Here is a 72,089-nt window from a genome sequence, read left to right on the forward strand (position 1 = left end):
GTCCTGCCTTCCCGAGGTCCTGCCTTCCCGTGGTCCTGCCTTCCCGTGGTCCTACCTGCCCTGTGTCCCTACCATGGCTGCCACGTCGCACCCGTGGAGCGACCTGGTGGCTCACCGCCGCAGCAAGATCATCCCGCTTTGCGGCGGGCTCTGGCGAAGACCAGGAGTCCACTTAGACTCCGCTCCCGGGTTACGGCTGGCATCTTTATCTCTAAAGGGACTTTATTCCTAAGGGACTATTCCCTGAGATTGTGACAGTAAGATCAGGCCATGGCCTCCGCCAAGGTCATGATCTCTGCAGAAGCCATGGCCAGTGTCAAGGATCCGTACTAGCTTCTGGGTGACCTTCCCAGCACTATTTCCCAGCAGTCCCAAGAGAAATCTCTAGCGGCATCCCCTGAGGCCGCTCCAGAGTCTCCACCGGCCTTTCCTGAGGCCGCTCCAGAGTCTCCACCGCCCCCCCCTGAGGCTGCTCCAGAGTCTCCACTGGCCTCCCCTAAGGCCGCTCCAGAGTCTCCACCGGCCTCCCCTGAGGCCGCTCCGGTGTGCCTAGAGCCGACCCAGCCTGCAGCTTCCCAAGTGCCTGCTCTCCACCTAAGGTGTCTCATCCCCAAGAAGAATTGGAGGAGGCGAAGAAAGAAGAACAGCGGGCTGAAGAAGAAGAGAAGAGGGGCCCTAAGGGGGGGGGCTGTCACGATTACACCTGCGATCCTCTGTACGGATCGGTGCATCCATGCCTGCTGCCGCGGTCCCCGCTCCCCCTGCCCTCACTTACCTCTTCTGGCTCTGGTCTCTACTCTGGCTCCCGGCTTGTAGGCCGCATGCTTCTTCCCTGCAGTCGCAAGCTCCCGCCACAAGGGGGGGGGGGGCGTGCACGCGGACTTCTCCCAGCTCTAAAGGGCCAGCGCCCTCCTTATTGGCTCTGGCATTTCCGGCTCGGCTATATAGCCTGGCCACTCCCAGCATCCCCTGCCGGATCTTCAGGTCATTCTACTGGAGTGAAAGCCTTCCTGAGCGTTTCACGCCTCTGTGATTCCTTAGAATTTCCAGACGCCTCCGCGTTCCTCTGGTGTTCCTGTGTTCCTCTGTTGTTCTTGTGGTGTTCCCATGTTCCTGTGGTGTTCCTGTGGTGTTCCCGTGTTGCAATCCTGTGGCAGTCCTGCAATCCTGTGGCGGTCCTGCAATCCTCTGGCGGTCCTGTAATTCTGTGGTGGTCCTGTAATCCTGTGGCGGTCCTGTATCCTAGTGGTCTTCTGAGGTCCTGCCAGCCGTCCTTCCGAGGTCCTGCCAGCCATCCTTCCGAGGTCCTGCCAGCTGTCCTTCCAAGGTCCTTCCATCCTGAGGTCCTGCCATCCCGAGTTCCTGCCTTCCCGAGGTCCTGCCTTCCCGAGGTTCTGCCTTCCCATGGTCCTGCCTTCCTGTGGTCCTGCCTTCCCATGGTCCTGCCTGCCCTGTGTCCCTACCTTGGCTGCCACCGCGGGCTTTGTCACACCCGTGGAGCGACCTGGTGGCTCACCGCTGCAGCAAGACCATCCCGCTTTGCGGTGGCCTCTGGCGAAGACCAGGAGTCCACTTAGACTCCGCTCCCGGGTTGCGGCTGGCATCTTTATCTCCCGCGGTGGACCATGGAGTCCACAAGACTTTATTCCTAAGGGACTATTACCTGAGATTGTGACCGTTATTTTCTTCTTACCTCATGGTAAACCTTTATGGACCTCAGATTATCTGCGGAAACTTGTGACATAACAACCATAAAAGGAATAATGAAACCATAGTTAAGATCAATAAGTAACTGTGTGTTAATATTCCCATTGGGGGTACAGGCCTAGATGGCTCACTGTACATGTTTCAATTAAAGGGGGAAATTGTTTATGTTACAATTGTTGTTGTTAATTTGAGGTGTAATGTATATATTTTAATGATTTGCGGGTGGGTACTTTTTTAAGGTTTGCCCTGTTTAGTAAATTACCTAGAAACTGCCCCATGTGAGGTAGCTGTGAAAGAAGAGTGAAGAAATTAGGCGATACCATATTGAGGATAAGTATATACTTACTGGGGGTAATTTATCATTAGGCAGCTTTGGAGCTCCACTGCCGTCATATTCATTCAAGTGACTTTGACCCTTGATAAATCTGCTGGCAGTGTCTTTTGCTAAGTGGGTTGTTTGAGACAGTCGCATGAAAAGTCACACAAAAAGACATCAAAAGTTGCAGAACATACACCAGGGTGGGGACTGGCGTCAATTTGCGCCAAACCTTGCGTTTAAACAGAAAGTCACAAATCAGTCCAACTGTGTAAACTAGTCTATGCAAATAATACATTTGGTACAAGCAGGGTCTATGCCAAGGGGACTTTGCACAATGGAAAGTGACCAAGCAGTATTTGTACCACAAATAGCCAAAACAACGCCAAACATAGACAACGAAACAATGATAAATTATCACCAGTTAGCCTCAAAAAGGTTTTGCCTTATATCTTCTTCTGCTCTCTGTGGTTAATGAAGTACAAGTTTACACTACTAGGGAGCTGTGAAAGTGGAGGAAGGGGGAGGGCTGGGTGCACAGGCTGGGTGCACAGGTAAGCTGGACGCTACCTGCACTCTGAGACACGCAAGAGCCAGGGCTGCAGAGCGAGAGAGAAGGGTGGGGGCACCTTCCACATAGCACTGCACACACAGGAGGAGGAAGAACTGGAAGCAGCATAGGAAACCTCTGCAGCACTAGAAGCCATGGACTCGGCAGGGACAACAGGTGGATTTAGCAGGAGCTCTCCCAGGAAAGAAGAAGCTGAGCAGGAGCTGTGAGAGGGGACAGAGGGAGGACCTGAAGTGTCTCCTGGTGCTGCCCCGACCACACACTCCCAGAGGGAGAACTAAGTGCTGGCAGGGGGAGGGAGAAACAGTTAACCCCTATAACTCCAAACATCAGCAGTCTGGGTGCCCTTTCCCTAACCTCCGCCACTCTATGACCCACTACCTGCTAGAGGAGGCGGACTGACGGGCACCTGGCCAGACTGGCACAGGCAGGAGTGCTAGGACCTGCCCCCTGCAGTCACCAGCTGTGGACCGGCACCTTGTATAAGCCAGTGTCAGTCTGTGGCTGGTAATCAGCTCTGGATGGAAGAGAAGGAGGACTTGTCCAGGCTCCGTGCCCTCTTCCTCTCCTATGATGCCAAGCGCTCTGGGCGGCTGGGCAGGGAGGACTTCTCGTCCCTGTGTGCAGAGCTCCGGGTAACTCCGTCTGAGGTGGAGAACATTTTCAGGCGCTTGGACAGGGATAGGGATGGCTCTATTACTTTTGAGGATTTTGTCATGGGTTTCCGTGGGACTCAAGGTCTACGGGTGCAAGAGGGGAACCAAGATGTGTCCATGGTGGTGCCAAAGAGGAGCCCCCGGATGTCGGAAAGTGAAGTACTAGAAGAAGAGAACTTCAGCCCAGCCTGGAAAGACTTCCAACTACGGCTTGGGGAGGAATCCAACTACATCCCAAGGTCAGTGCCAGCTGCCAGCCTGCCTGGCATTACAGCTATATGCCATCTTTCCTAGACTTCAAATATACAAGCATTCCTCTTTGTCTGGAGAATTGCCAGGCAGGGCACAACCTTGGGGGAGTTGAGAGGACCGACACATTGGTTGTCACCCAGCTTTCCCATCAGGGCAGTGTGTTCCAACTGTCAGACTGTACAGTATTGTTGTGATCACAACCATTTTACTTTAAATCATTTGCTTATTGTTATTAGCAGACTTTAAGGGCATGTTCACACCTAGCATATCTGTTGCAGAAATGATTGCAACTGTTTCATATTGTTGAAAGGCAAATTTAAGACATTTGTGTAATATCCTCTGTTAGAGCAACATCACTTATTCCGTGGAAGTTGTTCCCTAAGCAAGCACTGCTTCTGATAAGATACCCATAGTACACAGTTAAGGGGGTCTATTACAGTAAGATATCCAAGTTCACAGGGGCAACCATATGGCACTTGCTTCAGTGGAGGGGAATTAGAAGCAGGACCCATCAGGTTATGACTGTCACCTTAATCCATTTCTGTAGATAGTATACAAGTCCCCAGCAGTGCAGCTATTAACCTGTAGATTACACAGGGACTTGTCCAGGAGGAAAAAATATAAGTTGCAGATCCTGTATTTGGACACACATTGTACACACGTCAGCAGCTCCCCGGGGAGTAGCACAACAAGCTCTTTGTGCAGACACATGCACCATTAAGGACCGATATTAATAGGAGATATCACAGTCGTAATAATGTGTATATTGTATATTGTATGGCACATTTTAAAGTGGTTTTCTAAAACTTTACAATGATAAGGATTGGTCAACAATATCTGCAGTTATCCCAAGTGATTAGCTTATGAAAGGGCTTTGGTTATATACTGAGCAGTACAACCTCTTTATTACCAGACATACGTCCTTTTATTGTATAGCAGCTGTATGAGAAAAGGGACCTCTGATACGCAATATACAAGTGCCACTAGAGCTGAATAGGCAGCTCTTAAGCTGCTAATTGTTAGACCTCCTTAAAGGGAGTCTACCAGCTCCCAAACCAACATACCTTTCCTGTTTCCCAGCAACGTATAGACCCAGCGACATATAGGAATTTCAGTTTTTATACATCTGAAAATGAGTTTGCATAAGCACATCCACTTTCCTATTTCTGCACCTTATTACTACAGAATATAAAGCACATAGGCTGTTACTGTTAGTACTAGATATTGTTGGGCAGTATAAGAAGAATATGGATGCATCAAAAGATAACTTGCATAAAAACAGATATTTCTCTAAAATAACAGATTCCTTTGCCTAGAAAGCTTTTAAAATGCCCTATACAGGGCTTCACATTTGGACTTTATATTCTATGAGTTGGTTCTGGTAATGTTTCTCCTGTCCACATCCTCCATTTACTTGTGAGAGGCGCTAAGAGTCTGGTTTCTCTGCTTTAGGCACGTGCTCGGCATAGGGAGGCAAACCTTTATGCTGGTCAGATCCCCCGGACCAATAACAGTGCAATAGATGGGGGTCCTTTCATCATAGTGAATTATGATGCAAGGACACTCTGTAGCTGGCTGGACAGCAACGCCAGGTGCTGTGTTTGTATTTGTCTGTGCCTGTCATGCTGTTATGGACTAGAGAGCTTTATATACGTTTATCTGTAATAATAAAGCTGACCTCATCCATATTTCTTGGACATGCGTTCTCCCTCAATTTTCAGCTTCTTACTTTAAATAAAAAGAGGATCTTACAACACTAAAAAAAGGCAAAATTGTTGATATTGAAAAAAACATAACTCCAGATTCTTGGCCGTAACTGGACTGTTCATGATCTGGGACCTACAGTGAGGAAAATAAATAAAACTTATCCACCTACAAAGAATAAAGAGGTCTGTAATGTATAGCCAGAAAATCACATCGAATGGATTGTCCACTTTAGTCAAATTCCAGAAGATAATTGTTTGTGTAATGAAAATGTATACAATTTTCCGATATACTTTCTATATTAATTATTTATGGTTTTCTAGATAGCTGTCATTCTACAGGAAGCTACATTCTTTACTTCCTGTGGATAAGCACCACTCCATGGTCATGTGATGTCACAGGGGCACAGCTTATTAGTATCACAGAGAGTAATCAGAACTGTGTAACATAACAAGCCTTGCACCTGTTTGACATCATATGACCATGGGCAGATTTCTATCCGCAGGAAGTAAACGATGAAGCTTCCTATACAATGACAGCAATCAGAGATCTAGAAAACCATGAGGAATTGATACATAAAGCGGTACGTATATCAAACTTTTGGCAAATCTTTTTCTTTAATTTTTGAGTCTTTTCATTTGCGCCTAAAACAGTCTCCCTTCAAAGTTCGCCATTGTTTAGTTTTCTGCAGTGGTCCAAATTATCCCCTGAATTCAGATGTGAAAATTACAACTTTTTTAAAAAGTCGCAAATTTTAGTAGAAATCTAAATCTGTCCTTGACTGGGCGCAGAAAATTAGCTTGGAACTGATTGCGACTTTTGGCGACTTTTTACGACTTTTGTTTTAAAAAATTGAAAAAGACCAAACACCACATGTATCATGAAAAGTCCAAAAAAAACAGACGGACAAAGCCAGACTTTGGAAATGTGGCCCAAAGTATATTGGAAAATTGTTTAACTTTTTATTACACAAACAATATCAATTGTTGGTGGAATTTGCTGTAAGTAAACAATCCCTATAATAATAATTTGCATTATATTTAATGAAAAAAGTATTTGATCACCTACTAATTTCCAAGAATTGTGGCTCTCTCAGACCTGTTATTTAAGAAGATCCTCCTAATCTGCACTTATTACCAGTATTAATTGCACAATTTTGAACTTGTTACCATTATAAAAGACACTGGACCACACACTCAATCACTCACACTCCAACCTCTCCATCATGGGCAAGAGCTGTCTAAAGACACCAGGGACAAAATTGTAGGCTGGAATGGACTATGGGATGATAGACAAGCAGCTTGGTAAGAGGGCAACAAATGTTTGCGCAATTATTAGAAAGGGAAGATACATAAGGTGACTGTCAATTTTCCTCGATCTGGGACTCCATGCAAGATCTCACCTCGTGGGGTAAGGATGAATCTGAGATAGGTCAGGAATCATCTCTACACAGGAGGACCTGATAAATGACCTGAAGCCTGGTAACACAGTCTTAAAGGTTACCATACTATGCCATCATGGATTAAAATAATGCAGTTCTTACAGGATCCCCCTGCTTATGCCTGAACATGTCCAGGCATGTTTGAAGTTCTGTACTGACCATGTGGATGATCCGGTGGAGGCATGGGAGAAGGTTATATCATCAGATAAGACCAGAATAGAACTTTATTGTATCAAATCCACCTGCTTTGGAGGAAGTACAAGTACAACCCCAAGAGAGCCCAACAGCACTCCAAACATGAAGCATGGGGGTAGAAATGTCATATTTTGGGATGCTATTCTGCAAAGGGGACAGGGAGACTTACCTGTATAGAATAAAGGAAGAATTAACCATGTTTCACAAGATTAGTTAGAGCAATAATCTGATATACACAGTCGGGGCAACTAAGGAGTAGCTCTGTAAGAATCATTTCAAGGTACTGGAGTTGCCTAGCCAGTCTCTAGACCTGAACCCAACTAAAAATCTTTGTAGGGAGCAGAAACTCAATGGGCCACATTTATCAAAAGAAGGGAAAACTGCAGTTTTCCTGTGAGGTGGGCAGAGTGTGGCAGATTAATCAAAAGTGGCGCACATTCTTCATTAATTTGGGCCCCCTACACAGCTCGGGAAGTGTGCACCAACTTTTTTTAGTGCACCTTTAACATAGAGCTTGCAACACAATTCTGTCAAGTAGCGTCATTAAATGTGGTGCACGGTCTGACTTTACACTGAAACGGATATATAAGTTCAGAAAGTTAGACAGAAAACTGTTGAAAACACTCCTGAAAGATCTGGAGAAGATTTGGATGGAGGAGTGGGCCAAAATCACTGCTGCAGTGTCAAGAACTACAGGAAATGTGTGGATTCTGTAATTGCAATTCAAGGTTTCTGTAACAAATATTATGTCATGATTTTCTATTGTATCAAATACTTATTTCACGAAATAAATTATATTAATAAATAAATATTAATCATATTAATAAACAAAATGTATTATTTAAAAGTCTCACAATGTGATTTTCTGGATTTCTTTCTTATTTGAAGGTGCTAAAACTTGCAAAATTGGCAGTGTATCACATACTTAAACTTAAACCTTGTCCATGAATCACATGGTGAGGTTTAAGAAAATAGACTAGTAACTATCTTTGTTGGCATTTTTACTTAGAACTACAGCTCATCCAGGGAGATTACTGCTCCAAATCCACCCTATTATAATAAGCTTCACAATGTGTGGGCATATTTTACCAACATATACTGTGATCATATTACCACATACTTCCACACAGTCCTACAATTACCTCCTTTTTTCAGAGTTGTAGCTAAAAAACATAATAAACAGATGTGCCCGATCCTGAAATGGATTATATAGACATTTATGTTGGAACATTTATCTGTAAAACAGATGTTTCAATTAATTTGTAGCTCTTCATGTATTAAAGCGGGCCTGTCACCGGAAATGTCCTTTTTACCTGGTGACAGGTTCTAATAACCTATGCTCTGCTGATTTTAAAAATGCCTCTCTCAGCATTCTGAATCATTTCTGTAGTTTATAATCGTTAGATTTAATAGTTGGATATTGTTTGTGTAATGAAAAGTTTTAAAATTTTCCAGTACACTTTCTGGATTAATTCTTCATGGTTTCCAAGATCATTTCTTGTTGTCTGCTTGCTGTCATGCAACAGGAAGCTTCATCATTTAGTTCATGTAGATAAACAGTGGTCCATGGTCATGTGATGTCACACAGGTGCACGGCTCATTATAACAAGCAGTGTAATGAAACCTAAGTGATGCTAGCCAACCATACACCTGTGTGACATCACATGACACTGGGCCGTTGTTTATCTACAGGAAGTAAACTATAAAGCTTCCTATAGAATGACAGCAAGCAGAGATCTAGAAAACCGTAAGGAATTGATGGAGAAAGTATATTGGAAAATGTAATAACATTTCATTACACAAACAATATTAATTGTTTGCTGCAGTGTGCTTAAAGTGAACAACCCCTTTAAGCCTTTGAATGATGATGATGCAGGCTTTTACTCAGTCAGTCAGTCATATAATATTACATAAGGCTGGGAAGAAAGTTTGGTGCTATAATATGTGAAAGTACTTGTTTATCCTGCTGTTAGTATACCTACAAACATGGAATATAATAATATATTATACCAAATGTAACCTCATAATGATTACCCACTGTCTTTAGTGGAAAATGTGATAAATAAAAATAATATATAAAGAGATATATAAAGGGCACCCCTCATGGGAGAGATGTTATACAACAGAATACACATAGATGAATGACAAAGAACAATATATCCAATGAGCAATGTAATAGGAAGCTGGAAAAAAACATTCCAAAGGTGGTATTGACAAAAAAGTCTTTGTTTATAGGGCTTTCGCTGTGTGGTCCAAAAAACACACACCCTTTATTCTTAGGGTCAGTAAGCTTACAATGATACCACATTTTTGTTTTGTTTTAATACCTTAGAATAAAAACTGTTATACTGTTCATATTTCAGGTCACAGATTGTGGCAATATTCCAAAGGAATATTTGTCTACTGCAAAGTAATTGCATCTTGTGCGACAGGATTTTAAATATCCAAAATATAATTAATGTGAGGAGGTATACCCTACACCCAGTATATGCAGTAAAAAGTTTTACAAGCCATGCAGCTCAGGTATGAGGGGGAATGTATTAATATTTGGCGCTAGTAGCAGTGTTTTGTACTGTTATTTTTCCTTGTGTCACAAGTAATTAATATATTTGTTGCATTGCAAGAAGATAAAAGGGCATCAGAAATGAGACTCCACATTCAAGAAGGGGTTTAGAAGTTACGGCAGCACAGTGGCTCAGTGGTTAGCACTACAGCGCTGGGGTCCTGGGTTCAAGTGCCATCCAGGTCAACATCTGCAAAGCGTTTGTATGTTCTCTCTGTGTTTGCGTAGGTTTCCCCCAGGTCCTCCGGTTTTCTCCCACACTCCACTCCAAAACATTTTGGTAGGTTGATTAGATTGTGAGCCCCATGGGGACAGGGACCGATTTGACAAGCTCTGTGTGCCGCTGTGTAATCTGTGTGCTTTGTATAAATAGCGAATAGCTATATAAATAGGAATTATTATTACTATTATTGTTAGAATTTATTTTTGATGGTCTAAATCTGCAACAGAAATTGCAGCAAAAAATATGTTGTGAAACTGGTAGTGCAAGAAAAGTGTCAGGGAAACAAATGTTGCACCAAAATTGAGAGACAAAAAAAATTGTGAGTGACAGAAAACTGAGGTTTTTAATGGCGCGGACACTCGGAACAGATACAAAATAAATAAACCTGTGATTGCTCAACAACAAAAAAGAAGAAACAAAAGTGTGAATACATTCCCCCCCAAAGTATTTCAGGGTTGTGGGTTTGAAATCAGTGTTGGACTTGGAATTGGACTCCAACTCCAGCTTCAAAATAAAATAAATATTATACATTTTTGTTATTGTATATTGAAACTGTACCATGCATATGTTGGTGCATATTTAGATTTCCACGAATTTTGGAAAATAAAAATGTGTGTTCCTTCAAACTCAATCTAATGTCAGAACTGTGATTATTAGTTATGCATTAATAATTAATTATTTTACATCAGCCACCGGAGTTAGAATGGATGGAAAGTAGAGTAAGTTACTCATAGTCTGATTTATTGATTTCTCATTCCTGGTTTATTTACTGCAGAAAATTAAGCATAAACTTCCACGACACTGTAGCGTGCCGTAGACCTGACAGTTTTGCTACATGTTTTAGCTATTCATTTGACTGAAGTGAACATAATATGCTTGGAAAACCCAGGGTAAAAATCACGATTGATAGGTTTAAAAAATGTTAGAATGTGTATGGTCTGCAGTAGTTGTAAGCCAAGTGCTCGGTGATCTCCCCTGTTACTTCTGCTGTGGACTCTTGCTTGAGCTGCCTTGGTGAAAGAGCAGCAATGCTTGCTGCAGCTGGGGTGATGCAGGGGAAGGCATGGTGTCTTGTAGTCAGTCCTGCTGCACACTCTGCACCCCGTTCCGGATGGCACAGCTGGTTCAAGTAGACAAAACTACTGGAGAGGGCACTATAAGAAACTGGTAGTATCTGGAGGAGCTTAGGGTAGGGTTTTTAGTCCAATAGGAGGGTGGATTTGTATTAACGTTATTCTGCATTACAAATTGTAGCCTATTCATGGGGTCAAAACACTGATTGTCATCATTAGTCAATTATGATTTTTTTTCTCTCGACCTCTGAATAAAGCTTATAATCAGTACAGGCAGCTTACATGTAAGTTCATAACCTTATGGTATGTTCATAAAGTATATTTTTTCTGACTGATTTTGTGCATTTCCTATACCCATGGTGTCGTCTCATGCCTTGTAGAATGCTCAGCATATATATTGTTGAGAGCACACTTGACTCAAAACCTGTGCAGAGAAGTCCTGGTCTTGCAGTAAATATCCTACACTTTCCTTTGTGTATACTCCTTCTATTCAAATACATTTGATATATGAGAAACTGGTGACAACTTATCAGGGACATTAAAGGTGATCTTAAATCCAGTCTGTTTTTCCACAGGTCTTAGTGCATACAAATATTAACTTATCTTTCTCTGATAAAACTCAGTTATAAAGTTTCACTCCAGCAGTTTTCTGTTGGCTGATGCAACCTTTTTCTAATTAATATAACATGGGATAAAGCAGATCTGGTGCTGCATTGTTTTATGAGAGATCACATCCAGAAACACTCCATGAATGTGCACCCGTTAATATAATTTTCTATTATCACTACATTGAAGAAATACATTAGTATAATTAGTACAATACAATAGTACAATTTTCTCAATGGCCACACTCATTAACAACACTACGCTTTTCTAGAAATACTGTAATTATAGTGAATCGGCTAAACTTTTAAGGAAGCAGGATAGACTGGTTATAGTATTTAGGACTGAGCTGACAAAAAACAGCAGCCCATCATGACGTGCAAATACTCTGATGCTAAAATGGTGCTCCAGCATACAGGTTCAGATTGATCAAACAATCTACCCCAGTATTCTGGCATAGGTTGCACATAAATACATGCAAACACAATACTGTGCACAGAAAGAAGCATTCCGGTGCGTATTCGCACCGGCCACCACATTTATGTTGGAAGTCTGTCATAAATGTGTCATGCCCCTTGAACTGAGTGCACCAGAAAAAAACCTGCACTTCGGGTGCATGCAGCCTGCGCCACATTAATGCAGACCAAGATCCGGTCTTCATGAATGTGTCACTCGCTGCACATTAGTGAGGCAAACTGCACGTAGTGTTGTTTGCCTCAATAATATTATATTTGGGCCACAGTATATAGAAGAGAGCGGTCCTCTTGCATTGGATAGTATCTGACTTCTCTTACCCAGCCCCCTGGTGCTTTAAACTGGTGTCTCTAGACAGGCTGCCACTTTTACTGTGGCTTCTTCAAGAGAAGTGAACTATTGTCTGAAGTCCAGATCCATAATTAGGAGTTAGGCTACATTCACATTTTTTTCTTAATACACACAACGTATACACCAAGAATACTCCTGACGAAAGCATCCTTTATTGCTGTGCAAGCTCCATTTTATAAATCCGGAAAGGCCATGGGAGGCAATTGGGGATGGATGCAAAATATTGCACACCTTCCCCAGTCTTCACTGGGCGTACGTTCAAGGGGGTCCATATAAGGAGAGTCACATCCCTGGGGATAACACACTGAAGATGTTCACCTCTCCTACTTTCAGGAGAAGAATGAAGGGGGCATGACAATGCTTAGAGTTTGATACGTTTCGTCGCGCCACAACCCTCTTATACCTTTTGTTGGCTATTTTGAAATCACAACCATATTTTGCTAGTTAAGAGGCTGTGAAAAACACAATTACGTTTCTGTTAGCTGCTGTGAGTGGATTTTAGTGACATCAAACGTGGTTTTATTGCGTTAACTTCTGTAACATTATAGGTGGGTTTGAGTGGGTTTCAGGCAGGAAAGCTGTTATAATTTTAGAAATGTGCTTTTGTTAGGTTATCTATAGGTTATACATTGTTGATCAGGTTAAATACTATGACATCAGTCGTGGTTTATTCCTCTTAAACGCTGTTTTGGTGAAAACATCAAAAGCCCACTGTTTCCACTGTACCCTAGGGGGGTGTAGCTTAAACCTGGAAAACAGCTCCATTACTTTATCCCTTCACCAATTGGCACTATGCATCGAATAGTTGGTTCTTCTGATATATCTAGCATAGCTTTAGCATATACTGGCACAACTTTCTGCATATTTACAGGCCTTCATAGCTGAGCTATTGTTACTTCTTCATCTTAATATAATTTACAGTTTATCAGACTAGATGCAGATGATAAAAGTTTCTAAACTCTTTGTTATAACTCAAAGTTATAAGTGGTATAAACATGCATGCAAGGTAAGGACTTTGACAGAACAAATAGCTATCCAAAGTGACATGATGGGAATTTGTTCTGTAATGTTATAGGTCTGCTTCCTGTGAAATCATTCTTTCAGACAAAACAGCAAGCCCTTAGCAGAAACCCTCTAGTTGCAGAGCAATTACGGTAACATGATAACACACAATAATGTTCAGTACTTGATAATACTACATGACGTAAGTAGAGAGTGATACTTGCAAAGGATCCAAAACAAATAGGGGCAGATTTACTTACCCGGTCCATTCGCGATTCAGCGGCGCTTTCTCTGCGCTGGATTCAGGTCCAGACGGGATTCATTAAGGAAGTTCCTCCGCGTCCACCAGGTGGCGCTGCTGCTCTGAAAAGCATCGGAACTCGCTGGAGTCCACCGAGCCGGGGTGAGTTAAGGTAAGTGCAAGCTCCGCTGCGGTTTTTCCGAATCCGTCGGGTTTACGCTCGGCCATGCCCCCCGATTTCCGTCGCGTGCATGCCAGCGCCGATGCGCCACAATCCGATCGTGTGCGCCAAATCAGAAATATTCGGGTAACACGTCGGGAAAACGTGAATCAGGCCCTTAGTAAATGACCCCCATAGGGTGAGATTTATCACTAGGCCAATTATTAATGGGTTTGCACCCAATATTATTATTATCCTCTTTCCACAGGATAGGGGATAACAATCTGATTGGTGGGTGTTCCACTCCACCAAGTGGAGTGGTAGGTCAATTAAACATCATTGTGAATGACCATACTTGAAGTTGCTGAGCAAAGCACAGGACTCTCATCGACTGTGAATGAGAATTTCAGGGATACCCAAGCTTTGTGTCCAGCAAATTGATTGATATGCCAAAAAACACCCACTTTCCTGTATACTTCTGAAAACTGTAGTGGTATAAAACTGTAAAGTGTCACTAAATATTTGCCCAAATACTGCCATAAATGTGCAAATATCCAGCTGATCCATCTAGTCAAAGCAAAATGGAAAGAAAAACTATTTTGCTGCAGATTAAGAAATGTCAATTATTGCAATTCAAAGATTGAGCTATGTCCCCCTACTGCATTAAGCTTATATCTGTGACAGAAACCAACTGTTTTCTGCTGGAGACATAAATCCGTGTTATATTCACTATATGTCATAGGTCAGTGGTAGCAAACCTAGAGCACTGGTTCCAGAGGTGGCACTGAAAGCCTTCTCTATGGGCACACAGGCCATTTGCCAGATAGGACTCAAGGCTTCCTCTTGCAGTCTCAGGCCACCCAAAACAACACCATCAACGGGTGGAGCACGGCAATGTGGACAGGATTGGATCAGGGCTCAAGCTATAGGCCCTGCCTATGTTTCTGTCCATGGGACCCTAGAGGTAAACTACAACGATAAACTCAATATTTTCCTTCAACTGTATTGGTGGCCTCAGGATGCCTGTGTGGTTGAAAGTTGTGGCAGAGCAGGGTGCAGTAAGTTACTGCTTCAATTGTCATGTTGGCACTTTGAGATTAGTTGGTGGGCTCTGGTTAAAGTTTTGGTACACAGTCTCCAAAATGTTCTCCATCATTGTCCTAGGTTCTAGTATGCAAGAGTGATGTGTAGAGAATGTAGAGAATTATTCATGGGGAAGTCCATTTGAAAAATGGATACCAAAAAATAGATCAACTGCACAAAACTAAATCATTTTCTGTCTACATAGTCAAATAAAACTGGGTTTGATAATTTTCTTCCAATGTATTTTGGACACCTTCTAAGAGGGTTAACTGTGTGATACTGAAATGTCCAAATTTTACAAAAATAAACTACTTTTTTGCTCCATATTCTGATATAATTACTTTTATTATATTTCTGTCTATTGTAAGATCTGTGGGCTGTGAGGGGCCTGAGCTATAGTTTTTGTTGGTACCATTTTGGGGTTCATAAATATTTTTTTTGGGCAAAGGGTGACCATAAAATAACAGCATGGTTACTGTGATTTTTATTTAGTTTTTTTTATACTCTTATAATTTAATCATGCAAACTACTTTGAACTATTTATACTATCTATATAAAAGGAAACATGATGGCAGATAAGAATAAAGTTATGTTATGGGTTACATTCTAGGTCGCATACTAGAAACAAAAGTAGCACTGCAATAAAAAACTGAATGAGATTGGTTAGTGTCTCCATATCAACATTGTTAGAGGCTTTGCTGTAATTAGTGACTGGTAAAATGTAGAAATTTCAGTGCAGGCTTCCAAAAAGTCTAAAGCAATTCTTTATTTGTGCATCAGCAAATACACATTGGATAAAAGTACATGGAAAAAGAGCATTCAATGAGTTTCGGCTTACAAGCCTTAGTCATGATCCATAGAATAGACATAAAATGATTCCACTTATATAAAACTCCTAACCCTGGTCACATGACTCAGGGAGGAGGAAAGCAGGAGGAGTTACAATCATTTACCCCTAGTTAGAAACGTTAACCCCTAATACAAAGATGACTTTTTACGAACATAAAAGAAATGGTGTTACATTATCTTAATAATTAGGGAAAATAGAACAATCTAACATTAATATGTTCTAATACAAAGAGCATGTATATAATGAGTACATAAAAATTTCTAAAACATAAATTAGCCAACCTTATTTAGTAAATAGTAATTAAATCATGACAATAGTTCATCCCATTGGGCTTTCTAGTATCCAAAACAAAAATCCAATAGGATTCTCTATTGAATAACATTTTTTGCTGGTCCCCTCCCCTGATTGGTTTGGTGGCTTTTTCTATGCCTGTCCATTTAAAACTCAATACATCCGCCTTGGGGATGTCTCTAAAGTGCCGTGTAAGAGAGGAAACATTAACAGAAGAATTATATATAACACATACTCATGCACACACTCATATACTCATATACACACATACATGTTCATATACATACACAGGGTCATATATGCATATATATAACTGTTAATTAGCACAGATGTTACACCAGCTTGGTCCTGTTGTAGGCCTCATCCACATCTGGGCATTCCTGATGTAGGTGACAGGTCCTGGCTGCTGGTATAGGGGGAATCCAGTAGTGGTTAGTGGAGATGTTGCAAAAACTCACAGTTCCTTTTATTAAGTCTACAGAAAACAAGAGGCTGGGCGAACAACCTCTTTTGGGGAAACTCAGGCTATTATTTGGCTAGTTGAAGTGCAGGAATTAGCCCTTTGCTTGTAGGAACATTTTCAATTTATTGAGCTGGTTTTTGGTACTCAACTGTGGAGACCTATTACCTTATCTATGGATCCTTTGAGTTGTGCTGTACATGTACATTTTTAAAAAATGTTTTGAAGCCTTAATATTTTAACCAACTTTTAGCTGCAGTAATCTCCTGAAAATATAAAAAGCATTGTAAGAATAGAGGAAAGAGGGAGCTTTTTCTGCCCTCCTTCGCCTAAGAAGCCCTCGCTCTCATATCCAACTCCACAACAAATAAAGGAGCCTCTTCCTGTCTTCTGGTATAATACAGGGCTGACACTTCTTTTTTTTTCCATGCAGTAAGAACCTCACTTCTGATATCAGATAGTCATATGACAGTGATGGCGAGCCTTTTAGCAGTCGAGTGTCCAAACTGAACCCAAAACCCCCCTTATTTGTCGCGAGGTGCCAGGGGCGGACTGGGAATTTAAAATAGCCCTGGAAAAAAATATAAAAGTGGCCCCATCTTATGGGCGGAGTCAAAACAAGTGGGTGTGGTCAGATAATGTGGGTGGAGTTATAACAGACAAATTGTTGGTAGATGGCCTTAATGCAAAACAAGAACATCTTTTGCTAGGAAGTGAATAGAATGTGCAAGGATTGTGAGCTGTCGATCAGTAAATTATGCCTTAATTACCTTTCCCTTGTGCCATACATGTAGAATTCAGAGAAAGAATATATTGATACTGCCTCCTATGTACAGGAATAATGCTACAATAACACATTTAGAATAACACATTCAATCCTGCCTTCTATATACAAAATAAAACTACTACAATACCTTCTCCCATGTACAAGCCAACTACTATAATACTGCCTCCTATGTACAGGAATATAACTACTATAATACTGCCCCCTATGTACAAGAATATAACTACTATAATACTGCCCCCTATGTACAGGAATATAACTACTATAATACTGCCCCTATGTACAAGAATATAACTACTATAATACTGTCCCCTATGTACAAGAATATAACTACTATAATACTGCCTCCTATGTACAAGAATATAACTACTATAATACTGCCCCCTATGTACAGGAATATAACTACTATAATACTGCCCCCTATGTACAGGAATATAACTACTATAATACTGCCCCCTATGTACAGGAATATAACTACTATAATACTGCCCCCTATGTACAGGAATATAACTCCTTTAATACTTCTCCTATGTACAGGAATATAACTACTATAATACTGCCCCCTATGTACAAGAATATAACTACTATAATACTGCCCCCTATGTACAAGAATATAACTCCTATAATACTGGCTCCTATGTACAAGAATATAACTACTATAATACTGCCCCCTATGTACAGGAATATAACTACTATAATACTGCCCCCTATGTACAGGAATATAACTACTATAATACTGCCCCCTATGTACGGGAATATAACTACTATAATACTGCCCCTATGTACAGGAATATAACTACTATAATACTGCCCCCTATGTACAAGAATATAACTACTATAATACTGCCCCCTATGTACAGGAATATAACTACTATAATAAAACATATATACACAGAAGCGAACATGAAAAAATCAGAATTTATCATATACAGCTACAGAAAACACATGAGATCCTCACCTTTTGCATCCAGTGACATCAGGTGACGTCTCCCCGGATTGTACTCGTTCCTCATCTTCTCCATTAGTTCCACCATCACCTTGTCTCTTCCTCCAGGTACACAGCTTTCCTGCAGAGTTTACCACACAGACGTCTTATGTTCTGCACGTTCCTATTGTCCCTTAACTGTCCCTTCTTCTGCTACCACCAATACTGTGCCCCAAATACTGTAATAGAGCCTCCTACAATATTAGTACCACACAAATAGTGCCCCATAATGTAACTGTAATGGGAGGGATAATTTATTTCTTCTTTCTCTCCTTTAACCCCCCCCCCCCACCACCACCACCACCGACCCAACCCAGTATTGATAGAGCTCCTACTATGACCCAGGCATAAAAATAATGGCCCCAGCCCGCCCCAGACATATAACTAATGCCCCCTGCCCGCCCCAGACATATAACTAATGCCCCCTGCCCGCCCCAGACATATAATTAATGCCCCCTGCCAGCCCCAGATATATAATTAATGCCCCCTGCCAGCCCCAGATATATAATTAATGCCCCCTGCCCGCCCCAGACATATAATTAATGCCCCCTGCCCGCCCCAGACATATAATTAATGCCCCCTGCCAGCCCCAGACATATAATTAATTCCCCCCCGCCCCAGACATATAATTAATGCCCCCCTGCCAGCCCTAGATATAGAATAATGCCCCCCCCGCCCCAGACATATAATTAATACACACTGCCAGCCCCATATATACAATAATCCCCCCCAGACATATAATTTATGCCCACTGCCAGCCCCATATATACAATAATACCCCCCACCCCAGACATATAATTTATGCCCACTGCCAGCCCCATATATACAATAATCCCCCCCACCCCAGACATATTATTTATGCCCACTGCCAGCCCCATATATACAATAATACCCCCCACCCCAGACATATAATTTATGCCCACTGCCAGCCCCATATATACAATAATACCCCCCCAGACATATAATTTATGCCCACAGCCCGCCCCATATATACAATAATCCCCCCCAGACATATAATTTATGCCCACTGCCAGCCCCATATATACAATAATCCCCCCCAGACATATAATTTATGCTCACTGCCAGCCCCATATATACAATAATACCCCCGACCCCAGACATATAATTTATGCCCACTGCCAGCCCCATATATACAATAATCCCCACCACCCCAGACATATAATTTATGCCCACTGCCAGCCCCATATATACAATAATCCCACCCACCCCAGACATATATTTTATGCCCACTGCCAGCCCCATATATACAATAATACCCCCCCAGACATATTATTTATGCCCACTGCCAGCCCCATATATACTATAATCCCCCCCCACCCCAGACATATAATTTATGCCCCCTGCCAGCCCCATATATATATATATACTATAATCCCCCCCACCCGACATATAATTTATGCCCACTGCCATTCCCAAATATAGAATAATGCAGCCCCCCCTCCCAGACATATAATTAATGCCCCCCGGTTCTGTAATTTAAAAAAAAAAAAACATCATACTCACTCCTTTGGTGCAGTTTCTTCCCGTCTTCCTCGGTCTTCGGTGGCTTGGTGTAGAGGCGCGGGATAGTGACGTCACTGTTCCGCGCCTCCACACCAAGCCGCGGAGCTACACGGAGGCAGGCGACAGCTGACATGGTAAGTGCCAGCCTCCTCCACGCTACACAGGTAGCGCAATGACGTCGATTGCGTGACCTGTGTAGCTGGGTTTATACACAGACGCAGAAGCAGCGGTGCTGCGCTACGTCTGTGTACTAATCAATAGTAACTGCATCGTACGATCGTACGATGCAGGTACTATGGATTATGTGAAAAGTTTTAGCGAGTGCGGACCGGCCCCGCACCAGCTCCGGACCGGCCCCAGACCGGCCCAGGACCGACCGGCCCACCGGGAAAATTCCCGGTGGGTACAATGGCCAGTCCGCCCCTGCGAGGTGCCAACCAAAAATTAAAGCAGTAACTTATTGCTTCCTGTTCAACAACTTCATACTGGCCTCCTCAGGACAGCAATACAGTAGAAAGATGGAAAATTTTCATAATTTTAGCTTCTTTCCAGTCTCTTTCTGTACACATAGAATCGTGGGGCCAGCAGGAGGTCCACTAAAGATAATTCGGCCCCGTCTACTTATTCTCCCTCTTCCTACAGTCCCAAGTAGTGAAGTAAGCATTAACATATTACTGAAAGCAGCATATTTTAAGTTGCTTGGAACTGGAGGAAGATTCTTAGAGTCCTGTCTTGTGTGCTGGGGCAATGGCCCGGGTGCCCCCAGAAAGGCCTCTGAGTGCCCCCTCGGGCACTCATGTTATAGGTTCGCCACTACTGTCATATGACATCCTCCAGCCGGTAAGATTCTTACTGCATAGTACATGACCCATGCAGGGATAAAGAGCAGAGTAGCAGACAAGAGCTGTACTTCTGCTGGTGTAGTGCTCTGTAATGGAGGAGCATTGAACTTTGGACATTTGTGAGCATTTGAATTTCCCCTAAGCGAACTAAGCACTTCTTACTTTATTTTACATCAAGAGTTAACTTGCATTTATTTATATTGTTTTGTTATATACATTCTGTTTATTATTACTGTGTCTGTATAAACTAGTAGAAAGGGTTTATGAACATTGAGAAACATTTTTGACTGTGTATCTATATCTCTCAGAGAAACCACAGATTGTTTTGCAGAAGAAAAACAGACTTGTTCAGCAGACAAGCAGACAACTTGACCCTAGAATGACAGGTGCTGTCCGTAAATTCTTTACACTTTAGAATCTTGATGCCATAGAATATTATGGGGACTCAATGTAAGTCTTTGGGAAACACTTGGTCATTGTTTTTGTGCTAAAATGTAACCACTCCTTCCCTGGTAGAAGCTATATAAGGAGAATAGTCCCAGTCCTTAGTGTCTTTAAGTTAGGGAACAGAGCTTGGAGAAGACTGCAAATCTACCTGAACAGCCAGAAGAAGAAACTGAGATGGGGATACTCTGCCATAGACCCTGGGCTCCTAGCCTGTGACCAGGGTACCAGGCTTCTGAGAAACAGAGGTACCAGGCCTTTCCTTAGCAATAAAACTCCTTCTCTCAGGGAGGAGATTGGAGAATCAGCCCCTTGATTTGCTTGTACTGCTTGTACCGGAGATTTATTCAGTAAAGAAGGAAACTGTTCACTGCAGACACTAACTCTCTGAACTTATTTCCCATTGCGGTGCACCATGCCTAACCATCCGTTCTAGAGAACAGCAACACCTCGACAGTGTCTGGTGAACCCAGCATAGCATTGGGACCACCCCCAAGCTTAGCACTGCACTGGCTGCTTCAGTTTGCCATTTGCTACCACCTGAATCACCCTACTGGGGCTCTGCTGTTGCCTCATGACAGAATTGCCCCATGTCCTTTCATGTAAAACTATTGTATGGCTATACTATATGCATACAAGGGTTATTCACAGTCAGTGTAGCATAATGAGCTTGTGATAGGGAAAACTAGAAAAAATTTATTATTTGTTTTGTTTGTTGAACACTGCTCTTAGTCCCAAATGTATGTATTCTTCAGAGCCTCTGCATGGAGTCAAAAGTAAGAGGCCTCATTCATACCCGAAGGGATACTACAAGTAATGTCAGCATACATATTCAGTGCATTATAAGACTTCTCTAGGTGGAGATGGGAGTGTATTGTAAGTGCCTTGGGACTTGTCCGCTCTGAGATCTTTTGGTTTTGCAGACAGTGCTAAAGCTCAGTATTACAGAGATTATAGAGATTTTATAGGTGATCTGCCTAATTTAAAGGGTTTGTCCCAAATTTATGCTATTCCCTATTCAAGTTCTGGGACCCCACTGTTCATGAGGAAGAGGCCTACAGCTCTCTAGAAAATGTTCTCACTAATGGGTGGAGCATGCTTGTCCTGTCACTCCATTCCCTCTTATGGGAGCAGTTGGAGATTTCCAACATTTCCATACAACTAGCATATAACTTAAATTCTTGGGACAAAACCATTTTTATTATCCTGGAAAACATTTCTGCATATTATTTAGTCAGAATTATCATCAGAGCATGCAGAGCGTACATGTTTGACAGCTGTATGGTTGAGCCCTTTTCAAAGGCTCACCTACCTTGTGGGATATTCTGTTTGATATGGATAAAAGAGGAAGCAAATGCTTAATATGCTTCACAGATGACATAACTGAGCTCAGCCATCTGAGGCCCAGTTCACACCTGCTTTGCATTGGGCTCTACATTAAACTCTACATTTAAGGAGAGCATATAGATGGAAGGTTAAGGGAAGGTCATCTTTTAGCCTTCCGTTCCCCATAGACTTCAGTGTATCTTCTGTTATCTTCCATTACACATCCATTATTTATAACATAGTTATAACACCGTCAAACACACATCCTACAATCTTCTTCTGAAGAAAGGTACCCTCAACGGCCGCCGTAATATCCTGACAGCACGGTTGTTAAGGTGTTAAACAATGCAACTGTTCCACTAAACATAAAACTATTGGGTGTGAGATCTTTATACACTGTACAACTGGCAATTTTAGTGCTCATGATATGATGAAAATGGTTGGCAAAAATACTTTTATTAAAAAAAAAAAAATATATATATATATATATATATATACTTTTATTATTGGTAACCTTGCTCTATGTATAATGTTTTAATCCTTTATTTAGTTTTGGTATTTTAGTGCATATCATATCAATTGATGCTGTAACTTTGATCTGCAGACAACTCTTTTTTGAAAGATACCTCTGAAAGCTGAACAGGGAAATGGAGTTGGTAAGCCAATCGTCCTTCTCAAACTCCTCAATTTCCCTAACTCGACTCTGACTTCCTCATATATGGTGGATGTTTAAGAAATACATTTACTGGAATAAGATGGTCTTTAGTAAAATTGTAATATAACTTCAGACAATAAGACACTTAACTAATGCGTAAAAATGCAAACACGAACCAGTAATAGGATAAACTTTATAACCTAAAATTTGTTTTTTTTTGTGCTGAATAACTTGTTGAGTAAGATGAATTGAGAAATAGTATTGCCTAAATAAGATCCTCATCCAAAAATGACTTCAAATCTGATCAAATAATTTTAAAGGGGTTTTCCCACCAAACAAGTTCCTGTGGATAGGACCTAACTTGTTGATCGTGGGGGTCGCAGTGATGACACCCCCACAAATCACGAGAACAAGGGGTTTCGACGGGGTCTGAGCTACCTACGTTGGACCCTTTGTTGCTCCTTGAGATGAATGGAGCAAACAGCTCCGCATGTCCCTTCTGCTCCATTCATCTCTATCAGCTTCATAGAGATGAATGTAACGGAATGGACATGCACGACAGTCTGCGACATTCATATTGGGTAACGATTGGGGGGCCAATGGAGACACGTTGGACCCCACGTTCTCGTGATCTGTGGGGGTCTTATGACTGAGACCCCCACCGATCAGAAAGTTAGACACTATCCTGTGGAAAACTGTCTCTCTACACTAACTTGGGTAGGTGGCAACATGGGCCACATCTCTAATAATTTTAGGTTATAAAGGAACAGAACTCACCTGTGATTATATACATAGTAATACATTGAGGAGGCAGTTGCGTTTACCCATAAGCTGTTGCTAGGTGGTGGTCTCTCAAAGAAAAAAATACCCATTTTCTTTTTGTTTGGAAGTCAATCATTGTGTAAAAGGGTGACTCTGGGTGTTGTTGAGTTATAGACATATATGTATAGTACGCATATAACATCTTCACATTTGTAGCCAGGATGTCGGACTATACACTACTTATGGTATTTCTGGTGATATTCCACCAAACGAAGCAGACTGATGTGTGAAAGAGCATCTGATAAAGGTTTTCTTTTCTTAGATCAGTTAGCGGTCTGATCTTGACTAAAATGTAGCAGTATGTGTCTCAATGCTTTTGTTGCGGGAGGATCCTTAACATTACTTAAAGGGATCCTTCAGATTTCTACTGTTCTACTTTGGGTTACAGCATAGATATTTCACTCAACTGATAGCCAAAATAGAAAGTAACAGCATATGGATATGTCATCGGAAATGTCATATTTTTTGTATAAAAGTAAGTAAACATCCTACTGTGACTAGGAAGCCTTAAGGGAGTAGGAGCTTGAACTTGTCCTGAACAAAACAAGATATGTTGATTTATAAAGCGTTATGGAATTTGATGGCGCTATATAAATAAAGGTTACTATTATTATTATATGTTTCAACATCAGTTAAGCAGAGAATATTTTAGGCCTCAAAAGATATTAAGGTGCAGAAGTGTCAGGTCAATTGCAGTTTTTAATGGAATTGCTATTCTGCAGACAGTGTATTCGAGAGCATGAGGAGCTGAGAAAAGTATCTATCTTTGTGTGGAAAGTTTCAGTATAACTTGGTTATAATATGTCCCTGCTCTTTCCATGCCCTGTGGGCAGTCTTATGTGGTTAACAGCTATCCCAGTATTTAATGGTCAGTCATTAATGCTCTTTTAATGATCTTAAATTATGCTCTACCTTAATTCAAACTTCTTACTCACATCTCTAGGGCTTCTCCCGAGTTGCACCAATTCTCTGGAATGCCCTTCCATGGACTATTAGACTACTACCCAACCTCCAAAGTTTCAAATGTGCTCTTAAAACCCATCTTTTTAGGCAAGCCTATCACTCTCCCTGACTGCAACCCGTGTACTCCTCCCGTCTTATATCCAGCAACATCTATATTTATTTATTTTATTCTGTTCTTATATAAAGAATTGGACCATTACACAAGCTCTTATACTTCTTGTGTCACCCCTTCATCCTCATAGACTGTAAGATCATGCAAGCAGGGCCCTTACTCCTATTGGTCCATATGACTGTTTGTACTCTGTAATGTCTTATTTGTATATGCCCCCTATGATTTGTATTGCTCTACTGAATATGATGCTGCTATATAAATAAAGATTATCATTATTATAGGTTAGATCCAACCACTTGTCGGCTAAATCTAGTAATAGTAAGGAATTAAAAGAATAAAACACAAGTTTTCCAGGAAGTTTTATCCCAAAAACTATATATAACTTAGCCCATTCATGCTGTATGTATAGGGAACATACTATATGAATACTGGTTGTCACGTGATCACCATATGTCCTCATATATGAGGAGCTTACATATCTTACCAGTACTGCTCTGTACTTAAAGGATTGGTTGGGGAAAATGTATACAGTTTTACCATAGTTAGTGATTCTTTACTAAAAGGGAACGCTCTTCTGAAGGAGGTTGTAATTGCTGACACTTTGAACATGTTCAAGAGAGGCCTGTATGCCTTTATTGTGAACAAAACATTGGATGTTGATCCAGGGAATTATTCTCACTCCATATTGGCATATTGGGGTTGGTTACAATTTTCCTCTTATTTGGACTATAAGCTTATACATTCTCTCTGACTTATGAGTTGCATTTGTTGGACCTGCATCTTTATCTAGCCTTATCTACCATAAAACTATTGACTTCCCTGACTATTTGCTGTTCCTTAATACCACATGTGTGTGTATGTGACCAAAATATATATAACTATTATTTTTTTTCCTGCAGGAAAGAACAAACTAGTATACTATACCAGAACATTAACATAGTGGAACCCCTTTTAATCCAGCAATATGAACATGTCATTAGAAACTTTGTTCGGGAGATCAGGCTTCAGAGCACAGAAATGGAAAATTTGGCTATAGCAGTTAAAAGGTATTTTCTTCTCCTTATCATGTATGTTCTTTATAAATTTATATTTTATCTACAATCATCATTTCATTTATTAGATCATTTGAAAGTATGTCAGGCATTTCTGTTGGTGTTACATCTTTCAAGCATAGGGTCCATAGTGACAACATAAATATAATACTGTTTAATAGTGTAACCAGGAAAGGCTTGGTCCATGTCAAGATTGCTAAATGGCCTCCACCACCTAAACCTCTACATTATAGGCTAAATTGCAGATCATTGCATATCTGCTACATAAGGGCTCTTTCACATTGGCGTTGATGTTCAGCTTCAGTTGCACATCTGTTCCCTTTTGTCTCCGTTTTGCTTCCGTTTTGTCTTAGTCTCTAAAAAAAACTGGAAGGTTTAACATGGCTTTGAAAACATCAACACCTTGTTTTTTAGCCTCATCAGTTAAAAAAAAAAGATGTTTCATCAGTTTTTTGCAGACCCATGGGCTTCTATTGCCTTCCGTGATTTGCATCAGTGAAAAAAATAAATACAAATACAGTTATTCCTCTGCCTCTACGTTCTCCTAATATAAAAAAGACATATAGCGCTTCTTCGATATGCTATAAAGGTACTCACAGATGGAAAGATAGTCCTTATATTTAGTGTAACGTCCTGTACCTCCAGTATTTAAAATACCCTTGTGTCCTCTTGCGGTATCCCCTCTCTGAAGCGGCGTCTCCCTTGAGGTCCCAGCGGTAGTGGAGAGTTCCTGTGTTGCCACAAAATTCCTCCGGCCGGGGAACTCGATCTCCTCCACAGCAGTTCCGCTCTGTTTGGCTCCTCTCCTGTTTTGTCGCTCGGGGATAGGGAGAAAGGTACACAATAGTGCAGTAGATCCAGAAATCTTTCTTAAAACTTCTTTATTAAGAATACTCACAAAGGTGATGATTAAAAAGGCCTATAAAAAACACACGCTCGGCCCTTTGGGCATATCTTACCGAGCGTGTGTTTTTTATAGGCCTATTATAGGCCTTCAGAGTGGGGATACCGCAAGAGGACACAAGGGTATTTTAAATACTGGAGGTACAGGACGTTACACTAAATATAAGGACTATCTTTGAGTACCTTTATTGCATATCGAAGAAGCACTATGTCTTTTTTATATTAGGAGAACATAGAGGCAGAGGAATAACTGTATTGGTATTTCTTTTGAACGTAGTAGTCTTTCTGGACCTTTGACCATTTTATTCCTCTTAGCGCCGTTCGTCCTTTCTTGTGAGATTTGCTCTGCGAACATAAGGAATTATTTTGTGTTTGTAAGTGAAAAAAATAAGACATGTTTCATAATTTTTCTGCGGACAACAGATCAGTGAAAATACAAGCCAATGTGAAAACAATGGCTTTCTGTGGCATCCGTGGAAATCACTGAACCACGGATATGAAAACCAACACCAATGTGAAAGAGCCCTTAGGGCAATGATGGTGAACCTTTTGGAGATAGAGTGCCCAAACTACACCCAAAACACACTTATATGTTGCAAAGTGTCAACATGACAATTTAAGCAGTAACTTATTGATCCCTGCTGTATCACAGGTTTTAATCGTATTGGGGTCCTGAGTTCACCAATACAATAGAAAGATGATGGAGAAATTTGGATTGTAGCTTCCCTGCAAGGTCCCCCTGAAGAGGAAGAATGAGGGGACCCAGAGCAGGAGCGCAAATGACAATCCTTCTCTATCCACACCTTCTGGCTCCTCCTGTAGTCCTAGCAGCCATGGATGTCGCTTTAAAATAGCGCTGAGCATGGCACGTCCTGGGCTGTCTTGGACCGCAGGAGGAAGCCTTGAGTGCTGTTTGGCAAACTCTGTGCTGGGGTAAATACCTGGGTGCCCACAGAAAGGGCTCCGAGTGCCACCTCTGGCACCCATGCCATAAGTTCGCTACCACTGCCTTAGGGTGCTTCTTGCAACTGGTGATCCAATAAGAATTTCCACTAATTACCAGATTGTACCTCCCATGTAAACAATATTGACTAGAGATACACAAAGATGTATCTTGTATGGGCAGTAGTGAGCTAAAGAGAACCTAGACCGAATGCTGTCTTCCTGACTACCCTAACAGATATTTATGGCAATGGAAGTGGACTTAGCCTTTACTCACCACTATTGTGTGCTCCATTGATATCACTATCACTTACAGAAAAAAAAATCTGTGGCAAAAAGCATTGTGTGAGCTGCCTCTATTGTTTCTATCGCAGGTTGGCCCTCACAAGCCACTTTGTTCCGACAGACTTGCTCTGTGATGTGCAGGATTTCCTGGATAGAGATCTGGTTAGATAAATCCTGAATGCACAAGTTTGTCAGAACAATCTCAAACATGGGCTTTAGCTATTGTGGGGCACATTTATCAAGCTGTCTGAAAGTCAGAATATTCTTAGTTGCCCATGGCAACCAATTACAGCTCAGCTTTCATTTTACCAGTGTTCATAAATATTTTAAAGGGGAGCTGTGAATGGTTGGCAAGGGCAACTAAGAATATTCTGACCTTCAGACAGCTTGATAACTCTGCGCCTCTATGTCCACCTGCCTCAGTTTCTGCACTGTTCTACACTAACGTGTTCAAAATAAGACAGGACTTTTTATGCTGATACTGACTGATTTTTTTGCTTTGTAGCCTGTGTAAGTATACCTAAAAGATAATAGTTTTAGTCTTTGTATTTTGAGGTTTCAGGCCCATCTACACATTAAAACCTGTTACCAGGTGATGACATCAAATTGCTAAGTATTAGATTGAGAAAAAATATCCTGTTACACTGCAAAATAGCATTTTTTCTACCCCTCAAATCCTTTTTTATGTGTATGGAATGAAGGGAAGGAAGGGATTTTACAGTTTTTGTTTGCTCATGGTTTTTATTTTCAATTGCAGGGCCCAGGACAAAGCAGCTATGCAGCTCAGTGAGCTAGAAGAGGAGATGGATCATCGGATACAGGCTGCCGAAAACAGAATAAAGAAAGAGGTTAGCAGTTTGCTCATTTTATCCCAGAGTCTCAATTTTACATTTGTTCAAGTTTGCTAAAGAAAAATCCTTCAATACACATATTTCACTGTAGGTGCAGCTTGCATGTTCCTTAAACATTTACCTGTTAATAACACACGTATTGTACATTGCAAATTGTTAAACAACTAAAACTTTACTCATTGGCATTTATCTTTATTTTTCTTCCTTTTTTCTGTCTTGTTTGAGACTTGCAATTGTTGGGGACTGAAATGTGCACTGAAATCCGCCGTACAGTTGTTTATTGTCAGTAAGAAACATTTATCTTCTATTCTAGATGTCCTAAATTTTCACATATGACATTTCTATTTTCAAATTGTCTATTTGAGACATTTTTTGGTGCAAAACCAGACTAAAGCATACTTAAAGGGGGTTGGCCCATGTGCCTTTACTGCCTTATTCATAGTCAATGAATGCTCACTAATTGATTCAATTGATTCAACATCCCTGATGCCTCCTTTATTGCTGTGTGCAGACTCTCTGTGCACACTGCATAGACATGTCAAAGATCCTACACTGGTAAATAGGAGGGTTCATCCTGCTGTCCCCCTCCCACCTCGCTGTGTAAGTCACATGAGACCTATGGAGATAGAATAGACACACTGGAGACTGCCATTAGAAGTTGTGTGGAGATAAAGAGTACAGCATGTGGATAACAGGGAAAGGCTGAAGCTCTCACAGGAGGCAAAGACACAGGTTCATGTACATGCTGAGGCCTGTCTAATGGAACAGATTTATTGAAAAATGACTAATCCCTTTAAGGAAAACTTGGAAAGAAGTGACATGAGACATTTGGATCATAACATTGAGTTAAGATACTATGAAAAAAAGCCAGCAGCATCATCTTATCTAATATGGTTGGGCCTGTAATATTTAATAGGTCAACAGCCCTGATCAGTAGAGGCAATGTGAGGGGCCAGTCATATTAGTGAGTATTAGTTATCTGTTATTAAATTGCAGGTATATCAAGTCCAATCTAGAATCCTAAATCCTTAAAAGAGGTAAAGCTGATGCTAAATAGGCCATTACTTCCTAACTACAATATAGTATCCAGAAAAAATCCCATCCATGGGTGTAACTAAAATTTTTGCTACCATAAAGGTGTCAGGGGGACCCAGACTAGTTACCAAATTGCAGTTTTAACAAGTGTTTTACTACCATATTTAATACATACCTGTATTGTATTTTCTTGGTCCAAGTGCTTAACCTTACTTTAATCTACATTGAACTTCAGTAGCCATTTATCAGCCAAAGAATCTGGTTTCCTTTAATCCCTCTGTAATATTATACCATTTCCTCTTAGTCAATTATTTTACAGAGCTTAGTATCATCTGCAAACGATGATAAAGGCCCACCACTTTAATGGACATCTTCCACCAGATTACCAGTGGCAAATTTTCCTTATAGGGCTGATTGTTATCTCTAGGGGATGATGGGACTTTTCACTAAATCCTGCTTCCACGTTGTTGCAAGAAAAGAAGTTTATTAAAATATGTAAATTAGCCTGATGCCGACTGTCCTCAGATCTCGTGCTATGAAAGCTGTGGCTGCACATGGATCGAGTTCTCACGCAGGTTCAAGATTTGCAGACAGCCAACTGACTGCGAAGACAAGGGACGGAGAAGTGAATACTGCAGAGCGGCAGAGCCTTGAGGCACTCAAATGACATGTGCCTGAGTGCCTCAAGCTAATTTACATATTTAAATAAAAAAATTTCGCAGCGGAGGAGCAGTATTTAGTGATAAGAAGTGCCATCATCCTCTAGAGTTAACAAGCAGCATAATTAGGACAGTCTACCACCGGTAATCTGGTGGTAGATGTCTGTTAACTATCATTGTTTGTCATTTCTACAATTTATTTTTCCCTATTTTATCTTCTAACGCCCCTTGATTTAATGACTCTGCATACAGAGATAGATGCTACTCCATGATGGGACCACCCAATGACAAGACGACTGCTTCTATTCCTAGAAAGAATATTTGTTCTACGTATCACACAGGAAAGAATAACACTCATGCTGCCTCACATAATGCACCTCATATTATCATCCTGTAATTTTCAAAGAGAATGGTTATAAAGAGGATGCTTATATTGTGAGCTGTAGTGGTAGTACAGGTTTCTCAGCCTGAGACTTTTCTAAATCTCTACAAGAAATCCCTTCTTGCTAAGCTTAGAATTTGCTCTTCTACTTTTGCTGAAATGTCTTTAAACAGATCTCTGTATGGGCATATTTATTGGTTTTTGAGTAATTTCAAAAGTGTCTGTCCAATATCATACATGGGAATGGTTAGTTCCTCTTAACCCCCCCCCCTTTTAGCAGTATGTTACTATATATTATATAATACTATATATAGAAAATGTCTCCATAGCTATTCACTTATAGAGTCAGTTGTTTCCCCTTCACCCAGATGAGTAACTGCTCATGTTTCCAGGACAGAGGTATACAGAAATCTGCCTAGAAGGTAAATATTTCTAAAGGTGGAGTTCCTGCTTGACTTCGGGAGAACTGACGCTTTTATCATCTCCAGTTCACAGCATAACTTGAGGGTGAAGACAGTACATCAGCACCCAGGTCATGGATCCTTTGGAGACTATAGGCAATCATTTACTATTGTGCGGCCTGGTAGAGACTTTTCTATGAGGTTACAAGTTATGTCCTGGACTGCTGAGTACAATAGATTTGTAGTTAAAGGGATTGTCCACTTTAAGCACATTCCAGCAAATTGATATTGTTTGTGTAAATGAAAAGTTATACCGTTTTGCAATATACAGTGTAATCAGAAGCCGTGCACCTGTGTTACATCAAATGACTATGGACCAATGTTTATCTACAGGAAGTAAAGAATGAAGTTTCCTGTTGCATGACAGCAAGAACAGATCTAGAAAAAACATTAAGAATTGATAAAAAGTATATTGGAAAATGGTATACCTTTTCATTACACAAACAATATCAATTATTTGCTAGAATGTGCTTAAAGTGAACAAGCCCTTTAATTCTGAATTAGTATAGCACTCAACATGACACTTGTTACTTAATGTGGATTAGCAGCAGCATGTTTCTCAAACCCTGTTTCCCTGAAAATAAGACGCCCCCAAAAATAAGACCTAGTGCAATTTTTTTCACGCTAAGTAACATAAGGCCTCTCCAGAAAATAAGACCAAGTGGCAATCATTGCAGCAGCTCTGCCCCATGTCTTTAGGAGTAAAAATTCATATAAGACACTGCCTTATTTTCATGGAAACAGGGTATTTTTCTATTGGGTCACATACTGCTCTTGTTCACACCAATATTTGATGATGCAGGGGAACACATTGACATGGAAGTGACAATCTGTCATTCCCATATACTGTATGAGAAACATTGTAGGTATCAGTGGTAAAATGACATTGCTGTCACTATAGTAAAGTCACATATGTCTAATCTCTTTCTATTAGTAATATATAACAATTGTGCATTTAGTGCCTCAATATTTTCAAGCTCTCTGCTCGCTGTCAATGAATATAAACATATAGGCATCATGTTTACTCCATATTTATGATGTAGCAGGTCAGCTATATAAGTGTTGCTCCTTACACTTCTACTTCTTTAACTTAAAGGAAACCTACCACTTGTAGTGGCAGGTTTCTGATGGAAATACCGGGCACCAGCTCAGGGTGAGCTGGTGCCGGAGCTTATTTTCGTTAGTGTTTTAAACCGCCGTATCGCGGTTTAAAACACTTTTAAAACTTTATAGCCAGCGCAGGCAGGTACGCGCTCGACGCTTACCATGCGCGCGGCTACATAGGAAGTGAATGAGAGCCGCGCGCATGGTAAGCGCCGAGCGCGTACCTGCCTGCGCCGGCTATAAAGTTTAAAAAGTGTTTTAAACCGCGATACAGCGGTTTAAAACACTAACGAAAATAAGCTCCGGCACCAGCTCACCCTGAGCTGGTGCCCGGTATTTCCATCAGAAACCTGCCACTACAAGTGGTAGGTTTCCTTTAAAGAGTAACCATCATTTCAGGTGACATCTGTGAGTGTTAACCCTTTCTGCTCTCTCCCTAGCTGCTGTATGCTATGAGCATTATTTTCAAACATCAAGCTGAAAGTGAAGGGGTTAATCCTCCCATTTTAGAGCTGTTTAATCAAACACAGGGATTAGATATGGGCTCATCGAAGCCTCCATAGATATACACTGAACAGGCTGGAATATGGATCTCTATGGAAAGGGGTAGATAGATTTTTCTTTTTTACAAACTTCTTATATTTGTTATCCATGGCCTTCTTCCTTCTAAAATAAATTTATCACCTAATCCCAACTGATGCATTTAAACAGTGGAAGAGCATGAGTGCCCATTATTGTCACTGATTGCCATATCCCCTTAGTAAATGTGCCACAATATATTACAATGCAGTAGTATCTCTCTGTGTGCATGGAACAGAGAAAGTTTGCTGTCATACACTACCACATACCAAACTATAAAAAAAAGAAAGCCTGATAGAGAAACTGACCACTTGCATGGTTCCAGCTTTTCAGTATGACATATGAGATACTATTGGTGTACACTTTACAAATGCTATGACCATTCACTGTACAGAAGAAAACAAGCCCTCATACTGTTCTTAAAACAAGCCCTCAAAGGTTATGGCTAGTTATAATCAGAGCTGAGATTTCCTTTTCCCAGGTTGGGTTGATAGGGTGATATGAGAAATGAGAACATTTTTACCTCAGACACTTCTGATAAATCTCCCTATGCTGTATGGAAAATGTAGAGTAAGTAAATAGAAACAGTTAATGTCTGCAGTGTTCAGGGCTTAACCACTGTTACAGATTGTATGATGAGTAACCAAACAAAAATATCAAGTGCTTTGCTTAGAAAAGGTGGATTTTTCGAGATACAGTACATTTATTTAAAGTCAACAAATCCGCCTTGTAAGCAAATTCTGTGTGCTTTCTTACTCTTTACTTTGTGGGCTGGTATTATGATGCGCATCTGTTTGAGCCTAGTAAACTCCCTTCTACACAGAACACAAGAACAATTACTAGACTACATAGGAAACTGTGTATTTTTTCATGTTCAGTGGATGTGCTTTACAATCTTCACATATTCTAGACAGAAAATAACTTGTGCAACAATATAGTGTAACATTAATTTTTATATGTAACATCAGGTAACTATCATTGTCCTGGATTATCACAATGCCAGGGCTTCTCTCCGGGTTGTGCTGATCCCATAAATGACTCTTCTGCTCCACTATTTATTTTACAAAGCCAATGAAATAGGCAGAGATGTACAGAATATAAATCCCATGTTACAATATTTTTTTCATATTTTCATTTGTTTTTTTTACATTATTTTATCCTGATGATATTTTTTATTTATATCATATAGTTCCTATTTAGATAAGTAGATGGAAGCTGGAGCGGTTACTTGTTTCTTTTTTCAGATTTTACTTCACAATAGGCAGTGAGCAATGTTGTAATTCCTGGTAGTCTTCTATAGTGCACAGCTGAGTGAGTGTAGATGCAGCTTCAGCACCCCCTGGTGGTAAAATAACATTATATATATATATAGAGAGAGAGAGAGAGAACGGTAATAACAGCACTCCAGTACAATTGTGTACTAGAATTGTGCACAAAAAATAAGTGGATTTATTCCATATTCAAAGCGACATTTCGGCTCAAAGTGTCAACCTTCCTCAAGCCAAATACATATAGTGACAATCTCATATATATAGCAGGTATTGGAGTGTCACATGACACAAACCACTTCCCTTCCCAAACAAAGTGCTATAGTGCGGGTGTGCAGTGTCACATGACACAAACCACACCCCTTCCCAAACAAAGTGCTATAGTGCAGGTGTGAAGTGTCACATGACACAAACCTCACCCCTTCCTAAAAATAGTGCAATCAAGTCTAGATACATTGTAAAATAATATGTCCAAATACACATATTTGAGCCAACACATGTATAAAAGTGCAATCAGTATATTAAAAAAACATTTTTTCACTGTGAAGAAATATTGCAATGATGTATCAGTGTTCTGTAATGATCAGTACATATAACAACACACTGCTCTGGATGTGCCTAGAGCAGTGGTGGCGAACCTATTGCACGGGTGCCAGCTGTGGCACTCGGAGCCCTCTATATGGGCACCCTTGCCATCACCCCAGGGCAGGGTTTGCCAGACAGGACTCAAGGCCTCTTGCAGTCCTACGCAGCCCAGGACCCTAGAAGGAAGCTACAATGATAATCCAAACTTCTTCTCCTTCTTTCTCCTGTATTGGTGTCCTCAGGTGCCTATACAAGTAATAAGTTACTGCCTAAATTGTCGCCTTGGCACTTTGTGAAAAATATGTGGGTTTTGGTTGTAGTTTGGGCTCGGTGTCTAAAAGGTTTGCCATCACTGGCCTAGAGCATCAGCTTAGTATGGCACTGCGTGTGATACAGTGGGGCACATTTACTTACTGCGCGTTGTCCGATGCTGATTTGGGTCTGCCGGGATTCAATAAGGTTGTGCGCCCGATATCCACCAGGTGTCGCTGCTGCGCCGAGGTCCGCCGGAGTTCACCTTCTTTGTCCCAGTGCTGATCTTGCGACAGAAATTCTTTTTTAAATTCTGCGGTTTTTCCGAATCCGTCGGGTTGTCTGACGGCCACTCCCCCCGATTTCTGTGAAAGCCGCCGCCGATGTGTCAAAATCCGATCGTGTGCTCCAAAATCCCAGGGTAATTTGGCGCAAATTGGAAATCGTCGGGAAACCTGACGAAAGTTTGGCGTTCGGACCCTTAGTAAACTAGCCCCACTGAGTTAAAAACATGCACCGGTCGCGGATGTTAACATGCACATTGCCGCCAGCGGCTTCAAGATAGGCGCCGCCATCTTGTCGAGGATCGCCGTTCCTCTAGACGTTATCGGGGAGCGGTCACCATGACCATGACAACCTCGGTTCTTCCGAAGACCCAAGGCTGCCTCGTTTTAACCCTTTCATTATAATGAATGAGGAGGAAAATCCACATATACTGCCATACAGCAGTATGGCAGTATATGGTAGGATCAATCGGACAACCTAGGGTTAAAGTACTCTAAAGAGTCTGAAAAATAGTAAAAGTAAAAATTAAAAAAAGGAAAAGAAAAAAAAAGTATTATATATATAAAAAAAAATTCAAATCACCCCCCTTGCCTTAGAACTGATATAAATATAAGTAAACAGTGAAAACAACAAACACATTAGGTATTGCTATGTCTGAAAATGCCCTATCAAAATATAATAAGTTTTCACTGCTTTTAACCCCATAACGGAAAATAGTGCCCAAAGTCAAAAATGGCACTTTTTTGCCATTTTGAAAAATATTAAAAAAATCTATAAAAAGTGATCAAAAGGTTGTACAGTCCTAAAAATGGTAGCATTGAAAACTTCAATAGAAGTTGCAAAAAATGACACCACCAACAGCTCTGTACACGAAAGTATGACAAAGTTATTAGCGCCAGAAGATGGCAAAATAAAAAAAAAAATTCTACACGAGTTTTACATTTTTGTAAATGTATGAAAACATTATAAAACCTATACAAATTTGGTATCCCCGTGATTGCACCTACCTAAAGAATACAGTAGACATGTCATTTGAGGCGCACAGTGAAAACTGAAAAAACCAAGCCTACAAGAAAAAGGCGCAAATGCGTTTTTTAAACATTTTCACTGCATTTTTAATTTTTTCCCCGCTTCCCAGTACATGGCATGGAAAATTAAATACCATCACTATGAAGTGCAATTTGTAAGCAGAAAACAAGCCATTACACAGCTCTGTACGTGCAAAAATAAAAAAGTTATAGATTTTTCATTGTGAGGAGTGAAAGGGTTAAACATTTGAGACTTTTGTGTGACTTTTCAGACAAAAGTCTCAAAGAAACAACCCACTCATCTGCTGCATTTATCAACCTTTAAGGCCCCAGTCACACACGTCGATAGCATTGCGTTTTATAATGCACAGGGGCGTTACTCGACCACAACGCATATGTGCTTCCAGTGAAATTGGTTAAAAAATACAAGATACCGGTCTGCTTACCAGTAACATGCGTTTCCTTGGAAGCACATATGTATTCAGGCCGAGGCTAAATCAGGTAAATCAGGCAAGCCAAAAACTTTACAAAAAATCCCCAATACTAGACACTCGTTTCCAGACTTAAGATAAATGTCCCCCATAGTTAACACAATGGCACGGAGGCGCGGAGTCTGTATGAAGAGGGCTCACGGGGTAAGCCCTCTTCACAAAGAGGTGGGGTTAGCTTCATATTGCAGCCAACGCCCACCCCTATTAACTCTTTTGAGCCATCTTCAGCATAAAGCAGTCTGTGAAGGACTCCTTGTCCGTGAAGTCGGGTCCTTTGATGCACAGAGTGCAGGCCGGCGGCTGCACGGTCTTGGCTCCGAAGCTGGAGCTAGGGCTCATGTGCAGAACCCGGCTTTGCGGACAAGTGCACGCAGCTATGAGGAGCTGCATGCTGAAGATGGCTTGGTAGGCGAATCACAAGAAGCTACTGGGGCGTGGAGTAGCCGCTCCGGTTACTCTACGCTCCAGCAGCCTTTTTGGTAAATTTGCATATTAGGGCAATTAAAAATTATAAATGATACGGGGGACTAAAGGATTAGCCCTGAAAAGGGCTATGCTTTCATAGATTAGATGAACCTGCCACTGGATCTACCTATTAAGTGGTGGTAGGTTTCCTTTAAGTGGGTGTTCACACATGCAAATAACATGGAGACAAATTAGCGTTTTCTCAGTCATAAATTCCGGACCCAGGATGACACGGATGCAGGTGTTACAATTGTATTCTAGTATTCATATTATTTACAGCAGTGGTGTCATGTATATGGTGTGTTTTGCGTGTACCGTTTGAGATGATTGTCAGAAATTGTAAGCAACTCTCTAACCTCTTTCCATTCTTAATCAGGGAGGACAGCAGTAACTGGATGTACAAGCTTACTGGTCATATATAATGCACCTAGCCTTGTCATGAACAGAGATTACATCTATTATTCTTTGCTATTTCAGGAGAAGAGAAAGGCAGAGGAAGCTCTCAATGACCTGAAGCGCCAGCATGAATCTGAAGTTGCTGAACTCCAGGTCGCAATTAAAAAGCTAAAGAAGGTAACACCCGCATTACAAGGAGGAAGCTGTGTGGATAGTGTTGATATGTAGTCCGTTTTATCATGTCAGATGAGCAGGGTACAAAGTGAACGCAACATTCTTGTAGATCATCAATCTTTTGGAAAAGCAGCTACTAAATGTTTGGATAATGGAATCATTATGTTAGCATTATTATTGCAGATATTTATAGAGCTCATTGCTCATGCCACAAAGTAGGGCAAAATGTACCCAGACAGCTTTCATCTACTCATGTATATACAAAACTCTTACTATATACAGATAGTATTCAGATCCCATGAAAATTTTTCACTTGTTGCTTCATTACAGCCAATTTTGCTCATTGATGTACACTATGCACCTCATCTTGACAAAAAAAAACAGAAATGCAGATATGTTTGCTAATTAATAAACAAAGAGTGAAAAATGCAAGTGGGTATTTTCTGTAGCCACTGTAAATAGAAACAAAATGGCACAGAACACCACCTCACCCCTCTCCACGAGTCGAAGCCTCCACCGACCAGATACTGCAGATGGTGCACAACACTCATGGACTTCGATGGGGTTTATATCCTCAGACTCACATCAAAGTTGGATATGCTCTACTTTTGATTCATAACATGACAACGGAGACAGGCTGCTTGTGGGTAAGGGGACTAACAATGAGCATACTTACATAAATATTACTAAATATAGAAAAAGTTATAAACAATAGCAGCACAATTGAAAAACAAAGAGATAGGGTGCTATCCTTAAGCCTTACCCCAAAAAAGTACCATATTTAATCCCAAAAAGAAGGCAGCACTTCAATAAAGTGAAATAAGTGATACATTTTTTTCACCACATGTTCAACGTTTCAGCTCCAGTTAGCTCTTCAGTAATATATTAATTACTAAATATACCTATGCAACAGGATCACAACTTATAGCACTTGGATTCGATGAATGGTGTAAATGAGTCCCTAAGTGAGGATGTTGTATAGAGTCAGGCAGACACAGGAACTAAAAATTGCGAACAAACAATATCTTATGTAAAGATTAAATACCATGCACAAACACTGCTTAGGTATCAACAGGCTGTAGAATTTTTAACTGAATAAGTACAATACAACACAAGACACCTTTTTTTCACGGCAACTAACAAATTTATAAGATGAGGTAGTTAGCTTGGTAAATATTATGTTTGGATCACCAGGATGATAATAGAATACAGAAAGGCAGTGAGCCCCTTTGATTCCACTGTCATTATAGCCAAGAAGGGTTATAATGTGGAGGAAATATAATGGATTAGAAGTAAGGACCCCAATATGCTCAATGTGTGCCAGGGCAGTAGAGAGATGCTACTTGGCAGAAAGCACACTGCTTAGATGGGAAAAGATTCTGGTGTGCCTCTAGCAAAGTGGAATTAAAAGGGCATATCAATGGCATGTGTGATTCAATATTGCCAGCACCCTGCCAAAACTTTGGATGTGACAGCAAGGGAGCTGTCACCTATGGATGAAAACATATGGAGTTCGATCATTGTATTTCCTTAGAGACGTACCTGACATAGTCATGTTCTTCCAACTCATCCACACACCTCCGGCTTCCTGATTCACAAGAGTGTGCTTTCTCTTCAGCCAAATCACTGTGTGAACTGTGTCTTTTGAAGAACAAAGCAACAGCAAATCAGCGACATAGCAGTCTAGACTGAATTATACTTTAAAAGAACAAACTGATCCATTGGGCTTGTGAAAAGTGTCAAAGGATCAGCCACATTACTTATGACCAATCGCAGCAAACATTTTGCATTCTGATTTTTAACACTACCATTTTCATGTAATGATTGTCAAAATTGTCCAACCCCACTTCATGTATACAAGAAACTTTGGATTGAGTGTTTGCCTCAGCAAGGAATATTACCACTGTTAAACATGTATTTTGTGATACTTTAGAAACTATAAAGTAATTCTATCACTTGTGATATTATTTTGTATTATTAACCTAGTTGGAAGAAAAGTCCAAGAACATAACCTTAAAGGAAGATGTAGCTGCTCTTAAGAAACGACTACATGAACTGACCATGGTAAGACATCGCTTTTGGTAGAATATTGGATATTCAATGTTACCTAAATATTGGAACTACTCAATTTTGTTTGGTTTTAGCATATATTGCTCTTTTCTTCCTTTTATGACACTGCACAACAGAATACATGCACTGTTTTCAGTAGTTCAAAATGTAAAATATTTTTTATGAGAAAGTTATAGATTTCATAACTTCTATTTAATGTGTAATATTGCTGTTCTTGGTAGTAACCCAGTCATACAATCAGCTGGATGACTGCTCATGAAATGTGAAATATTAAACAGACTCTTGTAGTCCAAGTAATGTACAGTATCTTATATTTCATGCTGAGCATTAAATATGGCACTGCATTTTTCTACCAGGAAAATCAGAAACTTAAAAAGGATCTCCTAGAGGCTCAAACCAGCATCTCTTTTCTCCAGAGTGAACTGGATGCTCTGAAAAGTGATTATGCAGATCAAAGCCTGAGCTCTGAAAGGTATATAGCAAGTGTGTCTTCTTGTAATATGTTTAAATAAACTTTATGGATGGAATGACATACTGATTTATGCTCCCTTTCAGAGATATGGAAATTATCAGGGAATATACAGATGAACGAGAAAATTTGGCACGGCAAATTGATATACTGCGGTATGCATATCTTTTCACGTTTTCTCAGAAATCTTGCAGTTCAAGAAAATGTTTATGCACCAAAATGAACTTCAAGTCCATGAGACAATGTCAAATCAACAATATATCAACAACCATATCAACAATGTGATATAACATGCATAGCTATGAGACACCATAAAGTGGCTAAGACAATTTAGACAAAGTAACAAGGGGAGCAAAGATAGATCACTCAATGAAGAAAAGAGGATTACTCAATGGCTGTGGAGAAAGAGGCAAATAAAAAGAAATCAGAGAATGGTATCTTAAAAATGTGGTATAAAGGTTATAATATAAGGAAGTGTTTATCGCAACTACCTTACTAACACTCGGAGCTCATAGAGATAGAGAGTGACAAATACTCAGGGTCATTCTGGGGGAGCCTAGGACCCACCATTGAAATTGAATCTCGGGGCGCACCAAATGTTACATGGAATATCCAAAGAACATACGATGAGGCAGCACTCCAGCCAAATCAAAGTGGTCTTTTATTCACCCATGGCAAAGTAATGTGCAAAGTTTCAGCTCATGAATAGAACCATTTTCAAGCATATGCTCGAAAATGACTCTATTGATGAGCTGAAACATTGCACCCTGTTACCTGTTAATTCTAACTAGAAGATGTGAGATCATACACATTCTTCTCCCTTTAGAGTGAAACGATATTATTACAGTTCTCTTTGTTGTGTCTACCCGAAAACGAGACGATACATTGATACAATTTTGACTAGCAGTTCATAATTTTATAATTACCATATATGTTTTATAATTATCTAGTAATGATACTTTATAATTATCTTTTAATTCCCTGAATTCAGCAGAACAGACCTTAAGGTATTTCTTTTGTTCCCTTTTTATACCTCTTGATTACAGAACAGCTAATAGAAAGCTGCATGACAGTAATGATGGACTGCGGAGCTTGCTGGAGAACAGTTTGATCAAGTACAACAGATCACTGGTACGTTCCTGCTCCACACACTGGTTACCGCTACTCTTGTGTGTAATGATAAGCTCCCTGCTAGGATAACAGCGCTGCAGTGTGAATATAAGCATGGCTTAGGGCAGAGACATCTTTATCAAAGTTTAATCTTTTCTTGTGGTTTCTGCTAGCAGTAAGAAAAATTTCATTACAAAAAGAACAAATTTATCTTCATCTAAGGATTTTCTAACTTTACCAAACAATTCAGCATTCCAAATTTTACACAGCGCCTTATCATTTTTATTACAAAATGAATATAAAAAGATATAAGATGAGGCCTCTTATTTTACCGCAAAATACCGAGAAAACTTATGGAATCGACAATAAGCCTAGGGTTGAAAATGCATTGATCAAAGCTTCCCCACTAATGAAATGCCCAGGAGTCTCCCCACACTAATGAAATACCCCATGCAGCCTCCCCAATAATGAAATACCCCATGCAGCCTCTCCCCAGTATTGAATTGCCCAAGCAGCCTCCCTTTCCAGTAATGAAATGAAATGCTCTGCAGCCTTCTCCAGTAAATACCACATGCAGCCTCCCCAGTAATTAAATGCTCTGCAGCAGCCTTTCCCAGTTATGACATGCTCTACAGAAACCTTCCCCAGTAATGAAATGTTCTGCAGCAGCATCCCCCTAAACACCCTCATCTCTCACTATTCTTTTAGTTTGCCCCTACATACAAAGAATCAGACCACAACCATTTCTACATATTAATTCCATCGCCTTCTCCATGCAGCTCCCCAGCCCCACAGCATCTCATGGCATCCAGCTGCAGAGCAGAGGCATTTGATCCTGTGTATACAACTTATACTTCCAGGTCACATGACCTGAGTCTGTCACATGACTTGATGCCATCTTCGCAGGTCCTGCTTCTTACATGTTGGGAGGGCACGAAGAGGAGAGCAAAAGTGCTTCTCTCATGGAGATCGGGTGAAATGTTTCTCCCGATCTCCATTACAGCATTCAGGACGGTTTGGCAGTACTGGATCCTCATGACTATAAGAGGCAGGTTCTTTTTTGCAAGATTTTTTTTCTTTGCTAAAAAGTGTGACTCTTGTCACTCATGTATAAGCCAAGTTCGGTTTATACACAAGTATATATGGTAAATTGTTTATCGGCACACTGACTTGGGACAAACCATTTTTTTTTCTTCTTTTCTTGCTGGTCAGATGTGTCTTAGGAGTTTTGCCATTTTAATATGTTATAGTTAAAGAGGTGTTCCCACCAAGCAAGTTAGGCCCTATCCACAGGATAAGACCAAACTTGCTGATCGGTTTGGGTCTCAATGATGAGACCCCTACAGATCAGGAAAACGGGGGTCTGACGGGGTGCCAGACACCTCCGTCATACACCTCGCCTTCCCCCAGATGAATGGATCAGAACGGACATGCGGGGCTGTCTGCGCTATTCATCTGTGGGAGCGACTAGTGGTCCGACAGAGGTACCTAGGACGCCCCATTTCGTGATCTGTGGGGGTCTCATCACTTTGAACATAAGTTGCAAAAAGTCCTAAAAAAGTCACAAACAGCTTTCCTTTGTCTAAAAAAAACTTTTTGGAATTGCAACTATTTTGCGGATTTTTGCAAAAAATTGCAACTTTAAACCTGGCTTTGGGTGATAACTCAGGGAACACTGCAGAAAACTAGACAATGGTAAACTTTGAAGGGAGGTAGTCTTTGGTGGACAAAAACTCGCAAAAGTGCACATGTACCAGGGTAGGTTCTGTTATGAATATTTAGACAGTCTATGTGCCAGTCTATTAATCATACATTACCCACATTTGTGCCAATAATTTAGACCTAATTTTTAGCACAATTTTGTCTCAAAATGTCATCAAGCCCCCGATAATTTTAACCTCAGATCTAATCAGTTATTTTACATAGGACAGATGACAGATCTTCTCACATTTTATGCCACAATCTATGTCCAAACACATTAGTTAATATCCTCCCTTTTTCTTTCTTTCTTTCTTTTTTTTTTTTTTTTTATAGCGTACCAATACTTCCCCGGGAAGTACAATTTCTAGAAACAGTCCCAAGCTGAACAGAAGTAATTCTCCCTATGACCGGTACAGTATGACTTAGCAATGACTCTTATTTATTACTATTTTGGGGTGTTTGGCTCAAAGCTGTTTAGAAGAGTGTTTATAGTCCATGCGGGTCATTTATCTTATCTCTGTTTGTTTTGGCTGGTTTTTGGTCTTATTTCCATCTGCTACTTGGGTCATTTATCAATCTCACTTTTTCCTTGTGTTAAATGGGGAATTTTTTTAAGATCTCTTTTTGAGACATTTATTACAAATGTTGCAAAAATGTCTCACAAATGTCACAAGTCAATTTCCATTTTCTAACATTTCTAAAGTATGGTTATGTCTGGATTTTTTTGCTCCAAAAAATGTTGCAAATTTTAGAAAATTTAAAATGCTAAATGTCAATTGCAACATTAAGCACATCTGGAATAGAAGATAAATGTGTCTTACTGATGAAAAACAAATGTCCGGTGGACATTTCAAAATGTCCTCAAGAAGGTGCAAAAAGTGCAATGTGCCAAAAAAGTATCAAAAAAGACAGAAAAAGCAGGAAGAAAAATAAAAATAAATGACCCCCCATGTTCCCTATGACTTCAAATTTCCAGTTTCCAGAAGGATCTCCCAGATGTAACCTGAGATTTAGTCCCCTGCACACAGTCTATGGAAATGGGATGGAGTACCAGTCGGATCCAATGACCCTTGATTAATAGTGAATATGATAGGAATTTCATTAGTACTTCATCATTGAATGTTATGTCTGTATGATGGAAACTTGAGGATTGTGTATAGAGAGATGTCATGAAAATGGTTAGCAAAGATATTAGGATGTATTTGAAAATGGCAGGTGTAGTTTAAATAATCCATAATAAGTGTTTAGATCTGATAATGGCAACCACACTTAAGGTGAAAATAATAACAATGTACAGGCAGTCCCCAGGTTACATACAAGATAGGGTCTGTAGGTTTGTTCTTAAGTTGAATTTGTATGTAAGTCCGAACTGTATATTTTATAATTGTAATCCCAGCCAGAACTTTTTTGGTCTCTGTGACAATTGGATTTTAAAAATGTTGGGTTGTCATAAGAATCAGGATTAACACTAAAGCTTCATTGTAAACACCTGTGATAACTGTTATATCTGATTATTGTAGCCTAGGACTAAAGTACAATAAATTACCAATATCCAGAGGTCCGTTTGTAACTAGGGGTCGTATGTAAGTCGAGTGTTCTTAAGTAGGGGACCGCCTGTAATTTTATTTTCTAGAAGATTATGCATTATAGAGTAAATCAACTTTGAACACTATATTCAAATGACCTTTAAGGAGTCATAGGGGTGGAGAAGAACCATGACAGTATGTCCATGCTGACTTAAAGGGGTATTACCAACTGGACATTCACATTTAATTTAATTTATCTGTCATATTCATACATTTATTCAATTAATTGTTATTAAAATGATGTACCCGTGTGAAGATAATTTCCCATAAATGTAGTCATACAGTTCCTTAGAAATGAAGGACAGCTGCCCTTAGATCACTTCTGGACTTATTGCACATTGTGGTAATGAACGCTGAATTAAGGTGGTTTGGCGCCTCAATACCACATGTGTGGTCAGAGTACTGTGGTGGTTGTATCCAAGGACAGCTATCTCGTTTGTAAGGGACAACATGGCTACATTTATAGGAAATTATCTTTACACAGGTTCCTCTTTTAATAACATGCAATTGAAGAAATGTATATATTTGGCAGATAAATTAAATTTGAATGTACAGATAGGAATACCCCTTTAAACAATGTCCCACAGGATTAAATATTACAGGCTTTCCCCTACTTAAGAACACCCGACTTACAGATGACCCCTAGTTACAAACAGACTTCTGGATGTTGGTAATTTACTGTATTTTAGCCTAAGACTAAAATAAAGAGCTATAACAGTTATTAAAGGCAATGAAGCTCTATTGTTAATCCTGGTTCTTATGACAATACAACATTTTTAAAAGACAATTGTCACAAAGACCAAAAAAAAATTTGGCTGGAACTACAATTATAAAACATACAGTTTCGACTTACATACAAATTCAACTTAAGTACAAAGCTACAGAACCTATCTTGTAGCTGCCACAGAGCAGTAGACTTGTGATCACAAATCTGTACAGAATTCAAAGGTTTCTTCATTTTCTTCATACTGCTTAATCTTCCATATCACTGTGATCCTATTAGTCCTGGTTGACAGATTGTTTGTGGGCTAAGTCCTTGTGACAGGTTTCCTTTAAAGCTCTATTAAATGTGCCATTGACATGAAATGTAAACCTTTTTCATTCTCAAGGTCTCCTCGATCATCCTTCTTAGATGAGGACTATGACACTTTAGCAGTATGTGATCCAATGCAGAGAATGAACTGTGAGGTTGATAGCCTTCCTGAAAGTTGTATAGACAGTGGACTGTCCACTTTGAGGGACTCCAATGAATATGATTCAGAGGTGGAATACAGGCCTCCAAGAGTCCTTCAACGGTCACGATATGCTCATGAAGGCTATGGCGGTGATGCTTCAGATACAGATGTGAGTACCCAAATTAGAACAGATAATTCTATTAAATCGATTCAGCACTTTCCCCATATCATCGCCCAGTGGCCGATCGAATGACATGTTAAAATAATTTTCCCATATGGTGGGTTTCCCTATATTAACCTTATATTGGTACAGATTTGTACTAAGCATTTACTTTGTTTTTTATGACATGTGAAACTTTAACTTGATGGGATAGTTTTATTAATTACATATTATTTTCTTTATAAAATTTATTTTTTGGTAACTATTACCAAAATATGTTATAAATATGTACTGCATTATTCCAGATGCAGAGAGTGAAGTTACTTCTGCAAAGGGAAAGTCTCCTGCAGCTTCTTCTATATTCTGCCTTCAGCTGACAGTCTGGAGGGAGGCCCACTTCAAACACTCAAATCTCCTGAACCCTTGCACCTAGAAACACAATTCTAGTGTCATAAACAGGAGAATCTCTAATATGCTTAATAGATGCTTAACAGAATATATGTAGAGTGGATAAACAAATATATATAGAGTGGATATCCACTCTTAAAGTTACAATCTGGAATAGAAAGCAGTACATAAAAATCGTTTTTTTAGTACAACTTTAAGGGTGGAAATCTCCCGTTCTGATCCATAATCCATACATCATATTGAAGGGATTCTTCTGTAGCATAAACATTATGTTTCTATGTGCCAGAGTTCTGGAGATATAGCTGTTTATAAAATATTTATAAACATCCGTTCTGCACGGGAGACATATATAGTCGTATGGCAGTAGTGAAGAGGTTAATAAGCAGTTCTCCCATTTGTGTTCCTTTGGTGTTAGCATGTAGACCGTAGCTGCCACTTCCATGGCTTCAAGTAATTTAACTACATAACTACATGACTTCCACCTTCAATCAATCAATGCATTAAAGGGGTTGGTCACTTTTCCTCAAGTGTGTAAGCAGGGCCCCCACTAGGAATGGTATAGGTATAGGCACTAGGAAAGGTACTAGGAAAGATATAGGAGTTCTGATATGTTATACAGTCTATCCTGTATCTACAGGTTCCTGAAATTCGAGATGAAGAGTCTTACGTTCCTGAATCTAATGGCTTATTTCTAGATTGGAAACCATCACGACCAGTCAGCAGGAGTAGCTCAGGTGCATCATCGAGAAAATGCATCTCAGCATTGCCTGCACATGTGACAAATGTAAGTAGAGATTCTCTGACTTGACTCTCTACAAGTCTTTAGATTATTAAAAAGGTGACACATCTGCATGTCATTGATGATATAATATTTACCATATCCTATTGTTACAGAGACAAAATAGTTCAGAATATTATTTGGCCATATACTTTGTGATATTGAGTGTAATTCATGCAATCTTGGTATTTTCATTCTGTTGTTACAGATTTTAGAGACCATGTCCACTATTTTAATTTCACTGCTCTAATGTATCTAAGTATAAAATGATTCAGCTTTGTAACACGGTTACAGACCCCCCCCCACACCTTTAACAATAACAAATAGTGGGCACCCTACCTCTTCTAAGAGTTACTACTTTTCTTGGTGGACAATCTACTTTATATGTAAATGGACAACATTTTGAATTATTTAAAGGATATCTATCATCAGATCACCTATTACTTACCCCTCCTGTTCCCGTGTGTCCCAAGCTTAATTTCTTATATCTTTGCATGGCCCCATTTCTGTAAAAAATAAGTTTATAAGGTATGCAAATTAGCCTGTGGGGCTCTGCAGAGCACCCTCTGGCTCCACCATTAAATAATTTCTTCACACCCTGGGCCCTTCCAGAGATGGTGAAATAAAAATGTGAATAAAAATGTTCTTTCCCCTTTCAGGTAAATGCTGCTGCTGACCGTGTGAGCAAATTCTCCAGCACAGAGAAAGCATACAAGATAGTCCTTGCTGGGGATGCTGCTGTTGGGAAGTCTAGTTTTCTCATGCGACTTTGTAAAAATGAATTTCGAGGCAACACAAGTGCAACACTTGGTATGTCAGCAACCTAAAACTTATATTGATGATGAAGTCCCTCATGGTTGAGGGCGGTACATTCCTTGTCAAGTCCTGTGTCATCATTATTTTCTCTATGCTCTGCTTGCTCTTCCGTCCTCACCTTACGGCTGCATGAGGGAGGAGGGAATGAAGAAAAAGGAAGAGTCAGAAGAGCAGAGAGGAGATAATGATGACGACTACACAGGGACATGGAAGCACCCATGACCTGATACAGTTTACTGGAAAGAAGCCAGGGATTTTTTTATACATTTAGAAGTGAGTGGGAGCAGTCATTTTAATTATTAAACTAGATTAGTATTAAATTCAAGGAGAACGTGTCATTAGGTGAAAATGTGTGATCCATTACAGGTTCCGTTTAAGGGAACAGCAAATTTACAAAAGCTGAATATTTTACATTGCATCAAAGTATTAGATCATCAGTGTTGTCCAATGAAAATCTGTATCGTCTAATGATATTATAAAATATTTACAAAAATATGAGAAGTGTATTTATATTTGAGTGGTCGTATATAATATATGATGAAAGGTATTCTGTCCTGTGCAGGGTGTTAAGTCAATGGGATAGGACCAGCATGTGGGTCCACTTCCAAAGGCTGAACATGTTTGTCTGCTCCGTGGCCCACCACCTAAAATTTGACTGTATATGATGCATGATTGATCAACATACCTGATCCCTCTTTTCTTCTCAAAGTACCTGTGTTACTTTATACACCTTCACCCACAGGACTCTCCTAAATTGTTCACCAATATATTCAGGGACAGTACCTCTAAGTCTCAGACTTGGTCCCCTCAATGGTCCTGAATTGGTCATTGGAGAGGGCTTGTATGTTATTTGAGGACATCTTTTTTATCAGAGGTAATTTTAGAGAACTGATATGAATAAAGCAGAAGCAGAATTATCGTCAAATTTAGTTCACTTTAACCCCTTCATGACCAAAGGTCATTGGTGCCTGAAGGTCCAGGTCAATTTTTGCCGTTCTGCTGTGCTCTTCTTTAAATGACATCATCTCTGGAAAAACTTCACATATCATAACAATTTTTACTTAGTTTTTTTCATGACATGTGAGACTTTAACTTGATAGGATAGTTTTATTAATTACATATTTTTTTCTTTATAAAATATGCAAATAAATAACTACAAATGTGAAAAAGTAACAAAGACCAAAAAACAAAAGATTTTGCAAATGTAAAAAATTTTCCACTTTATTCAAAATAACACATACAGTATATGTACACCAATTTCAGAAGGGATTCCTGAAAGTCGGAAGTATAGGGGGAACAAAACAATGTCCCAGATGGAGATGGAACCTATGGCCCCCCTACCCTGTTAATGCCTCAGGAATTGTGCCGAAAAGGGTATATCAGAAAATGTATTATGTCCAAATGTAGGACTGGTATTGGGAGGCAGTGGACCTATATGCTATAATGACAATCAACCGGAGGTACCATCCGGTATTAATAGACAAAGTCAGAAAACAAAACGCGCGCCAGGGTGTTCCTGTTGGCCCTCCCTCTGACTGCCTCTGTGCCATTTGTACATTGCCTTTAGGTAAGTGTGGCCTGCCTTTTGATTTTGTTTTCTGACTATTAATACCGGATGGTACCTCCGGTTGATTGTACTGTCATTATAGCATATAGGTCCACTGCCTCCCAATACCAGTCCTACATTTGGACATAATACATTTTCTGATATACCCTTTTCGGCACAATTCCTGAGGCATTAACAGGGTAGGGGGGCCATAGGTTCTTTGTGTCAGTCCCATATCCATCTGGGACATTGTTTTGTTCCCCCTATACTTCCGACTTCCAGGAATCCCTTCTGAAAGTGGTGTACATATACTGTATGTGTTATTTTGAATAAAGTGGAAAATTTTTTACATTTGCAAGCTCTTTTGGAAAATTGGAAAAATGACAAAAAAGCTTAAAGTTTTTTCTAAATAAGGAATAACTTTTACCAAAATATGTTATAAATATGTTCAGTATTATTCCTTCACCATTCCCAGGTTCAGCTATAGAGTCAGAGGGTACATATACTTCTGCAGCTCCTTCTACATTGTGCCTTTAGCTGAGCGGCTGCTAGGGGGCACATTTGAAACGCATATATCTCCTGAACCCCTGTGCATAGAAACACATTTCGGGTGTGATATTAAACAGGAGCGTCTTCTATTTAATAAGATTAATTGTGCATAAATGCTTCAGAGAACAGGAGATATCTTAAAGTTATAATTGGGAATAGAAAGCTGTACAAAAAAATCTATTTTTTAGTTCAAATTTAAGGGTCGATATCTCCGATTCTGTTAAGCATCCATATTAAAGGGGAGATTCTTCTGTTTAATATGACACAAAAGTGTGTTTCTAGGTATCATGGTTCAGGAGATATAGTCATTTGAAGTTCGTCACTGTCAGGGCATTTATAAATGTCCTTTCTTCACAGAGCATGTGCAAATAGGACGTATATAGCCGTATGGCAGTCGTGAAGGGGTTAATATCCATACACTGCATTAGTTTTGACCTGTTGATGAATAAATAAGGAAGCCTGAATGTTACCACAATGGAAGAAATTTATTTCAGCTTTTACAGTTCTACAATTATGAAAACACTTCATTAACTTTTCATGAAATAAATTCCATTTATTTTATTTGCGTTTTAAAAAAACAGGAGTGGATTTTCAAATGAAGACATTAGTGGTGGATGGGGAACCAGCGCTATTACAGTTGTGGGATACAGCAGGTCAAGAAAGGTAAAAGTTGTGTGGTTTCTTCTATGCGATTATATTTGTTTCCAACTTGTCTCACAATATTATTCACATATAATTCATTTTGTAGATTCCTTTATACTAAAAATTTTTTACAAGGGTTGATAAATTAAAAAAAATTCTTGTTGCAGGTTTAGGAGCATTGCAAAATCTTACTTTAGACGAGCAGATGGAGTTTTGCTGCTATATGATGTGACCTGTGAGAAAAGCTTCTTGAATGTGAGAGAATGGATCGATATGATTGAGGTAATTTTCTATTTATCTATTTATCTATCTCGGTTAAATTTACGGTAAGTTCATTTTTGGATCTTAAGCTAACAACACAATAGCAAACAAGTACAGTGACTATTAGGCCGATGTATTACAACTAGCTAGTTGTGCCCAGTATTAATCATCGAAGAATGCGCCGCAGGTGTGACCTGACATAGATTTCAACTATAACCTGCCCCATTTCTTTTTCGCAGGTTATACTAAATTTGTCCGTTCAGGCTGACTTACCTTTTGTCTTGCCCTGCTGTGCCCACTTTCCTTTAAAAGTGCTGTGCATGGTGCATAAATTGCTCAAAAGGCACGATATATTGGCCCCAATGTTTATATGCAGGCTATAACTACATCACCAAGTTGACAACAGTTCTGCAGATAGACTACTGAAGAAGGTTCAGCGGTCTCACTTGCTGGCTAAATGAAGACCTGTTTATCTACCTATATCTGCTCACAAACCATATACATGTCCAACAAATATTTATAGTAAAATTATAAAAAAATCATTACTTCTGAAAAATCACATTTGTCACAAAATGTACTTAATTATTATTATTATTATTATTATTATTATTATTATAATTATTAGTATGTATGTTAATTAATCTGTGCTATTAATTTACAGGATTCCACAAATGACAGCATACCCATCATGATGGTTGGGAATAAAGCTGATCTCCGACAAACACTTTCAGAACAAGGTCATAAATGTGTCCCCACCAGTTATGGAGAAAAGCTTTCCATGGTAAGTGTCAAAAGCCAAACATCACCCTGAGAACAATTGAAATAAAACGCTTGAAAGGATATTTGATAATATCAAACGATCAAGTTTATGCAAAGATGTGCATAATAAAATATGGCCCTCCTCCCCTCTTCTTCTATCTTGTTTCTGATCATATTGTCACAGTACTTTTAAAATGGCTACAATATAAAGTAAGTCAAGCAGTGTTCCAGGTGAAATCAACATTTTCACCAAGATAGAGTAGCTTTGTTGAGAGTCTTAGTTTAGTAACATGCAGTCAACTGAAAGGATAGGCTCTGACAAAATAAACCTGAACATTGCCATGAAAAAGGTTTAATTGATGGCTTTATCCAAGGGTTAAGAACTGTGGTGGAGTTCCTGTTCTGATATTTCTCAACTTTATGGTTGTTTAAAGATTCTAACAAAATAGTATTAGGCTTCTCACCACTTTAAACATCTGTTGGTTAGGGCTGAAGCATGTAATGTTGTAGGGGAGAAGACATATACGCGCGTTGAACATTAAACTTTTACTGAAGAAATAATAGGTACAGAAAATGTCCATATAATGCAGAAAATAATGTTTCAAATACAGGCAGTCCCCTACTTAAGAACACTCAACTTACATACGACCCCTAGTTACAAACGGACCACTGGATATTGGTAATTTATTGTACTTTAGTCATAGGCTACAATAAACAGATATAACAGTTATCACAGGTGTCTGTAATGAAGCTTTTAATCTTGATTCTTATGACAACCCAACATTTTTAAAATCCAATTGTCACAGAGACCAAAAAAGTTCTGGCTGGGATTACAGTGATAAAATATATAGTTCCGACTTACATACAAATTCAACTTAAGAACAAACCTACAGACCCTATCTTGAATGTAACCTGGGGACTGTCTGTAATGGGGTTGCTTTAGTCTGAATTCAGGAATGTTGGTCTTTCTTCAGCTGCACGCCCAATGTGGCTTGAGACTCTCACTCCCTCCTGTCCTTTTCTGGTTGTCACCACAAGGGTTGTGGGCCCAGCACTTTCCCTTTTTGGCCAGGAGCAAACAGCCACACAACCACTCCTGCCTCTTTTTAAATCAGAAACTTTTATTGCTTTAGCTGATAACACAGATATACACATTACAAAGATCCAACATTCAGTGCATATTAATACAAATGTATATTAGCACAAAACGCATATAACATTCCGCAAGTCCCCCCCACCCCCATTCCCTTAACCCTTTGGTCTGTCACCTCTCCCTCGATCCACCATATTGTCACACATCCATTACAGTCTGAAGTATAATAGAATATCCCTTACTGCCCTAGTGCCCTCCCCAGATTCAGCATAGAACCACCTCTCCGCAGTTCCTCAGTTGCCAACCTTGGAAACTCCACCCATTCGAACCAAGGCTTCCTCATGATCCTAAGGTTGGTTTATCGAGCTGTATGGATGGACAGCAGGGGGCCCAAAATAAACGATTGGCTCTGGCAATATTTCTCTATCAGGTCAGGAAAAGTATAGCTAGGCATTGGTTGGATGCTGAACCCCCAGGGCTGGGAGAGGTGATATCTATGACCAATAAAACTATATAAATGGAGATAAAAGTTCATCAGAAAAGGGGTAACCTCAAAACATTTTTTTAAACCACTACTACCTCTTTCCAGCTCCTCTGACCTCTCACCCTGCATCACTTCCTCTTCCTGTCCCTTCCAGTATCTCCTCTGTGCTGTACACTGGACTCCACACTACAGCCCCTTGTTACTTGTTTCCCTTGTTTTGGGAAAAGGGTATGAGTAAGTGGTTTACTTCCCACAGAAACAAAGGATCCAAAATGACTGATCCTTCTTTCCTCCAGCATCTACTGTTGGGGGAGAGTCTGGTGACCAACATAAACATCAGATAGTTTTCCAATCCTGCTAAAATCTGCAGGTTGACGAAGCTGGGTGCTAAACGCGCGTCGGGGTTTCGGACGGTGTGACTTGGTTAGGCAGCATGGTGACTGGTGGGTATTTAATTTGGTGCCATATTGTTTATGAGCTTTGCAATATTGCGATGATGCACAGGTACATGATTGGATTTTTGATATAATTCATTGAGTGATTTTGATATGCAGTACCGCATCATTTATCTGTTGTGTAGAACCTTAGGACTTTGGAAAATCTGTTTACCAGCCCCTATGATGTAATTTTCTTTTTTATGTGTTGCCTCTCCATGAATGTTCACACTGTCCGTGCTGTTTTGCTTTGTGTTTTTAATGTCCTTTTTAAAGGTGTATTTTTAGTCAGATTATATCTTGTGATGTTATTTATAAATAGATTGTGCAATAAAGACTTGTTTTCATTCACAAAGTTTTCATTATTTTCAGTTATGGAGATATGATAAGACTTTGTTCAGTTTGGTAGGATCTCCCGACAGTAGTATTGATACAGTATTGACATTTATGTGTATCCTTGTAGTTCAAAATTGTTTGGTTATTTAATTTATGGGTGCCTTTAGAGATTTAATAAAAGAACAAGAACCTGGCAGTGTGTACAGAGCCTTATTAACCATATTCTCCACAGACACACAGATGCTGGGAATAAAAGCTCAACTGAAAAGATACAGTTTAGCTGCAATTTTTATTGTTATAATGATTGAATGGCTTCATAAGCTACACATTGTAGGTTAATTGTAATCAATCATTGGGATTAATGCAGCAAATTACCTAAATTAACCCTTTATTTCTCCATATAGACTTATGGAGCTTTATTCTGTGAAACTAGTGCCAAAGAGGGATCAAATATTGTGGAAGCTGTCCTTCATCTTGCACGGTATGTATTATTTGATTCATTGCTTAACCCCTTCCCGAAATTTGACATAATAGTACTTTATGGCGGGAGGTGCGTTCCCGCATTTTGCAGTATTATTACGTCAAGCTTCTGGCACCACAAGCTGCCGATGTCTGCTGTATATTAAAGCCAACACCCGCCTCTAACACCCGCAATTGGAGATTCCTCCAATCGCAGGTGTTAACCCCTTAAACGCTGTGGTCAGGCCCGTGTAAGCGGCATTTCAAGTGATTCGGACACAGCATGCTCAGTGTGTATCTGTATTACACTGTGCTATATGAATGAGAGCTTGAACAAGTGATCAAAGCATCGCTTGTTCAAGCCAACCTGTTAAAAAAAGTTTTTGTAATAAAAAGAATTAATTAAATAAAATAAAAGTCCCCTAAACACAAACATTCCCTAAACACATCTAATAAAGTAAAAAAATACAAAATCACCAAAAAAACCCACATATGTTGTATTGCCCCATCCATAATGACCTGTACAATAACTCATAAACATTATTGGACCCACTCGGTGAACATCATGAAAACAAACCTCGAAAGACTCGCCAAAAATGTAAATTTTTCATAAAATCTCTTCGCAAAAAATGTTCCAAAAAGTGATCAAAAAAGTTACTGTATGTGCGCCAAAATGGTACCAGTGAAAAGGACAACTCAACACGTAAGAATAAGCCCTAAACAAGCTCTGTAAACAAAGAAATTTAAAAGTTATATCTCCCAGAAGATGGCGATATGAAAACAAATGAAATTTTCTCTATATTAATTTTTCTTCAGTAAAATTGTAAAAATATATTAAAAAACTATATAAACGAGGTTTCACAATAATTGTAGGGATCTATAGAAAAAAGACAATATAGTATTTTTAGTGTATGGTGTACGACCCCCCACAGATGCAAAAATAAAATTCAACCAAAATTGACAATTATCTTTTCCTCCATACATTCAAGAGTTAATAAAATCTCATCAATAAGCTAATGACCCACTAAAATGAAATACCGTGTATAATCGAGTATAAGCCAAGTTTTTCAGCACAAAAAATGTGCTGAAAAACCCAAACTCGGCTTATACTCGAGTTAAAAAAAAACAAAACAAAAAAACCCTCACCTCTCCGGCACCCCAGCAGGTCTTCTGCGTTATCCATCAGTCAACGGCAGGTCCCTGTGACGTGGCAGGTTATATACTACAGGAGCTGGATGGCTATGTACTGGGGCAGGGGCTGGCAGGTTATATACTACAGGGGCTGGATGGCTATATACTGGGGTAGGGGCTGGCAGGCTATATACTACAAGGGCTGGCTGTATACTACAGGGGCCATCAGGCTATATACTACAGGGGCTGGTAGGCTATATACTACAGGGGGTTGGCGGGTTATATACTGGGGGGGGGGCTGTGACCAATGCATTTCCCACCCTCGACTTATATCCGAGTCAATAGGTTTTCCTAATTTTTGGTGGTAGAATTAGGGGCCTCGGCTTATACTCAAGTATATACGGTATTTGTAAAGTGCATCTCATGTTGCAAAAAATAAGCCCTTATTTGTCCAAATTGTAAAGCCAATAAAAAGTGACAATGCATAATCTGCTCTGCTCTGGCGTGTGCACATACAGCAGGGTACCACCACATATGTGGTATTGTTATACGCGAGAGGGATTGGGTATCAAACTAAGTGGAGCGTTTTGGTATTTTGCCCACTGAGAATGTGTACATTTTATGAAAAACACATTCATTTAGCCAAAAAAATGTAATTTAAAATTGCATCCAAACCCCTGTAAAACAATTAAAGGGTTAACAAACTTCATGAAAGTTGTTTTACATACGTTGAGGGGTGTAGTTTCTATAATGGGGTAATTTACTTTTATTTAGGCCTCTCAAAGGTACTTGAAACCTGAGCAGGTCCCCCAATAGCAGGATTTTGCATTTTTTCATGAAAATGTGAAAAATTGCACCTAAAGTTCAAAGCCCCATAACATATTACAAAAATGAGAGGATGCTTAAAAAATCATGTCCATGTAAAGTAGACATTTGGTGAATGTTGGTTTTAAATTTTTTTTGCTGTCATGACTTTGTGTGGAAAAAGTAAAACATTTTGAATTTTGAAAATTGAAAATTTTTCAAAATGTTCACCAAATATCGGATTTTCTCATAAATAAATGCAAAACAACTCACCAAAATTTTTTAACTAACATGAAGCACAAAGTGTCACGAGAAAACAAGTACAAGATCACTTGCATATGTTAAAGCGTTCAAAAAATATAACCACTTATAGTGACACAGGGCGGATTTGAAAAAAATGGGCTGTGTCAGGAAGGTGAAAAGTGGCTTGGGCGTTAACGGGTTAAAACTATGTAAAGATTCTCCACATTCTAAAACGAACCAATCAAGATGCTTAAACTGGATGGTGGGGAATCACAAATGATGGGTGTAGCTGTCCACAGGAGCATTATTGGTAATGGGTATTCTTTATGATACAAGCCTTCATATTGATTTGAAATAATGTGCAGACTGTTGAGCGAGGCCACTGCTGTGCTCTGACCATTGGGGATTGTGTGCAGAGCAGGGAAGCCGTGTGTACTTTAAGATTTACTTTCTATTGTCTCTGCTTGTTTAGGGAAGTGAGAAAGCGCAGCGATAATGAAGATGACAGAGGATCTGTAACTAATCTTTCGGGAGCCATTACCAAAAAGCCGACACAAATGAAAAACTGCTGCACTGTCTAAACTTTTCTAACAAGCCCTCTTCCAATCATACAATTCTACTTTTTCTAAGTTGTTTTGGACTAAGGATTGTACATAAGTGATAGTATGTGGCCTGTCTATTGTTCCCCATTGCTTCCTCTTTTTATGCACATTGCACCTGGTACCTGATATATTGTTATTTATGCATCAGTATATGTACAGACTACAATATGAATAACAAAACGGACATTAGAGATTATTATAATTCAACATATTCTTCTGTGTATGTATTGAGATTGTTAGAATGCTTGTAATCTGTTTTTGTACACTTATTTATAAATATGACTTTTTATGCTTTTTGGTTTTCTGAAAACCACCTCTAAGCACTATTTGATGCACCTGTATATGTCCTAAATTACTTGCTGTTGCTGTTATTCATAATTTATTAAAAAATCCATGCCAAGAAAGTGGTTATTATGTTTTTTTAATATTTCATTCTGAGCAGGTGCCTTTATAAAATGTGTAGAATTTTGGTATGTCCACTGGCATAACAGATGGAACATGAAACATGAATAAAAAAGGAGTAGCATTTTCTCTTCCTTCCACAGACCATGCCATTTTATATACAATTTTTTAAATATATAAATATTTTTACTCTCTACATATCCTGCAGATGACAACAGAGTCTATTGTTTCCTATTGAACCGTAAATTCTGGATTTTTAACATCATAATTGATAAAATTGGGGGGGAATTTATTAAGACTGGAGTCTTAAATATCAGTCTTACAATTTCTTCCAATAGCGCTTTATCCCCTGCATCTATTTTGTATTCTGGGATGTATATGACCCTAGGCACCGTAGCTTTAAAGGACAGCAAGAGTGCTGTGCTGTTTAGATGACTTATATTAAAGGGATTTTCCCATGGGATAAGGCCTAACTTGCTGATTAGTGGGGGTCTCATATCACACCCGTTGGGGTCCCACGTACCTCCGACGGACCCCTTGTTGTTCCGTCAAACTAATGGAGCAGATGGCCGTGCATGACCGTTCCGCTCCATTAATTTCTATGGAGCTGACGGAAATTGCCGTTTCGCTGTGATCTGTGGGGGTCTCAGCACTTTGAAGGGGTTGTCCGACTTGTTAAAAAGGGATTGTTAAAAAGGGATTGTTAAAAAAAATAAACCTGTACTTACCTTCTCCGGCGCTCCTGATTTCCTGCGCTGTGCAGACGGTTTCCAAGCCCATTTAATAGTCTTCTCACCAAAGAAGTGTAGTGGAGAATGGAGTAAGAAATCCGAGCAGACTTATTTATCTATCTGGTAAAACCTATGCAGCAGCTTAATAAAATATGAGTAGTATAGGATCACTAATATCACTGTGCATGGACGATACATCTTCCCGTAGAGATAAATCACCACTTGGCCACAGTCCGCTATATGTCCATCAAAGCATATACGGTAATGACAGAAGTGATCGATGGTCTTAATACTTGCACAATATTAGCAAGTATCACGTGAACCTGTCCAGCGGAGCTGACACTTCTACATCATATCTACTAGTACTATCTGCTAAATGTCGTAATTGTCAGGAATGCTGTAAAAGTCCAGCTGATAATAAATAATATACAGTTCAGCAGAAACAAAATAAATAAGTAAATGCCGTCCATAAATTGCATTGCTACAAGAGTAAATAGTTTATTCAGGCTGCCTGGAGAATATGGAGTCCTTAACAAGCAAGTTTGGATTGGCCCTCATTTTTCATGTTATTTTTCAAATTGCATAGTCTGATAACATCACTTTATCATGGTCGGTTAAGGGCTATTTGCTTCCAATCCCGTGCCTCACTTTCCCATCTGAGTTTTAACAAGGTTGTGTTTGCACATTTACTGTGGCTGATGAGAGCGGCGCAGCACAGGTGGCTTCAGATTGTTATTTATGAGGGGACTCCTGGCCATTAATAACACAATGCAACCAGAAATAATCAAACAGCCAGTTTGGCAGCTAAGGACACTCGCCTCTCAGGGTAATGCATTTTAAATGGTAACTCTATTAAATCCCTCTCTCTCTTCTTTTTTTTAACCTTTCGGTCTCCTTGCTGTGTAATTATTTTGAAATTCTTTTACAGTTCTCATCATTAGTTTTCCCGGATTTTGTTTTTTTTTTTACATTCAAACATCTAGATCCGATTACCAGGAACATTTTTTTCCTTTCCCTAAGTATAGGTCACATCCTGAGCAATGTTCGTCTTGTGTACCAATCAATTGGAAATGATTTTGTGTCATTGTCATTCAAGCTGCAAATCAAATCTGACCTTGAGCACTTAATGAAAAGAGGCACAGAAGCATGATGTGCTGCAGAATGGATTCATCCTTCAAGGAAATGGAAAATATTTTGCCTAATTATCTAAAAGGCACTTTTTTACACCCAGAAAATAAGCCCCTGACATGAAAACAACAGTGACTTAGATATATATTTATTTTCTAATTGGACAGATAAAGTTCCATCCTGACACTATTTAAGATGGATTGTGATAACACACACAAACACCAGAGGGCAGCAATGTCTAAACAAAGTGGCTTCCATATATTTTCACAGCTATATTCTCCAATGGCTCTGACAGTACATAAAAAGTCTAAGATACAATGTCAAATCAATCAGGGAAAATGTGTTGATTAAATGTAAAATATACTGTGGAAAACATTTGAAAGACAGCATGGACTATAGAGGGTAAGCAAAATATATTAGATGTGTAACACAGCTATAAAGTAGCAATACATCATTGCAATCTATCTCTTATAATGTATGAAGCATGGAAGCAAATCCGGTGAGGTGTTAAGTTGCTGGGTGTGAATAGAAAGTGTTGATTTAGCAAATATTAAACACAAGACAATTTCCTTTAAAATGCAGGGGGAGGGGAGTCTCCAGTGTCAGCTGTGATCCTGAGCCCCCTTGAAGCTTCTAATTGTCTGTCATAGATATGAAACCTATCCAATGGCAGATGACATTCATGCCAAATGTATTAAAGTAAGACATTGGGGCACATTTACTAAGGGTCTGAATCGCGCATTTCCGTCGGGTTTTCCAAATTTTACAGTTTTGCGCTGAATTGCCACGGGTTTTTGGCGCACACGATCGGATTGTGTCGCATGGGTGCCAGCTTGCATTCGACGGAAATGGTGGGCTTGACTGTCGGAAAGCCCGAGGTATTTAAAAAAAATTGAGTCACTTGACACGCACTTACATGCACCAGGAAGAAGATGGTGAACTCCGGCACACCTCGGCGCAGCAGCGACACCTGGTGGATATCGGGCGCACGACCTTAGTGAATCCTGGCAGGACACGAATCCACGTTAGACAAGGCGCCGCGGGATCGCGAATGGACCGGGTAAGTAAATGTGCCCCATTGGGTAATGCATTGTGGTGCGTAGAACGGGAATTGTTGTTTCGGTTTATTATGGGATTGTAATTTCTCTTTAAATAGCTCATATGTTTGTATACACAAATCTTCAGTTGAAGGTTAAATAAACATAACATGAAGCTCCCTTGGTGTAAGGCTTCTACAATTTCATTGGTTCAAAAACTTTTTTATTTTCATAACTGAATTTATGTTGATCAATCATTTTTTTAATCAAGGAGTAATATATCCAAAATACAATAGGGATCAGAGATAATATCATAGAGTCAAAGGAGGGGGGGGGGGGTGCATCAACGCCAACTTTTCGTCAATCCACTTCCCTTTTTACGTCAGGCAACTTACTCCAGATCTACAATATCATGTCCTTCCAATGAATGAAGTGAGTCTTTTCAAAAAGTCACAAATTTAGGCACATATCTCCTTTAATCCTTCCATGACGCAAGAAAAACATAAGAACTAGCTGTGGCAAATTTGTGATTTCAGGCATTATCCCCTTATGTCGGCCATTTTTTAGTTGTCTAAGCCACTTTAGTAAATAAGATGTGCAAAAAAAAATCAAAAGAGCTTCCAAGATACAGTAAAAAACTTGAGCAAGGGGCCTAATTAGAAATATATCCCAATGAGTTAATTAATGAAATCCTAACAGTCTAAAAACAACACTAGGGGGAGCTTGAGATCACCATTGATTTATCTGTCAACTCTTTTACTATTCAGAATTGCCATAAATGATACATAATATTGTGTACAAGTGACTTGCAGCGGCATTTGTGTTTTGGGCAAGCAGTTTAGTTTTATAACTTTATTAAACTATTAGAAAATAATACTTGGGTTATCTTCCGTCCCACTGACCAAATACAGATTTGATAATTGTTATGTCTTTTTTAATAATCAATTGTCTGCATAACTCATCTATTTGTATATCACTGACAAGAGATGGTGAACGATGATCCTAATTGTAAATAAATGATTACACAGAGGATGGTAATTATATGCATCTTCTTCTGTAATTGACACTTTCCTTTGGGAATGATTTACTTATGTTTGCCTCTAAATGGATCTTCTTGTTAATGACAAGACTGTAATCCCCTGCACTGCATGTCCATGTGTATAATGCAGTTCCAGCATTATATCTATGCGAATTACATTGACTGGGTATTAAATTATACTCGTCACATATTAAAGATGCACATTAATAAGTGATCAGATTTTTAAATTAATATAATTTGCCTTTCATGCTGTATCATATCATATTTCATTGGTTGCTAGGAAACCAATAATCTACCATGTGTGATAAATGTGAAGCATGTATGTACGGATTTGAGAAGGGAAGCGTTGTGCCCTTAATGTGTTTGTCTGCTTTATGGTCCTTCTGAAAGAATTCTTTTTTTTTTTTTTTAAATCTGCTTTAGAAAGTCATGTTCATATGATTGTTTTGTGTTGCTTCAGTAACTCCAGAGCATTTATCCATGTAATGGCGAGGCCTTCTGCTTCACTGATTATACAGCCCTCGCGCCTCACTGATTTCCTGATACGATACAGTCAAAATATTGCAGTCTATTCTAGGTATTTAAATATTTATAAATGGAATTGTCAGGAAACTTTGTGGGCGAAACAATTATTTTAACATACAAATTGTTTATAGTTCAAAATGAAGGTTTTTTTTATGGCGGTAGATTGGTATATGAATTTGATATACACATTTATTATAATGACGATATTGTGGTATTGTAAACTTGTGACATATACTGTGATATTAAGATAAACTTTTTAAGATATATAGAGCTATTACCTCTACTTAAAGGGGACCTATCAGCAGAAACTGACCCAATAAACCACTACTGTACTGATTTGTTGTCAATCAGATTAACACCTTCCAGGTCATGTTTCTTTCATGGCCCAGTATGGTGGCATCATCCAGAAAATCAGCTCTGATGTGAGATGTAAATTCACTGTATAAAGGGAGCACGAAAAGTTATCCTATGTACCCTATTAGGAGATATATATCCTATTACCATATATGCAATGTGATGCAGTCTGACATAACTTTCCATACATTATTCCATCTAATACCTTTTCTTGCACCTTTGATACACCTCTACTTCTGTGTATGTAGCAGTTGTGGCAAAGATTCTTCAAAAACTGCCAGAATTTTTGCAATAAAAGCACCAGAAGCAGTGCTGTTCCTTTAGACAATGACAATCTAAATCTAATTTTCCCAAGATGCATGATACGTCCCCAAGAAGCAACCAATCGGTAGGCAGAATCAAGTTAGAAACAGCAGTGTCCTCATAAAGTAAATTGTTCCCTGCATATAGCGATCCCACCTTACATCTAACCAGTACTACTGTCCGGGAGATTGCACAAGTAATTGCGGGCGCGGCAGAAAAGCGGCCTCAATATGGCCTTGCCTTTTCCAGGGCACATGTGCAGGTAACCAGGTGTACGGGTACTTCTGGAGCACGATCATAGACAATACTATACCTGAAATATGAATTTCTTGATCGTATCACATAACGGGGCGGGCCATGGGCGAGCTGGACTATCGTCGGCACCTCGCACGAAGCTACGATAGGGAATGTTAGTCTGATCTACAGTAACACCTCACAAATGATGTGCCGCTAGCTGATTGGCTGCTCAGGGAGGCTCGTCGGTGGTGACAAGCCCAGAATCTGGAACATAAGTGGGGCTGAAGCGGCGGGCTAGGCTGGTACTATGCCGGGCGTGCACACCGCACAGACCTATGTGTAATATACTCTAGAAAATCATGCCTTCCTTTAAGACCACTGATGAGTTTTTGGCGAAAATTAAATGTGTTGGGTCCGAGGGTCTTTTGTGTGTTGATGGCAGGAGATAGCATAGATTTAGTCAGCCTTGATCTCTATTTTTCTTTAAAAACCAGACAGCTTAGCTAGGAGATTATAGATGATGTCACAACAATGGACCCTGAAAGTAACATGATCTAAAAGGTGTTAATCTGCATGACAACATAATGGTGGTGTTTTTTTTCTTCAATTTATGCTGAAATGTTGTTCCCTTTTCATACTCCACTGGATACAACTGGTTACTATGCAAATGCTAGGCCAGCAGCAATACAAATATTAATTGACATCTTCAATTTCCTTTGAAATTTTAGTTATCACCAACTAAAGACATTGGTCCAGATTTGCTATGCAGTCTGCGACAGAATTCTGGTGTAGACTGCACATAAATACATTGGCAAACTTGTTTGTGCTAGTTTGCACGATGCACAGAAAGAGGTGTTTCGATATGTATTCACATCAGCCGCCATAATTTATGTCGGCACGTTGGACAGAAATGATGCATACATCCCTTGAACTGAGTGCACCAGAAAGACCAAGATCCGGTCTTCATGAATGGGTCGCCCCCTGCACACTGGTGCGGCACACTGCATGTAGTGAAGTGTGCCTCACTAATAGTAAATCTGGCCAATGGGGCACATTTACTAAGAAAAGTGTACTTTTTGCAGTTTGCCTGTGTAAAGGGCAGAGTACACCAGATTTAGGATTTCTGGCGCACATTGTGCATGAATTTGGTGTCTGTGCATGATTCTGGTGCCCTCTGCCCTGCCCTGACAGAGTGCACCACTTTTTTTTGTTGCACCTTTACCATGGGGTGTGCAACTCATTTCTGTTGGACTTTGCATGTTAAATTTGGCGTGTGGTCCAACCAAGCACCAGAATGCTGCCTAATTTGTGTTGCATGATGCCTAGTGAAGCTGTGCCAGAAAAGAGTCACTTGTCACATAAATGTGGCGCAGGCACTTCTTAAATGCCTGTGCAAGCAGTTTGCACTAGAAAGTCTGCCAGAAAACTGGTGCACATCCCCTAGTAAATATGCCCCATTGTCCCTAAAACTACACTTATCCAGTATTCTCAGAATAGGAGAATAGTATTTGGTTGCTTGGAGTTCATTTGCTCTGACCCTATATATCCGCCACAGAACTATGAAGGGTGTATGAAGAGGGCTCACGGGCTTAGCCCTCTTCATACAGAGATGGGCTTTGCTGCATATCGCAGCAAGGACCCATCGCTAACACCCGCGGTCGGGGCTTGCACCGATTGTGGGTGTTAACCTTTTGTTTGCCGCCGCCAAAGTCGCCGCTGGCACTGAAAGCATGGTGGTGCATGGGCGCCGCCATGTTACCTGAAATTGTCGCTCCCCCAAACGTCATCGGGGGCGGCGATCGGTTGCTATGGAAGCCTTGGGTCTTCGTGAGACCTGAGGCTGAATGGCTTCTCCACATTCGTTACAATGAGCCAGTGGCAAAAACTATGGTAGGAACGATCAGACCATCTAGGGTCAATGTACTCTAAATGGTCTAAGAAATAGTGAAAAAAAAAAGAAAAAAATAAGTTTAAAAATGTAAAAAATTAATAAAATATTAAAAGTTCAAATCATCCCCCTTTCCCTAGAACTGATATAAAACATAATAAACAGTAAAAATCAAGAACGGCAAATGGCGCCCAAATGTCCGATACGCGACTTTTACACCTTTTTACATGACATAAAAAATTTTATTAAAAATGATCAAAATGTTGCACAGTCAGCAATGACAGCAATGAAAACGTCGACTCATTTCACAAAAATTACATAAAGTAAATAGCGGGGATGTGCATGAAAACTGGCCACAAGTAATAAATATCAGATGTGCACTTGCCACTTTATTTGTCGGATTAATCTGCATTGTATACATAACTAGTCCCAGCAGATCAGGATTTTTAGATCCACATCAGAGTTAGTCCACACCGGACCTAGTGGGGGTTGTTAGCATATTGCACGTATTGTATGCATTTATGCATTGAACTATGGCATTTGTGACCAGATGTTTTTAAAGGAAACCTACCACTTGTAGTGGCAGGTTTCCGATGGAAATACCGGGCACCAGCTCAGGGTGAGCTGGTGCCGGAGCTTATTTTAGTTAGTGTTTTAAACCGCGGTATCGCGGTTTAAAACACTTTTTAAACGTTATAGCCGACGCAGGCAGGTACGCGCTCGGCGTTTACCGTGCACACGGCTCTCATTCACTTCCTATGTAGCCGCGTGCACGGTAAGCGCCGAGCGCGTACCTGCCTGCACCGGCTATAAAGTTTAAAAAGTGTTTTAAACCGCGATACCGCGGTTTAAAACACTAACGAAAATAAGCTCCGGCACCAGCTCACCCTGAGCTGGTGCCCGGTATTTCCATCAGAAACCTGCCACTACAAGTGGTAGGTTTCCTTTAAATGTTTTTATGTTAGTGCTATTGTATCACAATAAAGTAAGGAATTTACAAATGCACATCTGATATTTATTACTTGTGGCCAGTTTTCATGCACATCCCCGCTATTTACTTTATGTAATACGTTGTCTATAGGGATGTGAGGCTAGTTAGTCCATACATCAGTAATTATTCATTTCACAAAAAATTAAACCTCACACAGCTCCGTACCGCAAAGTATGAAAAAGTTATTAGCATCAGAAGATGTAAACATTTTTTTTTCTTTTTTGTACACATTCGTTTAATTTTTGACAATGTATTAAAATGCAATAAAACCTATATAAATTTGGTATCACCGCAATCGTACCGAACCAAAGATTAAAGTAGACATGTTATTTGGAGTGCAGAGTGAAAGTCGTAAAAACTGAGCCCACAAAAAGGTGACACACATGTGTTTTTTTAAATTTTCCACATTTGGAATTTTTTTGCCGGCTTCCCACTACATGGCAGGGAATAATAAATAACATCACGGGAAAGTAAAATTTGTTGCGCATAAAATGAGGGCTCACACAGCTTTGTACACGGAAAAATGAAAAAGTTAGGAATTTTTGTAGATGGAGAGCGAGAAATGAGGGAAAATACCCTGTGTCCTTAAGGGGTTAAATAAGTGGTGGTGGGAATGTATTACCACTGGTCTATTGCCAGTTCCGTTTCCCTGGGGCTAGAGTAATCAGACACGTTTCACCAATCCGGTAAATAAGTGATAATACTTAAAGAGAACCTGTCACCATTAGAATGCAATAAGTAATAACTAAGCACTGATTTCCATGATCTCACGAGATGCTGTTTGGTTTCTAGGCTTCGTCTTTGGTGCTGTGGAGAATGATTAAGAAAAAGAGAAACATTTAATAAGATGCGTTTTAGCAAGTAATCATGCTTGCACATTCTGACTGGTTCATCTAATTTTATTAATTTCCAAACGACTGCGTAAATGAATTCTGTCTGCCACCACCGTAGTAAATCAAAGTTGTTAACAAGATCTGTAAGAAAAAATAACATCCCTGAATTGAGTCAAAGGCCTTGTGCTATCCACTATTATTTGGCAAAACAATTTACAAAATACGTTGTGACTATTTACCTTTGATTTCACAGAGCTGATATAATCATAGATCCTGCAGCAAAATGTAAGCCCGTTTAACCTATGTGCCCACCGTCAGGAAATTAGGCCACCCATGCTTGCCGAGTGCAAGCGAAAACCAATAGAGACCTCGGAATTCGAGCTGTAAGTCAGTAGACAACAAGGAAAAAACAAAAAAACAAATCATTACATTGACGTTGAAATCTCTCTTATTTTATCTTGACAGGAATTCGTTTATAGCACAGTGTTTTTTCCCCCTGCAGCGATTGCCTCTCGTTACTCTTTATGGTAATTGAAGCTGGGCCCAAAAGACCTTTGAGGCTTGTATCTTCTCCTCACATGAATGACAATTCAGTGATAAACTTGAACTTAAATTTACTGAGGCGGAACTGAGGGTTCATTTGATAGCTAGCGGTTTCTAGCTGCACTGCAGGGTTTCAGGGGCTCAGCGTGAGTGAGATTGTTAATGTCCTGTGAAGGGAAACAATAACACATTTCATTAATGCATTCATGTGTGAAGCATCCATTAGAGTACTGGAGGTATTAATGACGTTATGCTCTAAACTGACATGTGGGGCATGACAGGAATTGCAAGGTCTGATGAGAACAGATGACAAGATAAGCAAATATTTGGATGGCTTAATTTGCCTGCAGGTCAGGAGATGAGTGTGTATGGTTCTGAAGCAGCCAAATCCTAGGAGAAATCCATTCCGGTTCAGGTTGGATTGAAGTACATAACGCGGAAACAAAATAATACAGAGGAGACGGTTATGAAGGCCAGAGAGTGTATTACATAGATAGGCCCTGATGCCTGATGCCAGAGAGGGCTATTATTTACAGACATCAAAGTTATCATACCTGTTTCCCTTTACATCTTTTTATAGTATTTTAGTCATATAAGTATTAATAGCTGCACTTTGTCTTTCTTACCTGTAAAACTTTCCTCAAACTACAAGGCTAAAGCTGCCATTATACCGCCATGATGAATAGCTTGAGGTTCGTCTTGGGAAGGTGATAAATTAATCCTGATTTCATATGCCATTGATCAAACCCAGTAAAACTGGTAACTTTTTGCTGTGTCGCCTGGTTCACCTAAATGATCTGCATTACTGCCAAATGTAGACAGTAAGAGGAAAGAGGTTGATAAAACTTAACAGTGGATGTCCAAATTGTGCCATTCAGGTACAGTATCTTTGGGAGTAGTAGACCTCATGCAGACAGTGTAATTGACTTACACATTACAGAATTTTAGCTGTAAAGAGGCCAAGTTTCAAGAGGTTAGAAAGAGAAAGTAGTACAAGGTGATTGCTAAAGTACTGTGGAAAAGCAAAAACTTAAAAGCAGGGTTTCTTAAGTTAGCAGGGTTTACAACCGGAATTTCTAAAATCTGGAATCTTTTTAGCGTTAGTTTTGGCTATATACACATACTAATGATTTATCATCGCCCCTGAGCCAGCATGGCCAATGAGCAAAACTTATTTGCTTGGTTTTGCCCACCCCCTCCACCAGCAGCTGCACCCCTTTACGCCCCCTCCACACTCACACGGCGCGGACCTCTGTATTGTACTACATTTCACATGCAGATACATCAGTTTTTGTTGGTGCTTTGGATATGTCAGTAATGAGACTGATGAAAAATGATATCTAAAAAAGACAATGGGGGTCATTTACTAAGGTCCCGAATCGCGCTTTTACGGCGGGTTACCCGAATTTTTCCGATTTGTGCTGATTTTCCCTGTATTGCCATGGGTTTTTAACCTAAAACATGAAATATAATAGCATCACACTAACTCTTTATTTCTCCTAATTTTAGTCTTATTTTTTATCTACTAGATTTTCATGCCAATGACATTCCTGGTGTCCCTGGAATAAATATTGCTTGAAAAAATGGTCTGACATTTCCAACCTTCATGTCTCTCTCAGCTACTAATACTTCATGAGTATTCAGAACCATGCATGGATGCTATGAACTGGAGCACATATAATGCTGGCTGAATTTAGCCTGTATAAGTAAGTTATCACTATTCATTTAGCTATGTCTTTGAAAAACACAGGTTTTTGGAAATATTATAAGAAAATGATGGTTTACTGGGCTTGGTAGATTCTAATTTAAAGAGGTATTCCCATTTCAGCAAATTAATGTTATGATAAAATGTTATATATGTTGTTTTCCAATATACTTTCTGTGTCAATTGCTCATGGTTTTCTAGATCTCTGCTTGTTTTATGGGACGTCGCTGCTGGGACATGTTATTAATGAGGAGAGGCTGCTGCTGGGGCATGTTATTAGTAAAGGGAGACCGCTCCTGGACATGATATTAGTGAGGGGAGGCTGCCCATGGACATGTTATTAGTGAGGGGAGGCTGCTCCTGGACATGTTATTAGTGAAGTAAGGCTGCTGCTGGACATGTTATTAGTGAAGAGAGGCTGCTGCTGGGACATGTTATTAGTGATGGAAGGCTGCTCCTGGGACATTTTATTAATGAGAGGAGGGTGCTTCTGGGAAATGTTATTAATGAAAGGAGGCCGCTGCAAGGAGATGTTATTAGTGAGGGGAGGCCACTGCTGGGACTTGTTATTAGTGGAGGGGGGCACAGCTGGGCATTTTATTGATGAAGGAAGGCCGCTGCTGGGATATGTTAAAAGTGAAGGGAGGCCACTGCTGGACATTTTATTATTGAAGGGAGGTCGCTGCTGGACATGTTATTAGTGAGGGGAGGCTCCTGCTGGGACATTTTATTAGTGAATAAAGGCTGCTGCTGGACATGTTATTAGTGAGGGAAGGCTGCTGCTGGGACATGTTATTAGTGAAGGAAGGCAGCTCCTGGACATGCTTTTAGTGAGGAGAGGCCGCTGCTGAACATGTTATTAGTCAAGGGAGGCAGCGACAGGACATGTTATTAGTGAAGGGAGGCTACTGCTGGACATGTTATTAGTGAGGAGAGGCCAATGCTGGATATGTTATTAGGGAATGGAGGCCGCTGCTGGACATGTTATTAGTGAAGGGAGGCCGTTACTGGAAATGTTGTTAGTGAAGAGAGGCCGCTGCTGGGACATGTTATAAGTAAGGGGAAGCTACTGCTGGACATGTTATTAGTGAGGGGAGGCCGCTGCTGGGACATATTATTAATGAAGGGAGGCCGCTACTGGACATGTTATCAGTGAAAGAAGGCCACTGCTGGGACATGTTTTAAATGAAGGGAGGGCCCCCACTGGGACATATTATTAGTGAGGGGAGTCTACTGCTGGACATGTTATTAATGAAGGGAAGCTGCTGTTGGGACATGTTATTAGTGAGGGGAGGCCACTGCTGGACATGTTATTGGTGAAAGGAGGCCGCTGCAGGGACATTATATGAGTGTGGGGAGGCTGCTGCTGGGACATGTTATTAGTGAAGGGAGGCCAATGATGGACATGCTATTAGTGAGGACAGGCCGCTGCTGGGCATTTTATCAGTGAAGGGAGGCCACTGCTGGATATTTTATAAGTGAAGGGAGGCCTCTGCTGGACATGTTTTTAGTAAAGGGAGGCCAATGCTGGACATTTTATTAATGAAGGGAAGTCCTTGCGGGACATTTTATTAGTGAAGGGAAGCCACTGCTGGGCATTTTATTAATGAAGGCAGGCCACTGCTGGACATGTTATTAGTTAGGGGAGGCCGATGCTGGGAATGTTATTAGTGAAGGAAGACCACTGCTAAGACATTTTATTAGTGAGGGGAGGCCGCTGCTGGGCATTTTATTAGTGAAGAGAGGCCGCTCCTGGACATTTTATTAGAGAGGGGAGGCCACTGCTGAACATTTTATTAGTGAAAGGAGGCCGCTGCTGGGCATGTTATTAGTGAAGGGAGGCCACTGCTGGGTATTTTATTAGTTAAGGAGTTTCTATGGTGGGACATTTTGTTAATGAAGGGATGTCGCTGCTGGGCATTTAATTTGTGAAGGGAGGCCACTGCTGGACATTTTATTAGTGAAGGGAGGCCATTGCTAGACATTTTATTAGTGAAGCGAGGCCGCTGCTGGACATTTTATTAATGAAGGGAGGACATTTCTGAACATGTTATTAGTGAAGGGAGGCTGTGTGTGTGTGTTATCTGACGCCTTTTCTTTTATTTTCGTTTTTCAGCTCCGTGAATTCCGTATGCTTTGCCTGATTCATTGAACTACATCGATGACCTGGATTATTTGTCAGGGAGTTTTTAAATTAGGGGGAGCCCACATCATTTCTTTTCAATTATTAAAAATAAAGGTTTAGGACCCCCATTTCTATAACCAGCCACATACAGCAGCAGCACCCTGACATTACTTGAATTGAAGTGCCCACTGTTAATAATAACAACCTGCTGCCGCCCCAGTATCTGATCAACTATATATGGTCAGGAACTGGATAGTACCCGGCTCTTTCTAGCACCGCTGGTGGGTACCAGGATAATGATAAGGGGTTAATGTTAGATTTTTCTAAGGGTAAAACTAGGTCACTGCCTTAGTAATAAAAAAAAATACAAAAACTATTTTTTTAGGAAATATATTTTATTAAAATAAAAACTCCCTGACACACCTTTTTATTTTAACAAAACAGGTCATCGATGTAGTCCACCGAATCATGCAAAATATACAGCATTCACGGAAAAGAATATATAAATAGTGTTATCCTAGTGCTTATTTCGTTCAATAATCTTCGTTGGACTTTTAGAGTTCACTGGTCTACTTTTAATAGTAGACCAGTAAACACTAGTAACCCCTTTATTTTTTGGCACACAGGAGCCCCACATTTCAGGACTCCTGTAAGTCATATAGCATATACTCCTATGGAGCATATACTCCTATTAGCGCATGGATTGCCTTCAGATGTGAAAGGGTCCCTGGACTCGATCAGCCTGTGGATACAGGTCTGTAT

At 39.9% G+C, this 72,089-nt stretch overlaps 1 protein-coding gene across 1 annotated transcript; it reads left to right on the forward strand.

The window, feature by feature from the left end:
• Positions 1–2,625: 2,625 nt before the first annotated feature.
• Positions 2,626–57,884, forward strand: RASEF (RAS and EF-hand domain containing). The gene is made up of 17 exons (XM_072150888.1): positions 2,626–3,489; positions 25,573–25,719; positions 28,613–28,703; positions 37,778–37,873; positions 39,857–39,934; positions 40,297–40,412; positions 40,496–40,564; positions 41,456–41,540; positions 43,554–43,630; positions 45,916–46,150; positions 47,187–47,333; positions 47,987–48,137; positions 50,820–50,901; positions 51,048–51,162; positions 51,803–51,922; positions 54,652–54,728; positions 57,357–57,884. Exons 1-17 carry the CDS (start codon positions 3,116–3,118, stop codon positions 57,463–57,465), a joined length of 2,169 nt encoding a protein of 722 aa, XP_072006989.1. The 5' UTR covers positions 2,626–3,115; the 3' UTR covers positions 57,466–57,884.
• Positions 57,885–72,089: the final 14,205 nt, after the last annotated feature.

The sequence above is a fragment of the Engystomops pustulosus genome, chromosome 1 (assembly GCF_040894005.1).
Source record: "Engystomops pustulosus chromosome 1, aEngPut4.maternal, whole genome shotgun sequence".
Classification (NCBI taxonomy): domain Eukaryota; kingdom Metazoa; phylum Chordata; class Amphibia; order Anura; family Leptodactylidae; genus Engystomops; species Engystomops pustulosus.

Excerpts from the sequence above, each read along its gene's own strand:
- RASEF (XM_072150888.1), top strand. The coding sequence starts at position 3,116 with ATGGAAGAGAAGGAGGACTTGTCCAGGCTCCGTGCCCTCTTCCTCTCC. Across the intron at positions 3,490-25,572 it reads GAATCCAACTACATCCCAAG|GAAAGAACAAACTAGTATAC; the intron begins GTCAGTGCCAGC and ends TTTTTCCTGCAG. Across the intron at positions 51,923-54,651 it reads ATGGAGAAAAGCTTTCCATG|ACTTATGGAGCTTTATTCTG; the intron begins GTAAGTGTCAAA and ends TTCTCCATATAG.